This window comes from Centruroides sculpturatus, unplaced genomic scaffold (assembly GCF_000671375.1).
Source record: "Centruroides sculpturatus isolate CEXI.00-Female unplaced genomic scaffold, Cexi_2.0 scaffold89, whole genome shotgun sequence".
Lineage (NCBI taxonomy): Eukaryota > Metazoa > Arthropoda > Arachnida > Scorpiones > Buthidae > Centruroides > Centruroides sculpturatus.
This window is the reverse complement of record NW_019384460.1, coordinates 694,307-756,889: the sequence shown is the minus strand read 5'-3', so window position 1 is coordinate 756,889 and position 62,583 is coordinate 694,307. Positions and strand designations below refer to the sequence as shown.

The 62,583-nt window shown below is 32.9% G+C and overlaps 7 protein-coding genes, 1 long non-coding RNA gene and 1 pseudogene across 12 annotated transcripts; 3 read left to right on the top strand and 6 right to left on the bottom strand.

The window, feature by feature from the left end:
• Positions 1–2,161: 2,161 nt before the first annotated feature.
• Positions 2,162–3,911, bottom strand: LOC111620833. The gene is made up of 3 exons (XR_002755962.1): positions 3,545–3,911; positions 2,331–2,448; positions 2,162–2,258 (listed from the first exon to the last, which is right to left on the bottom strand). It is a non-coding gene; the product is annotated as an uncharacterized LOC111620833 (long non-coding RNA).
• A 633-nt stretch (positions 3,912–4,544) lies between these two features.
• Positions 4,545–12,021, bottom strand: LOC111620831 (glutathione hydrolase 1 proenzyme-like). 2 transcript variants are annotated; one of them, XM_023362827.1, is made up of 11 exons: positions 11,907–12,021; positions 7,937–8,152; positions 7,748–7,870; positions 7,588–7,685; positions 6,953–7,148; positions 6,157–6,320; positions 5,691–5,983; positions 5,401–5,606; positions 5,078–5,318; positions 4,887–5,000; positions 4,545–4,811 (listed from the first exon to the last, which is right to left on the bottom strand). In XM_023362827.1, the coding sequence occupies exons 1-11, from the start codon at positions 11,921–11,923 to the stop codon at positions 4,662–4,664; spliced, it is 1,818 nt and encodes a 605-aa protein (XP_023218595.1). In that variant the 5' UTR covers positions 11,924–12,021; the 3' UTR covers positions 4,545–4,661. The 2 variants fall into 2 exon arrangements, with proteins under 2 accessions (XP_023218595.1, XP_023218596.1); XM_023362828.1 differs by lacking the exons at positions 6,157–6,320; positions 6,953–7,148.
• Positions 12,022–14,026: 2,005 nt separating this feature from the next.
• On the bottom strand, positions 14,027–20,065 carry LOC111620830 (glutathione hydrolase 1 proenzyme-like). 2 transcript variants are annotated; one of them, XM_023362825.1, is made up of 12 exons: positions 19,935–20,065; positions 17,862–17,902; positions 17,674–17,785; positions 17,474–17,617; positions 17,302–17,399; positions 16,263–16,458; positions 16,011–16,177; positions 15,066–15,355; positions 14,809–14,999; positions 14,511–14,736; positions 14,323–14,436; positions 14,027–14,238 (listed from the first exon to the last, which is right to left on the bottom strand). In XM_023362825.1, the coding sequence occupies exons 1-12, from the start codon at positions 19,949–19,951 to the stop codon at positions 14,089–14,091; spliced, it is 1,746 nt and encodes a 581-aa protein (XP_023218593.1). In that variant the 5' UTR covers positions 19,952–20,065; the 3' UTR covers positions 14,027–14,088. The 2 variants fall into 2 exon arrangements, with proteins under 2 accessions (XP_023218593.1, XP_023218594.1); XM_023362826.1 differs by having other exon boundaries at positions 14,029–14,238; positions 17,474–17,596.
• A 693-nt stretch (positions 20,066–20,758) lies between these two features.
• On the top strand, positions 20,759–29,998 carry LOC111620801 (the record flags this gene model as incomplete). The annotated part of the gene is made up of 16 exons (XM_023362796.1): positions 20,759–20,829; positions 21,245–21,511; positions 22,787–22,920; positions 23,037–23,249; positions 26,146–26,300; positions 26,370–26,634; positions 26,713–26,980; positions 27,156–27,366; positions 27,435–27,594; positions 27,722–27,772; positions 27,891–28,019; positions 28,082–28,119; positions 28,204–28,302; positions 28,820–28,871; positions 28,939–29,402; positions 29,810–29,998. Coding segments are annotated over exons 1-16 (2,730 nt in total), but the record flags the coding sequence as incomplete, so codon positions are not given.
• Positions 29,999–35,716: 5,718 nt separating this feature from the next.
• LOC111620800 lies at positions 35,717–37,323 on the bottom strand. The gene is made up of 2 exons (XM_023362794.1): positions 37,187–37,323; positions 35,717–37,089 (listed from the first exon to the last, which is right to left on the bottom strand). Exon 2 carries the CDS (start codon positions 37,027–37,029, stop codon positions 36,013–36,015), a length of 1,017 nt encoding a protein of 338 aa, XP_023218562.1. The 5' UTR covers positions 37,030–37,089; positions 37,187–37,323; the 3' UTR covers positions 35,717–36,012.
• A 3,146-nt stretch (positions 37,324–40,469) lies between these two features.
• Positions 40,470–41,670, top strand: LOC111620799. Its single transcript, XM_023362793.1, has 5 exons — positions 40,470–40,581; positions 40,785–40,908; positions 41,151–41,315; positions 41,389–41,452; positions 41,537–41,670. The coding sequence occupies exons 2-4, from the start codon at positions 40,798–40,800 to the stop codon at positions 41,449–41,451; spliced, it is 339 nt and encodes a 112-aa protein (XP_023218561.1). The 5' UTR covers positions 40,470–40,581; positions 40,785–40,797; the 3' UTR covers position 41,452; positions 41,537–41,670.
• Positions 41,671–45,475: 3,805 nt separating this feature from the next.
• Positions 45,476–46,366, bottom strand: LOC111620812. Its single transcript, XM_023362806.1, has one exon. The coding sequence runs from the start codon at positions 46,364–46,366 to the stop codon at positions 45,476–45,478; it is 891 nt and encodes a 296-aa protein (XP_023218574.1).
• A 2,206-nt stretch (positions 46,367–48,572) lies between these two features.
• Positions 48,573–54,927, top strand: LOC111620797 (choline O-acetyltransferase-like). 3 transcript variants are annotated; one of them, XM_023362792.1, is made up of 15 exons: positions 48,573–48,705; positions 48,817–49,005; positions 49,068–49,183; positions 49,298–49,306; positions 49,408–49,573; positions 51,482–51,659; positions 51,731–51,924; positions 52,376–52,476; positions 52,543–52,667; positions 53,817–53,939; positions 54,021–54,159; positions 54,229–54,287; positions 54,368–54,505; positions 54,577–54,794; positions 54,866–54,927. In XM_023362792.1, exons 1-9 carry the CDS (start codon positions 48,685–48,687, stop codon positions 52,553–52,555), a joined length of 987 nt encoding a protein of 328 aa, XP_023218560.1. In that variant the 5' UTR covers positions 48,573–48,684; the 3' UTR covers positions 52,556–52,667; positions 53,817–53,939; positions 54,021–54,159; positions 54,229–54,287; positions 54,368–54,505; positions 54,577–54,794; positions 54,866–54,927. The 3 variants fall into 3 exon arrangements, with proteins under 3 accessions (XP_023218560.1, XP_023218558.1, XP_023218559.1); XM_023362790.1 differs by having other exon boundaries at positions 49,253–49,306; XM_023362791.1 differs by lacking the exon at positions 53,817–53,939 and having other exon boundaries at positions 49,253–49,306; positions 53,984–54,159.
• A 1,127-nt stretch (positions 54,928–56,054) lies between these two features.
• Positions 56,055–59,525, bottom strand: LOC111620811 (annotated as a pseudogene).
• Between the last annotated feature and the right edge of the window lie 3,058 nt (positions 59,526–62,583).

Genomic DNA, 62,583 nt, shown 5'->3' with positions numbered 1-62,583 from the left:
TATTCTCTTTACATGTGCAGCCACTCTGGCCATTCTCAGATATTAAAAAGATATCTTCCTCCTCTCGTTACAACACTCTGTTGGACGTCTATCCATTGAAATTTATTCGGACAATGAATTTCTTCCGTGCCACCAGCAGGGAATTACTAGGTTTAGGGCAATTTCTTTCTGGTCCCACAGTTGTCTGTTTTTCTGCTCTCCATAGCATATATTGGGTCTTTATCGTTGAAAGGAAACCTTTGTGAAGAGAACGGTAAGACAGAATGTTAGGGACAGTAAAGTGATGCCCCTACAAGATCCTCGAGAAAAAATTACTGAACGCAGAAACAGGTGACTACTTTTCTCACCAGATTGGAAGCTGCCATTAACAGCAGTTCTCTAGAGCAGTGGCAAGCAAACTATTTTCATTTTCGAACCCCCTTTTGTGTAAAATTTTGTCGCGACCTTTGGATAGACAGTAGACGTTTATTGTGCTGTGACTATACTATTGCACTGCGAGCTAAATATATGTGTCAACGTGTTTCTGTTGCTGCAACGTTATCAGTATCACTATGTCTGTTTATTTTTATAAATAATATAATTTCATTTCACTATTTTACTGGTATCTGATACTTGTTGAAGAAAAGCCTTATTTTTTTTATTGTTAAATAAATTTCATTAAATTTGGCGACCCCGAAAATTTTTCTCGCGACCAACCGTTTGTGTATCACTGCACTAGAGTATGGTATCCATTAGTGACGAAGTGAATAAAACTACTAAACACTAGTCATGGGTTCGCGCCTTGTCAACGGGCTGGTTACGTGGAGTGTTCGGGGTTATATTCACGTTTGTAACACCTAAATATGTCCAGTTTCCTGTAGACAGTTCTCCCGGGAGCATCCTTCCTCGGCAGTATCGAGTCGCCATAAACAAATAAACCAAACCAATCCCTACCTTAGCACCAGTGAAAATGAAGTATTGACACTAGGCTACTTCCTGCTGGGAAAGCGGTTTACCTATTTTCAGAAATGTGACAACTGTCTATCAACTTCCTAGACCTCGTGAAGTCTTGTAGACACCAGCAGATCATGGGAGAATTCTGGAGATGGCAGAAAGAATACTTGACATACAGAAATTCCATCAAGTTCGCCATGTAAAAGAGAGCTGATCCCGGAACGTTACAACCTCATCCGTACTTGCCTTTTAAATCTAGATGTATGTTCTTCTGTATAGTCTCGATCATGCAGCAAAATGACGACAAACTCACGACATTTTGCTGCAAGCTACACGCTACATGCAAGAACTAAAATCTAGCTTAAGATTGCCCAAGCAAAAGATCATCATCCACTTCTGTTCAGTTAATCTTTCCTCTGAAGGCGAAAGGCGAAAGACCAAAGGATGAGAAGAATGCATCATTTGTTGGCAATTAGGCATGTGCAGGCCAACTGTCAACATTGTAAAGAAAAGAAATATTGAGCGGGAAAATAAAAAGTAAGAGTCATCCGTGCTATTGTCTTGCACAAAATTGTATGTCTATCTGGAGATAAGTGAAGATACTGGTAATGTATACGGTCAACATAAACATGGTTGGCAGCCAATGGCGAGAATCCCAATGCGCATCAAATAAGTAGATTGAGTCGTTATCAAAAGAAATCATTGCAGTACTTATCGGTAACAGGATACTGCTAGGCCACACATCACTGAACAGGTTCTTCACCATCATTTTAGCAAACATGTGATTTTTAATGGAAAAACTCAAGGGATGTGCCGAAGTAGTGTGAAACTTTGAATAACATGTTAGAAAAATTTTTAATAATAGCACTTATTGAAATAGAGAAAGCATGCTTATATGTCCATTGTGTCACAGGATATGAGGCTATACGGAACAGATCTATGTGGAGTGAATTTGGTGTTGGTTTTAATAATGATATATAAAATACGGAGTGATTCATCCCTGTGATAAATCCAGATTTTCCATTTTATAAGATGAGGAAATCTGAAATTAAAGTGTATAAGCAACTGTTCAGAACTAGTATATTTAATGCTGAAAATTGATCTAGAAGTTTTAAAATGGTTTCTTTCCAAGCTATAAAGTAAGGTTATCGATTACCATAACGTTTTAAATAGAGTTTCTTTCAATACTTACCTTTGTGTAAGAATCACCACCTAATCCCACACACTGACTACTCAACTCCCATACATATCAAGGTAGCAATGGCCGTTTCTATAGAACTTCCTTTCTTCATCAGTATGATATGATAATCATATGATAATAATTTCTGTAATAATTTCGAAATAATTGTTTCAAAGTAATTATTATTTTTGAAACGTTCTTCACGAAATGCACTTACTTTCCAATTTGAGTACACAGTTCAGGATCTGTACTAATGGCTGCATATTCATAGATACATAGTTTACAGGAGGAGTTTATGTACAGCTTCTCTGCATAGAAATCGGGGTCGACATGTGCTAAGAGATAACACGATCGATTAATTTTATGAAAGAAAACCTTTGAAACAGGCGTAGACCGTAAACTGCACACGTGCCGAGCTGTGATTGGCTCGTGTATTTGAGGATTTCTACAACGCGAAATTCTTATAAAGCGGAACGTATATACCAAATGGAGGGTCGACTGTATTTTGAATGTTTAAATTATGTAAAAACAATTAAAATTGGCAATTTCAGGAATATAAACTAACATAAAATATATAAGGTACATTCGCCAAATAAAGCCCATCTTTCTTTCATCCTACATCAACGGAAGAGGGCGATTCCGCCATGTTCGATACAATTGAAGTGTAGACATAGTAAGAACAACAGGTTCAAATTAACTATTTCAAGGTAATTTGGTAAATGTTCTTCATGTTTTGGTAACTTGAGGTACATGAACGTGTTATATTTCATAATAAACTAAATGACGAGTAGAATAAGATATAGTTACTGATATTTTCCAGTTAATGTGCATTTATTTATCTGTTAGTAAAACACTGATAGAAAGCGTGGCTCCGAATAAGGCGCTTCACTGATGAACCAAACATCGATATAGATTCTTTTGTATCTTTGTTTTAAATATACAGGTATACACAAATGAAAAAAAAAAAAAACAATGCATACTTGGACCTCGTTTATTAATAAGAATTACTTCATAATAGCATTTCTTTAGAGATATCCCTGTGTTTTACAGAGGGTTCGTTCTAAACAGGTTCCATGTATTCACACAATATAATGCTATATATATGCATTCAAAAATTCTTATATTGTATTTTTTAACAACGAAAAGAACACGAGAGGAAAGAAATTTCCTCCTCCTTCCTCTATTGTTAGTTTAATAGTTTTAATGTAGACAGTGTGTGCATAACGTATTCTTAACTAGCTTATGTACAGTACTTGGCGTTGCCCGGGTTTATAGGTGATAAATTTATATTTAGTTTTTTAAGGGTTACTCGGATAACTACCTTATAATCATCAATAAGCGTTCTTTCCAAAGGAGTTATGAACATTTGTATCAGCCGATTTTATTAGTATATAAATATTTGCAATTCAATCATAATGTTAGACCTTGTACCTGAAATGTGTCCTACAGAGTTGATCAGCCTCAATTTGTTCATTACCTACAAGTAAATCTGCAAAAATTTTGCACTCTCATTTGGCAATGGAAGAATTGATTCAGCTTTGTGATAAATTTCGTCTTGTACATTGAATGTGGGCTTGAATCCTGTCACCTCAATCGACGTGCAAAGGATGTCACCTGGAAACTTGAGTTTATATCTTGTAAATGTTTTTCAAGAAAGCTTGGTGTCTGAACTGTTCCAGACAGTAAGCAGATAAGGTACCAGAAAGTTGTATTAAAGAGTAAGTTTAACTTTTTCTTTACAACTAAATCTATACACATCTGTTAATCAACAAACCAGCAATACAACAATCTATTACCGTTGTTGGTAATAGATTGTTGTATTGCTGGTTCAACAATCATTTTTGCCAACAGATAGCGTTACAGATAAAGACAGCAAGTTGGATGCTGAGCCTGTACACCGGTAGTACCCCAATATTTTGGGTAATATATAGTTTAGTGTCGACTCTACTCGTACAAACTTTGACCCAGATGGGTTCAAGAATAAAAATTTGTATAAAGGTCAAACCAACAAGAATTCATTTATGTGTAACGTTAATATGGGAGTTTTTCGGGTTTCTTCAACTACGTAACGTTTAAATAGGATCTGTTTTTCTCATAAAAGACCACCCAGGAGGCATCATGGGCATGTTTTTCGGGAAGAGATTTACTGGTATGAAGATATTATATGTTTCCAGTGTTAGTGAAGTACGTTTCGAATTAACTATTGATTTCTATTTACATGTCTATTCTCTAAAATTTATCATGAAACATTTTCTTATTCGATCGACTGGATAACTTTTGTTTTGGAAACAAATAGTTTAAATTATCGAACAAAACATTCTTCTGTAAATATTTTCTGTATTAGTGCATATTAAAAATGAGAAAAATCGAGCAAATCAATATAAAATAATTGTTTATATTAATAATACATGTTATTTGATAAAATTTAAAAAGTATTTAGGATTAAATTTTAATAAATTTTCAGTAATAAAATCGCTTAAATATAAAAGTTGCTCAATTAAAACGAAATAAACCGTTTTCAATAAATTTTTATCAATATATACGTCTTTCAGAAGCCATCACTTTTTCCGTTTTGTCTAAAATCGGCGTTAGAATGCCACATTCCACTTTTGCTTCGATGAATTGCCATTATAACTGACATAATATCTTCTTTCTCTTTGGTTTTTTGTCCCATTTCTTCCAATTTTCTTAAAATAGCCTATAGGATACATTAAGTAATACATTGTAGAAGAATACAATGAAAATATACAACTAGGGACACTCGACAACTTACTTCGGGGAAATTATTTTCGTACGAAATATAATCAGGGAACAACTGATGATGAACTCGAGGCATATCGATTGCTTCTTTGACATTCTTATTCAACCAAAGCAATTGCATTGTTACCTAAAATCGAAATGAGCGATATATTACATTTTTCTGTACAATAGCTTTATTTGACAGATAATTCAATTTCTACTCACTAATGCTATACCAGTATTGATTCGAGGTCCACCACCTCCTCCAATGACTAACCACACCTTTCGTTTGTCATCTAGGATGATAGTTGGACTCATATAGGACATCGGCTTTTTACCTGGCATAATTTGATTCCTCTTATTGGGCGAAAATACGAAAGAGTCACTGACACTCGGTGAAGAAAATGCATCCATATGATTGTTCAACACGATACCAGTTGAAGGAGATACACGCTTACAACCAAAACTAAACATAAAATCGATTATTATTCAGTAAGATAAAAGATATTCTTTATGAAAAATACCTTAAACTTAAATTGCATACTCACTAATGATTAATGCTACTGGTTACCGAAACAGCATCCCCGTTTGGTGCTACAACTGACACGTGCCCAGCTGCAACATCCACATTTACCGAGCCGTAGTTACTCTCAGAGTTGCCACCGTAGTAGTTTGTATCTTGCATTGCTCTGTCATCTTGAATTTTTGCTCTAATTGTTTCTGCGAATTTCTTATCCAGTAACATCGTTTCAGTCTAGATAATGTTAGAAGAAAGAAAATTTTCGTAATTATTAACTCTTATATTAGTACATGATTATCAGTTTTGGCAGTTACGCACCTCTGACGTTTGGTATTCTACGTCCTTGTCACCTAGGTTTTTTCCGTAGCTGTATGTAAATTTAAATGTTTCTATCAACCTATGTAAGGTTAAAGTAACTCCGTCTAAAGTATTCCAGTTGGTGTAACTGTTCAAATCGAACCCATCTAACACGTTTAACATAAAGGACAACAAGGATCCACTTCCAGGTACTGCAACACTGTACACCGTAAAATTATTCTTTAATGTAATCTTCGTCGGGTTTTTCCAAAAGGCTCGATAATTTACTAAATCTTCTTCTGTAATAATCCCTCCTTTAAGTTGGAATAGATAATTTTAATTGATTTTAGTATTGTAATCGTAAATTGTAGATTCTATTAAAGCTTATTATATTCTTGGTCAACATAAAGTGTTAGAAAACGAGATGTTAGTGAATTAATACTACTTAAAGTATAATAAATATAACTTAATATCTATTTAATTTTACCAAAATTTTGAATATCCGTAACAAAATTCTCTCTAGTTTCTCCTTCATTGTATAATTCTGCAGCTCCATAAAGTGCTATCTTTTCTAATGTTCTAGCCAAATCTAATCTGGTCATAATTTCTCCTTCTTTGAATATATCTCCGGTATCATTATTTATGAAAATTCTACGATAAAATTAATATATTTGTTATACTGATTTGGAATTTTATGTTCGTGTTGTGATTAATTATAACACCTGAACGTGCTGCAGAATAAATTGTAGAAATTAAAACAATTTCTAATTCAAAGCATTGAACCAATCGTTGACAGTTTTTAGTTGCAAGTTAACTTTTGGAGTAGCAATGTACAGTACTCAGGTACTCGTTCTAATACGATGTATTTTTCCGGAACAATGGCGTCAGTATCTTCTTCTTTATCTTCGCCTTTTCCCATGTTTATATCGGGTTGGCATTTCCTTCTCTAATACGTTTTTTCCATTTCTTCCTATCAAGGGCTTCTTTTCACTTAAGTCCCCTTTGGTTCAAGTTTTCTTCCGTATAAAATCTCGTATAAAATCGCGATTTACCAACAAATATTAGTTACTAAAAGTATTCTGGAACCATGGTTCCGAAATAAATACGTCATATTTTAGAACCGAGTCCTAATTACTGTATGTTTCCATTCTAATCGAACCCTTTTCGGAAACTGCCAACGACTGGATCAACGCTCTGAATTATAAGTTGCTTCAGTTTTTCTGAAATCTATTCCGCATAAAGCTACTCGTTAGCCATATCCAATATCAAAGTTCACTACGCACTTCATACTTTCTTCTTGAAATATTATATCACGATTTAATTTTAGAGCTTTAGCCATGTGTTTGCTAACAGGAAAACCTTCTGTACATAAACGAATCGATGGTTGGAATAAATCTTTCCAACGTATGTACTTATCGGAGTAGAAATATGCCCGTTCATAACCGTCCAATTCTCCTGGAACTGCGATTGCAAGTCCTCCTACAACACAAATATAGTATATTGTATTTATCTATTTTGAAAAATGTGTAAAAGGAATGCAGAGAAAGTGGCAGAACAATAATCAATAAGACATTAAAAATACCCAAACCATAGCGCACTTTGTGTGGAGCTATACATGCAGATGAATTGCAATTTCGCCACATGTTTTTGTTTATTATAAACCATAGATTAGGTGCAGCGGTCTCCACATAAAGCAGAAGAATCCCATAAACACATTTCCTCATGAAATCTACTAAGAATTTCATAAATTCTAGCGAATCTACCCTTTTAGTAACCCAAGGAAGTTTAAAGTTTCCGATTTGGGATCCCTCGAGCTATAAGCCCAGAAAACAATTTAATTGAAATGCGTTTTATGGAATATTTTATTTAAATGTTATACGAAAAATGGAATGGCATTATTTTATTTTATTCTACATACCAATCTGAGCGTCTGTTGAGTTATTTATAAACATAAATTTCGTAGCTTGTTTAGGAGCTGTTTCTCTGGCATCTAGTACTGTTACAACCTTTTTTTTACTGCAATTAAAGTATTGCTATCGATTATCAAAACACTAATTATAATTCCCCTGTATACTCACCTATTATAAACAGTCATAAAGAATCCACCGCCTAATCCCATACTGTGACTATTGACAACTCCCATACATACCAAGGTAGCAATGGCCGTTTCTATAGCAGTTCCATTCTTCATCAGTATATCTCTGAAAAAATTAATTTTGAAATTGAAAAAATAATATTAACTGTATAACAAACGTTTTTCTACTTACTTTCCTATTTGTGTGCATAGTCCCGTGTCTGTACTAATGGCTGCGTGTTCGTAAATGCCTAATTCAGAAGGGGAATTTAAGTAGAGCTTCTGTGAATATGCTTTAAAATTATCATTTATTAAGAAGTAACACGCAATGGGCATCATTACAGAAAAAAAGCCGAATCCAATAATACCCAAGTAAAGATATCTTTTTCCATTATTTGAAAAGGCTCTTCTGAAAATATAAAATTATCTTTGAATTAAAGTTACGGTATCAGAAATTTTGGACGTTATCGGAGTACCCGGTGAAATGATCTACTAGAGCACATAGATCTATTTTGTCATTGTTCATTGAATTTTTCATAGTACGCATAGATGATATTAGATTATTACAATGAAATTGTTGAAGAAGATACATAATTTATTTATTAAAACAATTAATATTGGCAATTTGAGAAGCAAAAAGAAACAAAATTTACACTAGTTTATGCACACACTGTCCACAATCATACTAACTCATAAACTAACAATGTAATAGGAAAGAATTTTTTTTTTTGTATTATTTTTGTAGTTGAAAAATAAGTAATAATGTTTACAAACACCTAGAACCTGTCTAAAGCGACGTCCACAATACGGAAAGTTATGTAAACGAAAAGGTATTTTCTGCGAACCGCTATTATGAGCTGGTGTCATGCGTTAAAATGACAAGGCGAACAGTTTGAAAAGTGTGAGCTTGGACTCTTTAATATACAACGTTTTGTAGTTTAGTAATATATTAAATATTTCATTCATCTGAAGATAAACATTGACAAAAATGGCGTAAAAGTACATCTGTTTTAAATGCCACTAGGGCTTTTTGTATGGAACCGAGTGTGCCGATTATCACTGGAATCACAGTTACCAAGGGGCCATCCATAAATTACGTAAGGGCGATTTCGGCCATTCTAGACCCCCACCCACCCCTGTGTAAGAAAAAGTAATATTTTCTTTTATCCCCCTCTCCTTCCTATCTTACGTAATATTTTGGCATGATTTTATAGAAAGATTTTAAATTAACCAAAAAAATTTTTTTAATGAAACCCTAAACACCTTAAGTCTTAAATATATAATTATTAACTAGTTAATTAATATGTACTAATATTTATAAAAGACTTTATGTGAACACATTTTAAAATATAAAAATTTAATGAATTCGAATGAACAATTTATTTTAAGAACTTTATTTTTTAATTATTAACAATATTATTATTATTATCATCATTAATCAACGTCATTATAATTATTTTTATATTAATTTTAATGTTCGCAAAAGACGCAAAAAACTTTGTCAGATCAACTAGCTTGAGCATGTGTAAACAGAAACATCATACAAGATAAAACAAGAGAGAATAGAAAAAAACTATATTTTATTGCCATATTGATTACATCTTGGCTAAGGCCAAGAAAATAAAGTACATGCTGCTAAAATGTGTTAGGTGCACTTGGGGACTAAATAATAAAGCTTATAAAACTCCATATAATGGGGCAATACAACCAATGCTATTTTACGCGGTCTCTGGCTCTGGTAATGTAACTAATAAAAGTTCAGTAGCAAGTAAATTACTCTCTCTTCAAAGCCAGTTTGACACCAGAATTTCAAAGTGCGGCAGAACAGTTTTTACTAATGATATCCTTCCTTTGCCACTATGTATCATAGAAAAGGTTCTAAATTACTACATCAGAACTACAAACGTCAAGGTTCAACAACGATCTCTACTCCTATCTACGGCTGTTCATACGCTACCACATTGCAATTACCCTACTATCTCTGATCATCATCCTGTGAACAAGGTTATTTGGTGTCATCTGCTTCCTCCATGGATAATCACGCAGACATTAATATCTTCACAGATGGGTCCAAAAGTTCACTTCTTTTCGGCTCAATTATCTGTATCTTCATCCAAACTGACATATTTTGCCAAAAATATGTTAGAAGGTACAGATACCTCCAACATACCTCCATCTATTAAGCTGAAGAAGATGCCGACTACCAAGCTGTTCAGTGGGCCACTTCACTACCAAACGAAACTCTGTCTATCAACATTTACAGTGATTCTCAGTCTGTCCTAAAAGCTCTATTAAATCCCAATTGCAATAGCAATAAAATCGCATATATCCAGCACCATATTAAAAACCATGTAAATAAGATAACTTCTATATTTGTTCCTGGCCATACTGGCATACTAGGAAATGAAAAAGATGACTTTGAGGATAAGTCAGCTGCAAAGGACACTGATTTGAACTACATTCGCATCCCTCTCTCACGTAGCAGCCTTAAAAATTATATTCGTAACAACATTATGCAAAAGTGGAACCAGTAAAAGTAGTTAAGCAGTAAAACTCGTAGAATAACAAGACTTTATTTTCCTAGTGTTGAATGCAGGTTCTCATCACCACTTAGAGATTTAACATTTGCTACTGCTCAACTACTTACGGAGCATGGTAATTTTAGAAGCTACCAAGCGATGTATAACCGAGCAGAAACTGCTCCTTGCTTTTGTGTACAGAAAACCTAGACACCGTCGACCACGTGATCTATCATTGTCCAATTTACGATCAACATACACTTATTCTGAGATTAGAAATTTTTGCGCTTGGTTTCGGGTGGCCACGTCCACTCGATAAGCTTGTTCAGAAACCACTATTTCATGCTTTTTACAATTATGTTAAAAAATATGGAAGAAAAGACTATTTATAATTTCTGGTTTTACATTTTAGTTTTCACTGAAAGCCGAATACTAATTTTATGTTTACTTTGTATCATGCATTTTGGTTTATGTATTCTTAGTGTTATACAACCCAAAGGAGTGGTGCACTTATTCTAATAAAAAACAAGAGAGAGAAACCACAACACGACCTTTATCCCATGACAGAAAATGTGTAGAGCATAAATCTGCTAATGTTATTACTCTATCACGTCACACGAGACAACCAGCGTTCTTAATAGAAACCGCCAAATTGAAGCCAAATTCAAAACGCCACCACTCAACGAGATCAAAAAATAAAAACAAGAATATTACATAAGACGAGATCTATTACCCCCCCACCCCTGAGTAAGAAATAGTAAGAAATCCTTGACCCCACCCACCCCAAAACACCTTACGTAATTTATGAACGGCCCCCAATTTGTGCAGTCACTACACTTCGATTTTCAGGTCTTCGTATTTGACGATTTTCTCGTATACTTTATCGTCTACTTGCTGTCATCAGGAATTACGATATCGATGTGCCGCATCTTTCTCAATGACGGTTAGATCTGGTGTGTTACGCGGCAAACCTTTGTGTTCGAATGACCCACAGTATTTTGACTCCTCGCTGTCTATGAGTTTTTCGGATTTACGATCTCATCAGTTTACACATAAAGAAAATGATAGTTCTTGCAGAGAGCTTCTGATCGCCTGTTCTTGAGCGTCTAAGATCAGTCATGCTGTCTCCTACAAATTTTGTCAACCGTAACCATGTTTCTTTTATCCACTGTCCTCGATTTTTCCCCAAAATTTGGCCACGCATCACCTTGCCAGTTTCCGGCCCAAGTTTATCATATTGTTCAGGAATTAATGCTTTGTTTGCTGCATTTCCAGCAGTTTCTGGTTCTTCATTTCGATCTGCGCTAGTTCTTAGCTTCCTTCTACTAAAACAATGTTTTTCTTTATTCATTTACGAGAGATCTGCTTCTAGAAGTTTACATTTTATGTGACGTATTTTCAAAAATTAAATGAATTTGATACTTTAATAATGATTAACATAATTAATAAATAACAAATAATATTTAACACTTAATTCTATTGATATTTCAAGAAAAATTGCCACAACTTATCTAATGTTTCCAACAAATTTATGACTTTAGTTAATATTAAATTAATAAAAAGTAAGTACATAAATCACTATAATAATATATGAATCTTCTACTGCGTTAATTACGAATTAGAATTTTTATTTTGACTACTCACAGAAACGAAGTATCCATCACAAATCTTGAGTCGAACTCGAATATTGAAAAGAAAGAAAAAAATTACGCAATTCAAATTAAAAGAAGAATTCGTTGAAATTCTTTCTATTCTCGAGACATTCGAATTTTATGAGATGAAAAACAAACATAATACGTAGTTGATATGCTAATAGCAACGAGCAATTATTTATTGTGGCATGGTGACTGCCTGGTTGCAAGTTTTAACCATATCTTCAATGTACAGTAGAGCGTCGTTTATCCGAATCAATTGGGGACTGGGGTTGTTCGGATAACTTATTTTTCGGATAATCGATTATGTACGAAAAACTATATTAACCTATCCCATGTTGAAATTTTTCTCCGTTGCGTGTCGCTTCGCCTTGAATTTCGTCGATGTTAAGCTACACAGTCCTCAGAATAACACCACACAAAAATGCCAGTGCTGCCAGCTAAAACACACACACCAACAAAAAAAATTTCGGAGTAGCCCAAGATATAGCCAAAAATTGCAGCGCCACAGCACTAGCGAAATTTAAATTTGCCGACTGGAATGCTTTCGGTTAACCGATGTTTCGGATAACCGGCTTTCGGATAAACGACGCTCTACTGTAATTTAAAATGTCCGCTCTCCGCCTCAAATTAGTAGTGGCTTGCCCCTGTACATCATACTTTTCCCTTTTTAATTATGGAGTTAAATATACTACTATAAATCTCGTATTTAATGTTCTTAAACCATGCACCAGGAATGGTGTCGTAGTTTGGAATATGATTTCCTTTCCAATTGATTCCCTTTTAAATTTGTCATAGTATATTAGAATTGAATTATTACTTTGAAAAGAATATATTGCTCAATCAAATAATTAGTGAATATCTGCGCGGAGTCTGTTGTAACTGACAAAAAAATGGTTGAGTCCACACAACAAATGAAGTATATATAAAGTAAGAATGTAAAGACTCGCATTATAGCATTAATCCACTTACATATAGCTATCAGCAACTAAAAACAGTATGCAAAATATAAATTTAAGGATTTTAATTTAATTTTCTTCATGTTATTGTTAATTGTCTACTTGGACTTTACTTATTAATAGGACTTTATACTGGTGTTTAAAGATTGGCACAGCAATGAGTTAGTTCAGGAAAGAACAAAATTTCTTTATTATATCACCTTTAGTAATAATTTCTGCTAATAATTAATAAGTAATAATTGTAACAGAAATTATTACTACAGGTGATATAATAAAGAAATTTTGTTCTTTCCTGAACTAACTCATTACTGTGCCAATCTTTAAACACCAGTATAAAGTCCTATTAATAAGTAAAGTCCAAGTAGACAATTAACAATAACATTAGAATTTAAGGACAGTAAGGCTTTTACAATTAATTTTCTTTATGTTTTGAAGTTTGTGAAAACTAAGTTATCGCTATTTCGCTTGTGTCTAATTAAAACAGTTGTAATCAAGATGAAAAATAGGCTACGTCCTTTAGACTCAAGCAACCAAATAATACACCAACGACAAAATCCATTTTAAATGAAATAGAAGACATCATTGATTTGCTTCTTTAACTATTCCCTTTTAGAAGCATCCACATTTCAAATTTTGAACTCTAAGCGTTATATTAGAAAAACAAATCAAGTATGGCGGCAGCTTCTTGAGTACATCGTTCTACTTAATCCTTGTTAATTATTTCGATTCAGTGAAATTCGATAATACGCTTCTTGTCTAATCTTGATATATACTTGCGAGTGCTTTGTTTGCCTCTTTATTCCTAGACTTATTACAGTAATTTTCTAAAGCTGATCTTGTGTCTTCTAAAACACAATTAGATTCATTTACGTCTCATGAAAGAGTCAAAACAAATCATTTTAAGTTAATTTTTATCCTTAAGGATCATAAACAGGCGGTCTGTGTCTATCATTGTATAATGCGTATCATCTAATTGAATTTCACAAAGTACAAATGTAAAAATTGTGAAAAAATTATTTCTGTGAATGTATATAAATAAAATAGAATCGGAAATTGCCCAAAATCAATTTGTTAACGATCCATTCTCAATTTGAATAACGTGAATCGAATAATATAAAATAATTTTTATTGAAAATCCTATTACAAGATTTTCATAACTAACTTATTTTTTGCATAATTTTCTCATTGAGAATAAATTACATTTTATAAATACATTTAAAACCCGTCAGTTTTGCCATTTTTTCTGTAATCGGCATTAGCGTAAAGTTTTCCATTTTTATGTCGATGGATAGCCATAATGATTGATAATGTGTGATATCTTTCATTGGCTTTATGGCCTAACATTTTCAATCTTTTCAGGATAGCCTAAAACGTGTAAACGGAATTTATTTACAGTGAGTAAAGATTAATATATATATAAATATAATCTAAAATTTCGAACTGGCTTACTTTAGGAAATCTACTTTCGTAACAAATACTATCAGGGAATAACTGATGATGAATTTTAGGCATATCGATGGCTTCTTTGACATTCTTCTGTAGCCAGAGCAACTGCATCGTTACCTGAAAGAAAAATAAAAAGTTCTATACTTCTTGTTATAAAAATACTAGCAACATTGATTGATTATTGTGCCTACTAAAGCTATTCCGGTAATGATAAGAGATCCGCCATTTCCTCCTATAACTAACCACACTTCTCCTTTATCATCTAAAATAATTGTTGGACTCATAGAAGACATTGGTCTTCTCCCTGGTTTAATTCGATTCCTCTCGTTTATTTCGTACGAACGTGAATAAGAAAAGTCATACATCTGATTGTTCAGTAAAATGCCAGTAGAAGGGGATACGCGTTTGCAGCCCAAACTGTAGGAAGCATAATTGTTTACCGATATACTTGAAAATAAATTTTAAGATATAATAGAAAATGAAACTCACTATAAATTAACAGTACTAGTTACAGATACGGCATCTCCGTTCGGCGCTATGACCGAAAGATGTGCCGTTCCTCCATCTTCGCTCTTACGAAATCTGAGTCCATAGTATTCAGGATTATGACTAATTTTATTATTTTTGATTCTTGCTCTTGTTTCATCAGCGAAACCTTTACTCAATAACTTTTGTACTGTCTGAAAGTTTAAAAATTTATATTAGATATTAGTGTATACGATATAAAACTCTTATATCAATAATACCTGCAACACTGAAGGATCCTCACTGTCCTCAAGATTCATTTTTTGTGCGTAAGCATATTTAAAGATTTCTGTCACGCGATGGAATGTTAAAGAAATATCGTCTAACGTTCTCCAGTTGGAATCGCTATTTAAATTAAAACCGTCTAGGACATTAAGTATATATGATAGTACACTTCCACTTCCCGGCGGTGGTACACTATATACTGTGTAATTGTTTCTTAATGTAGTTCTTGTAGGCTCTCTCCACACTGTAGAATAGTTCTGTAAATCTTCTTCTGTAATAATTCCTCCTTAAATTATGAATTGATATTAAGCGTTTTTAATATATTACACAAAATATAAAAGATACCAAGAATGCATAAGATGATAGTAATAACATCACTCAGCTAAATTACATTAAGACCAGAGTTGTTATACTATATATTAATTAGGAACTTAATTGTATAATGTTTTAACTGTAAATTAGAGAATCAAAGAAAAAGCAAGTTTATGTTTTTACTTGGGTAGAACATTAAATAAGAGTATAAACGAATGAAAAATCATTTCCGGTTGATAGTAGTATATTTAACTCCATAATTACAATATCGTTTTAGTATAAAGTTAGAAGATAAATTTGACTAATGACCGTGGAAAAATCATGATTCGTTTACATTGATGATCATCAGATACACAATATATAAACTACAGCTAACATAACTTAATAACAGTGATTATAAACATCTTATAATATCAGTATATGCCTTAAATACAATATACTGATGACATTAAAATATTTCTAACCCAATTTGTGTGCAATGCTGTTATTTTGAAGTTTTACTTTTAAGAGGGATTAATGTCAAATTAAAAAAAAAAACAATATTTTACTTGTTATATTCTCAAAAATCTTTTTCATTCGAGAGCAATACTTTTTCTTTGATACTCAACGTAAAGGTTTTTATAGTTTACCGAAAGTTCTGATATCTTCCACAAATCTTTTACGCATATTTCCCTCTCCGTACAAAGCGCCTGCTCCTCTTTTCGATACCTCTTCTAACGTAATAGCTAAATCCAGTCTAGTCATTATCTCACCTTCTCTATAAATATCGCCAGTTCGTCTATTCACGAAAACATCTCTAACAAAAGAAAGAACTAATCAAAGTTTTATTTATTTAATATTTTATATTTATTATTTAGAATAAATATCAAAGTTTATCTTACCTTAAGCATTGCTCCTTCAGTATGATATCTCGATTTAATCTTAAAGCCATTGCCATATGTGGCGTCACAGGAAATCCTTTTCTGCATAGTTCGATAGATGGAAGGAACAGATTTCTCCACGAAAAACTTTTGCAGTATTCATTGTAAGCAATTTGATATCCTAATAATTCTCCTGGTATAGCAACTGCTAAGCCACCTGACAAATGAAAATAAAGCTTAGAACGCTATTTTAATTATAAATGGCTACATTTGTTATAATTGTGTTCAGTCACAGATGTTAAGAATGACACCCGTGTATTTTAAAGTGTAGGATACTTATAAATAAAATTGTTATAAGTTCATTTCCAAATTTTACAAAGTAATAGTATTCATCAAATATTTACACGCAATATATACAGATTACCTCGTATATTCTGCAAGGATAAATGAATTTAAAAAATAAAATAGATATGAAAACAGTCGTTCCTAAGTGTCGCAGTCACTAAAAATTAATTTCCGTTTTTTATAATAGATAATTCAAAATAATAATATATATCTGCACTTGAAATTTAATACAAGAATTAATAGTATGCAAACATACTACACTATTGATTAAAATAGCTAATTGATTTATATTTAATTAAATTATTTAAGAAACTTTGCCTAAATAAATAAATGAGCTGTTGCCATCTTGTATAAATAATATTGCGACATCAGCTATTCATTAAATAATTCTATAAAAAGTAGCAAATTTATAGCCAAAAATTTTGATTGAGTTTAATATAATTATTATATTTGCATATGTATAATTACATTCGTTAATATAAATCAGGTTTTGGTTTGTATGACATTATCAAAAGAAAGTAAAATTATCTCGGCGGCATCATCTTTAGTTTGTTTTCTATTAAATAAAAGTTGATAATTTGGAATTTAACCAATAAAATGAAAATATTAAATTATACCATACAGTTAAATGTGTGTAAATTACTTTTATTAAATACTGTTACTATCTTGTTTTATTTGCGCTAACCTTTATAAGTTACACATGACGTTCACTTACCTACTTTTGCATTTTTTGAATTATTTTTAAACATGTCTTCTTTAGCACCTGCAGGAGCTGTTTCTCTAGCATCTAATATTCTTACCTTTTTATTTTTCCTATAATTATTATTAGCATTTTTCAGAAAAAAACATTTACATTACAAAGAATGAACCCTTCACCAATTACTTACTTATCGTAAATAGTCATGAAAAATCCTCCTCCTAATCCCATACTATGACAATTTACAACACCCATACATATTAAAGTTGCAATAGCTGCTTCTACGGCGCTTCCATTTCTCATCAATATATCTCTAATTTTCATGAATATATAACTACAATGAAATTATGTTTGAAGTTTTGTAAAATTGTCATCAATAGTATTACTTACTTTCCTACTTGAGCGCATGGTGCTGCATCTGTACTAACAGCTGCGTAGTTGTAAATACCTAATTCGGATTCGGAAGGACTGTATAATTGGTACATGATGGAAAAATCCTCATCTAAAGTAGTATGGAGAAACAAATTAAAGTACAAGCATAAATTTTATACATAGAAATATGATAAATATAAACATACCTAAATGATAATCTGCTCTTTCACGTTTAGGTGTATTTGATCTGAAATTAGAAAGTATTCATATATTTTAATTTGAAGTAGTAAACAAAATAACCAGTATAGAAATGAATATAAAATGTCAAAGGAAAACAAAGCTTTATGCAACGTATAAACTTGCAATAGCTTTCGAGCAATATAGAGAGAAATACATAATTATAAGTAATAAATTGTCAATCTTAACATGTGTTAATCAATTAATCTGTAATTCTGAAATATATGACAAATACCTATTTTCGATGAATCCAAACTAAATAAATGTAAATAAATTTAGCCTATGACGACTGCGTTAAAGAAATAACAATATAAAAAATATATTATACGGATATTAATCATTACAATCTCTATGGTATTATCATTATTCTCAGGGAATTGTGGTAGAGTACTTTATCAATAAATTTAAAAGAACGTAATATATTACAGTTCGTGTCATGAATCTTTACCAGGCGAAAGGAGTTGAGGAAGTTTTAAAAAAAATTTTGCTTCCCACGTCTATACGAATTTACAAAACATGCTTTATTTCTAAAGTTTTAATTGCAATAGTATTGATATATGTAATTTTATCTGATAGAATGTGTCGGTTTACAACTGAAAATAAAACACATTGTTTAAATATACGAAATCAAATAAACTAACTATAACTAATGGACAAGCAAACAGAGTAAATAAAATAGGCTTATCAATATTTACGAATAAAATAACAGTTTTAATTTACATTGCTTACTTTACACCCATGTTTTATTCTTTAACATTTACTCAAAATAGCCATTTATATCTTGTTATTTGTTCGGCGAAATCTTAAATATTTTATATTTACCTTCTTTATAGATAATAATATTTGTTGTATCCTTATTTCACTGACCCATTCGAAATAAATTCTATTTTTAAAAATAAAAACAATTTTTTCTTGTATATACCAATGTGTTTATGGTATACACCAGATTAGAATGATAAATTTATAAAATGAAATATTAGACATAATAATAGATGTGGAGTATAAATCATCGTATATAAAAATCTGGATTCTCTCAAGAAACTATATTAACTTATTTCCATATATGCAAGGAATAAAAAGCCAGTTTCCTTAAAAATATATTTAAATTTTATTTATTGTGAGACTTAAACGATGAAACTATTCAAGAAGTTTTAATGTGGACTTATTGCTTTAGCAGCAATCAAATATTTACATAGATAAACTTCATATATAACTAAGTGAAGTAAAGCGAAGTGTTATCTATTTTTAATTATGTTAATTATTTCCGTATACACTGGAAATTTTAAAATAATTTAATAGCGCATAATTATGAATTCGCATATACCATAAAACATTACATTTTTAATGAAAATAACCACTAATTATTACAAAGGAGCAATATAATACGAAAAGCTTCACCACATTGGTGTAGCCATTTTAAAGAAAGATTAGCTAGCATGTTCTACACAAATACGTGTGTAAATTTAAAATAAATTGAAAGAAAAAAGTGTGTTATTTAACACAGTTCTCTCTCGTCTTAAAGTAATTTTTTGATATCCGTTAAATTATCGATCCAGCAAATAAATCCTCTCTGGCATCTGCATTAAAGTTATCATCTTTCCAACACTCAACACAGTTTTATGATACAATAAAGCAGCTTTATGTTAAAGTTAAGTAGCAATGTAGCATGAAAGATGATACAAGTGAATAATAGAAGAGGGGATTATATTTTTAGTGTTTTTGTCTGTGTGTTTTAAAATAGAATAATACCTTTATACAGGTATAAAGTATAGAAATATTTACATAATGTATTGAATATTGTGATAATTATACACAATATTCAATACATTAAATATTTATTAAAAATGAAGTAAATTATCAATTTTTAAGCTAATTTACTTCATTTTTATTTTAATTTTGTTAATATTATGCATTTGATTTGTAATTTAAGCTTTAAACATTTATATGATGTCTAAGCCTTAATGCTTGACAGGTATATTCGATTATACGACATTTCCTTGCAATATTTAAATGAATTTTGTTTAAAAACAACGTCTACTTACTTCCTGGAAGCAGCCATTAAAGGTTAATTCGAATTTCGAAACACAATAAATGAATAATTACAACTTTATTTAGTCGAATGACGCATTTAGTTCGAATGAGCAGACGAATATAACTGCTCCGTTCCATGTCGCCCTCTGGAGGTGACGGAAAATAAGAAAATTTCTTTTTATTTTTAAATATTTATTTTAATACCACTATTTAAAAAATTATAACTTTAAATATTATGTTTAATTTGTTTATAATAAAATGAGTAATAAAATATTTTAATTTGTACTTTTTTATCTTTTTATTATCTTTATGTAATATTTGAAATTAAGCTGGCAACATTGAATATTTATGTTTTAATACAAAAAAACATAATTATTACAGGCGTCGCCATGGATCGAGTTCAAAATCCAAGATGGCCGTTAAATGAGGTCACTGATCGAAAGCAATTTATTAAATAATTTATTAATTTCTGAAGGTAAAGTTGTTTTTTTTTTCAGCGGGAGTCTTCATTACGAGTCTGATAACATAATGAGTACAAGTGTATTTCGCATATTCGATAAATGCTCATTTAGTAAACATACGTGTAAATTTTTTCCGTGTTTTTTTAAATATCATTTTACAGAGGTCTGGACAGAAAAGTGACGTTATTTATGCCAAATATCTCAAAAAAACATTGCTATAATATGAATAATATGGTAATATGATTATAATATCTTCTCAAAAGCGTAAATAATAATACAGTACATTGAAAATAAAATTGAAATTAGTGAGAAATTAAGCAGCAAACAACGATTCAGATGCGAAATAAGTAACGTAGAGTGTATTCATAGTAGGCATAGGCTATTGGTATATTTATGCTATACACGGAATCATGAGAAACTTCAATGCAAATCATATAACTGGCAGGTGATAGAAAAACAAAAAAAATTTGTGATAATTTTCTTAATTATGGCTATTGTTCTCTCATTTAATTTTATTACGTTTTAACTGTAATCATTAAATAAATAAGGTTGTATTGCTGGCTACAGTTATGCCTATTACAGGCAATCCTAGGGGGATTTGGATCAATTTAGAGGATCCCATTTAGGCAGTATCCTGATCTAAATCCCCATAATTTATCACGGCAGAGGTACATTTACTCCGTATTTACACGGACATCTGGATTGTACTATTTTAACAATAACAGAGAATATATTTTACAGCAAACAATTAGACAGTTTATTGTTTACAGTATATTATTGTCAAATATTTTGATACAGGAAGAATACTACAAAGAATATCCAATGTTTACTTTATTTATTTTGATTTCTTTATATTATAGCGAACTTCCACTCACACCAGGAGAGAACTTTAATAAAACTTCATTTAATACCAGAAATTTATGTACTGAATATCGACATTATTTGAAATGCGAAAAACTAATATTAGAAAAAATAAAACTTCATAATAATGAAAACCAAACGTATTATGTGCGGATATTAAATTGTAGCAGATTGAATTTGGAAGATAAACATTTAATTGCTGAAGTATTTGATACTACAATAACATGGCTTCAATTTGTTCAGCTTTATGGAAGAGCCAATGAAAGGTAAATTTACTAAAAGAATTCTTCATTTCGATCGATATCAAACTAAATAATTGTGGCAGGATGAGTAGAGTTACATTAAGTATAGGTGTAGTGTCTAATTTATACTGGACTCTTACGCAAACGATCTACAGACGAGTTGGTATTCGACTACCCTGCATTGAACGTGGAAGATGGGTAGAGCCAAATGCTAAAAACTATAAATTTCCAAAAAAGTAATTTATATCAATGAGAAATATACAGTTCACTTTCCCAGCCGATTATAGTCGTAAAATCATGGGCCATATTAATTTTGAATCTTATTTCAATTTCATTAATTAATTTCATACAAAATGAATTTCACTAAAATCAATCTGAGAACCTGTAGTATTAGTAAATACATACGTACAAGAAATACTTCGGCCGTACACGAGGTGTTTAGCCGGCAGAAAAGATAGTAAGGAAAGGGGAAGGGAAGAAGGAGGGAGAAGAGATAGACAATAGAGAAAGGTAGGATCCCTCTGAACGGGATACGTATAGGTTTGATGTTGGAGTTCAGTTTTTAGGCTGCAAGGCCGTAGTCCCCGAAGTCTGTAAAAGAAAACCTGAGTGTAGCGAACACCAATAATTGAGTGCCGCCACGAATAGCTAAGTGTTAAAGTTAGTGTCAAGTGACTGTTAGTAGGACGACTTATATCTATTTAATACAATACTAATAAAACTGAACGTAAGCGCGGATCTTAATACTAAAAGACAAATAAGCCTGAAACTTTGAAGTAAACGTCAGGGTCAAGCTGGTGGGAGGGGTGGTAATCGTAAGTCGAGAGGGTATTTTTGTCGATGCTGAATTTTTTGATATCATCGATCAAGGTTAGACTGGGGGAAATCTTACCTACTCTAATCATTTTGTCGACATCCGAGTCGCTATTATCTCGCCAGGGTAAAGTGAAGAGATTTTCCTGCCAAATAATGTGTTTAATTTTTAAGTCGATAGGGGTCAACCCCAATATTATTTGTTATGTTTTATTTCTTTGTAGCGACTGGCTACGGCATTTATTACCATCGGGTTTATATACTTTCGGTAATCCGCACCTCTTCTAAGCTGGTACTCTTATGTACTGTACATGAAATGGCCGGATTAACGAGAGTATACTATACTTCTTATCTTTCTTTAGATGATTTTCTTATATTATCGCGTATTTTATGAATGATTATAACTGATAACAAATGCATTTAATTTTTTACTGATGTATTATTATTTGAAATCGATACGAATCCTTTTAAATTCTTTATTTGCAGTACAAATTTTGAAAATAATGAAGAAGTAATTAACACTTTCATAAATTCTCCTTTGAATGTTTCTTTAAGTCAAGATCTTAAGGATGTTTTCGTCAGTGAAGTAAACGTGACTGGAAGTAGAATTTCACGTTTAGGTATGCTAATTATAAAATAATTATTTGAAGTTTATAAAACTTTTAAAAATAGACAATTTGAAATGATAAGGGGTAATATACGATCATATTTCATATACTCAATTTGATTTTCTTAGGTAATAAGAATATCAAAATTTTAATTTTGTGTTTGAATAATGAAACATACAATGAAAAATTTTCGAGGACAAAATTATTGATTAAATCTGAAAAAAGCTTCATGATTGATTTTGAACGTAATCAGAAAAATCAAAAAGAATTCGAGAATAATGGATCAACTTATAACATTCCTTCTGTAATGTTCCGGAAAGAAATAGATTCTTGTTCAACAGGTATGTAATTTCTTTGTTATTCTATAATAAAAAAAAATAAACCATTTCTGCTCAGAAACTTTTATAGCAGGATAACACTCTTCGGTGACATTTCTGTTTTCTTTTCCTGAAAAGCATAAAAATGGTGTCCAGTAACCGAGTGGATTGGACACCACTCGGCTATTGGACACTACTGAACACTTTGTTAACCGCAAGTTCTCGTCTCAACAGCGTTTCCATGTTATTTTAACCTAAATAGGGCCAGTTTCCTATAGAATGTCCTTCTGGGAAAAACTTTTCTTCGTCAGATCACCCTTGTGTCCATTAATTAATCTTATAATCCTAGGTGGGTCTCAAATATCTTGCTACATGTAGGCCTATTTCTATTGTTTTTAGTAAGGAGTGTCAAATATGATTGCCGTAGTTTGAGCACCACTGCGTTAAACGAGCGAATAAAATATACTATTAATCAATCTTTATTAGATATACTGTACATGCCTTGTACCACTAGGCACAACTAGGTGTTAGTGTTCTCAATACAGTTTATATTACAAACGACAGGTATACGTTTGTCAAAGTATGTTATAAAATGTTAGTACGAAACGTACTATAATAAGATACAGTGCTGTAGAAATATCAGGAGTTACGGCGGTGCCTTTTTTACTTGGTGGTCCCCGCCAAGTAAAAAAGTCGCTGACTGATTAACAAGGTTTTGAAACAGCTTATAGATGTTCTTGTCATTTATCAAAGTACTGCAGTTCCAGGTGTCATGTTGGTTACTCTCTGCAATGTGGTCTGTAAGTGAAACCTTTGCACCATTAACATTGGGTAGTCAAATAAGTAATGTAGGCTGTCTTTGACTCTGAATTGAATGCATAGGCTTCTATTACCCCCTCTTGTAAATCTGTGTAAATAACTGTGAAAGCGTCTATGATTGGTAATAAATTATGAAGTGTAGTGGTTTGGAAGAAACTACTTATTACTAATCCTCTCCTTGTTCCTAGAGAAGAACTTGTAAGCGTTGCAATCCCTGTGAGTCTTCCAGTTACTTTGCCAGGTGTTCAACTGTTCAACCAATACGAGTGTCTTCGGGGCAGTGGCACTTATTTTCTTATAGGAGATAGGCGGAACCAAGTTATTTGCAACAGCCTTCGTCAATTCATCAGCACGCTCATGGGTCAATTGTGTCTTCGTGCGACCGTGTCTACGTGATGTAACGGTTGTTGAAATTCAAAATGATACTATTTATATTAGCAGCAATTGGGTACAGGTTGTTCCTCTTAATAAGCTTGATGGTCGAAGCATAGTCAATATTGATATTGATGTCGTGGCACCACTGAGCAACCATCATAATGGCAATTAGCTCGGCCTGGAAGATAGCGGTGTGGGGAACTATGCGGATTTGCTGGTGATGGTCTTTGATATTATTAACAAAAATCATAAAGATACAACCTATTTTATGTTCAGCTTCAGTAAGCAATAATAAGGTTGCGGTTGAGAGAACTTATTAGAGGCTGTTTTCAAGAGTGAGGAGAGTGTTGGAAAGGGTTGGCCTTTCAAAATCAATGACATTTTCTCGACTCAGAGTTGATTCGGATGTCTGTGCTTCATTTGATGTACCACATTTTCCTATACATATCGATGGGAAGTTTGTCATTAATCATCTGCAGACTTACATTGAACTGTACTTCTTCTGGTCTGTACTCCTTAGTGATTAGGATAAGTGATTTTTGCTGACCAAAAATAAACTACATAAAAAGGTTACGATAACAGCGTTTAAGTTTCTTATTTGTTACTACTGTACTACGGTTCTTGTTGAATGAATGAAAAACACAGGAAAAGTTTATGGTTTCCTGGTACCGCAAGCTTAAATCTAACAATAAGTTAGAAATTTAATAACATTAATATGTATTATGATAAGTGATGATTGACAACTTAGCCAGATTAGTCTTCTCTAACAGATAAAAAGTATTGTTCAGACTTTAACAAGCTACGTTCTTCCCCCATTCATATTTTAAGCGTTTTTATTCGACGTTTACGGTCCTCTGAAAAAGTATTTGAACCGATTCTTTCAGTTTTAAGTTTTGCACACCAGTCTATAAATCTTACATGAATTTTTAAGCAATGTGATAGAGTTCTAATACAAAAGAAAAACTCATATTTACTTCCTTCCATTTTGTATTATTTTACTCGAACAGTATATTGATTGTAATTATAAAAAATGGTCTTTCTGCCGAAGCATTACGCAGTGGAATAGATAAGAAAAAAGAGTATGATTTGGAATTGAATATATTTTATGATCATATTTTGTATATTTTATATTCTGTAGAAATATTATGTATTAGAAAAAGGAGGAAAAACTTAGTAAAAAATATAGTCGACCCCCTATAACACTGTTGATAATTCCGTTTTATATGAATTCCATGTTGTACGTGTCACTTAGATTTTACTAATACGTGTGCCGGGCTGTGAACGGCTCACGTATTTGTAAAATCTAAGTGACTCATACAACACGAAATTCATATAAAACGGAATTATCAACAGTGTTATAGAGGGGGTCGACTGTACAAATTACATTATAAAATTCCACTAAAACTACGTAAAATTTTACATTAATTGAAGGATTTTTATGCATGTAACATGAGTACCACCAGTACCAAGTGGACAAAACCATTAAAAACTCTTAGTTGAAGGGTTCGCGCTTCGCCAACGGTAGAGTTTTCCGGGTTTTTTTCACGTTAATAATTTAGTAACACCTAAATTTGGACCAGTTTCCCCTAGAAAGTGCTCCCTACAGGCATATCGTCAGGATCTCCCATAGGTAGTGCTGACGTAAACAAATAAAACAAACCAGCAAGCAAAATTGAAGTTTTATTATAATATATAATTATTGCAATAATCTTTTACTCTTCTAAAGTTCCATGCTTGAACGAAGGTATATGTAAAAGATATGGAACAAAATTTCATTGCGAATGCAAAGATGGATTTGTTGGAAAATATTGCGAAACAAATATTGACGATTGTGCATGGAATTCTTGTCAAAATAATGCCACGTGTATCGATGGAGTGCAAGTATGCCAATCTTATAATTTACCGTATATTAAAATTTATTACTATAATAATATCATTACTTTATTATAGAGCTATAAATGTTGTTGTTCGCGAAATTATACAGGAAGATTCTGTACAATTCCAGAACATTGTGGGAATAAATCATGCAAAAATGGCGGAACCTGTATGCAAAACAAATGCCTATGCTCTATTGGATTTACAGGAGAATCATGCGAAATAAATATAAATGATTGCATAAATAATGATTGCATAAATGGTGGAATTTGCATTGATGGAATTGGCAATTATACTTGCCATTGTCCTCCTCAATATATAGGAAAATTTTGTGAGAAAGGTTTGAAATTTGATATTTTTATAATAAGAATCGTGTTTAATAATTTAAGAATTTACATTGTAATAAATATTTTTCCAGAATTTCGCGAAGGAATCACAATGAAATTTGACAATATGAGAGAATGTGTACCAATTGATCACAATGAAACATTGGATGAAATTACATTTTCAATTTGGATAAAAGTTAAAACTACGAATTCTGTAATGGATATTTTATCGTTTAGTCATACGGAACCATCTTCAAACGAAAATAAAAAAGGAATAAATGTCATTAATATTCATTTAAGTACAGAACCGAGTATATATTTTAGAATGTTTAATCGCTATTTCAAACTAACGGATAATAAGTAAGTTATACTGCTAAAATAATAAGATATTTTAATATTAATTGATTTTTGGCCACCCTTACCATTCACAGGTCTTCAATAGGAAATGTTATAAATCTTACACTTTAATTTAAAAATAAAAAAAAACACGAAAAATGTATTAAATTCAAATAATATAACACTATTTTCATTTCAGTACTATTAAAAAAGAGAAATGGTATTACTTTGCATTTACTTGGGATAGTGAATCTGGAGAGTTAGTCACAAAATGGAACACGGACATTACTAAAATAAAGAAATTTGCTCAATATAAAAAATTATGGCCCGGACAATTTCTTATCGGATGTGGCCTTACGTTACAGTATAAAATGGACACCAACTCTGTATTTAAAGGAGAAATTTATCAAGTAGTGTATACTAAAGGCTATTGTCATTAACGTCATACTTTCACTAAACACATTAAAATTTCTTCTAGTTTAATATATGGAACCATATCATCGATATTTTTGCTACTGAACACATACAACATGACTGCGGTTTACTCGGAAATGTTGTCGGTTGGAATAAAGTAATTGATATATTTCAAACAATGTCTGAAAATTACACTTTGCCAATGGGTACCAAGAATTGCACGAGTAAAATAAATTATTATTTTTTACCATAAAATTACAAAGAATGTTTGGTTTATTGTAAATCTAAATCTAAATAAACATAATGTTTGGTTTATTTTAAATAATAATAAATTAATTACTATTTTTTCAGATTCTTGCAATGAAGATGACTGTTACTGTTACCGAGCACCGAAGGATTATTGTAAGTGTGAATTAAATAATATCATATATTAATTTTTACTGATACTGATATTTATACTATCTTTGTCTATAAAATTCAAGTTTAATGCTATATTAACTGCTTTATCTATTATATTTAGATGAAAACTGTTGGAGAAATGTAAAAACTTGTAATCCTAATCCTTGCAAAAATTTTCAAAAGTGTGTACAAAAATCAAAATACGCATTTTGTCAATGTTCAGAAGAATATAAAGGAATTTATTGCGAAAGTATTAATTTTGTTAAGATAATTTAATTTGATTGAAAACATATAACATATTTTTATTTTTAGAAAAGTCTGGTTGCGTGGTAAACGGAGTTACTATTCCTGTAAGTATAAATACCCGCATATATTGAAAACTTTAGCTAAATCTTGAAATAATAATAACAATATTACATTAATAAAAATGCTAGGATGGTTACGTACTTTCGAAGCAATGCGAGAATTGTACATGCAGTGAAAGAAAATTGAATTGCGTGAAGTTCCATTGCAAAGAGTTAAATTGCTTACCGGTAATTCACGTTTAAAAATATTAAAATTGTAAATTAAATTAACTTTTCTATATTGAAAAAATGTAAAATTTATTTTTAAATAGAAGCTTTATTATTATCATATAGAAATTTTGTAAAACTTAGGCACAGTTTTGCAAATATTAAGAGAAATAGATGTTAGTTTGCCCCTTATGGGGACATGTTTGCCTATTAAGGGATAAAACTTTCATAAAGAAATAAAAGTTTAACCCCGCGTGGAATTTAACGTAAGGACGGAGGATGTTACACATTAATATTTTGTTTCCCCATAAAGAACTTTAACTTATGAGCTTATGTAACGTTTACAAACAGCCTAAATGGTACTTCTTTACTAAAAAAGCATGAACAAACGGACGTGCAAGATAAAGTCTATAATACTAATTTTATTTTATTTAACTTGTTCTCTGAATTTAAAAAGTTTACGCTATTTGTAGATAATTCGTATTTATTTTCCTCAATCCTTCGCTTAAATATAATGTAAATATTATTTATTTTTTAGAACGAGATAGAAATTATGACTAATGATATTTGTTGTCCCAAATGTTCTTCAGGTAATTTTAAAGATAAAGATCAAGGTTTTTAGATATTTCTTCATAATACTTTTCTGTATTTTTATAGAATATTCTTTCTGTACGTTAAAAAATAACACAGTGAACACATTTGATAATTTCGTATATAAGTATTATGGTGTTTGTCGATATTCTCTTCTTAACGATTGCATGGATGGACAATTTAGCATTTGGTACGAAGACGCTTACGAAAATAGCAGCGAAAAGATTTTTTTTGTGAAAATAAACTGTATTGAAGCCGCGATAATTCCAGAAGGAAAGATTAAGATCAACAACCAAAGTGTAGAACTTCCGTATCAAGAGGAAAACATAATCAGTATCGAGAAAGTCTCGGACTCCATAATAATATCTTACAGATATAACATAAAAATAACATGGAAATCTTCCACAGATCTTATTATTACATTATCTAATAATTATGAAACTAAAATTTGTGGTTTTTGTGGGAATTTCAATGGAATAAAACAGGACGATGCCGTTGATATGAATAACATACCACACCGGTTAATAAGAGTGAGTCTTAAAATTTTATGATAATTTAATGATGTAATTTCTTATAACACATTGCTTTAAGGTTAAAGCTAAAGATTTTATAAGATTAGTTTAAAAAACAAGCATTTACAATGGTGTACAGTAGACCCCCCCTATAACACCGTTGATAATTCCGTGTTATATGAATTCCATGTTGTACGAGTCACTTAGATGTTACAAATACGTGAGCCGTTCACAGCCCAGCACACGTATTTGTAAAATCTAAGTAACTCGTACAACATAGAATTCATATAACACGGAATTATCAACAATGTTATAGGGGGGGTCTACTGTATTTTCCTGTCATTTGTGTCTTTCTTAAAATATTCAATTTTTATATTGGCCTACTACATCTTAAGAAATGAAAATTTTTATTATTTTTTCGGTAGAGTTCGAGTAATGCTGAAGATTGCCAGGGAAATCGCATTGTTAAAAACTTAACTACTGAAGCTAGCTTAACTACTATGTTAACAATGACCAAAGATTACGAGAAAGAAAAAGATGAAAAACTAAATTCATATTCATGGCATTATATCAAAATCGCATTTTCCATTATTATTTTATTAATTTTAATTACAATAATTTTATCTAAATTTTCATGTTTTTGGTTTCGTTGCTTCTGTGAAGAATAAAGAACTCAATAAAGTATAAAAATTTTAAAAATTTAAGTCTCAAAATTAAGAATTATTTAGTGGAAAAGTGAATTGAGTTAGATCGATGGAATAAGGCAATACAACACATGGGCGATCTTCAAATAGGGGTGCTTCCCGGAAGCTTGGCCTTATTTAATTACACAGATTATACAGTACTGTGTAATATCTGTCACGGATTACACAGTACTGTATTATACAAACATCGCTAAACCCGATATATAAAATAAAGCTACACACCAACTGAATGCCGAAAATCTATCGGGCTAGTATAAGGCTAATTATTAAATGAATTACATAACCAATTTGGCTTTAGAGGTAAGCGTTAGGCGCCATCTCTTATTAACATTAATAATTATAAACTAATTAATTTAATTAAAAAATGGGTTCGAGTCCCGCTCCGGGTCGATTTTTTTCTCCCAGCAGTTCTAAATTATTTAAATTAATTAATTTAGTTTATAATTATTAATGTTAATAAGAGATGGCGCCTAACGCTTACCTCTAAAGCCAAATTGGTTATGTAATTCATTTAATAATTAGCCTTATACTAGCCCGATAGATTTTCGGCATTCGGTTGGTGTGTAGTTAATTGCTTTGTACAATACTCAGGCTGAGAAATTAAGCATGTTCATTTTTTCATATCAATGAATATGGAAGAATACGGAATAGTCGTTACTTCTTTTACTTTCCCTGCTCTGTTATATAGCAGAGGGAAAGTATGGATATTAGTGGGCACGATTTCGTTTATCGTCTTTGAAGCTTAATTCCTATGCTTTTTGCCGAAAATTTCTAAAAATTTGCAGGGAGGTTTGTGTATTAGGGGGATTGGTGCTGTTAAATTTAGATTGTTAATGGTCGGGATGGTGGGGAGATAAAGGGGGATCGTGTGTCACGTCTCCAGTTGGGTTAGATTTAATAACGATTTTACTTGTTATTAGAGTTTACAATATTTTTATAAAAGTCATTCCTGTAAGGTAGCCGACCCGGTGGAGATAGGGGACTTGAAACCCACTCCACGGCACCCGTGTAAGGTTGCCGTCTCCTAGATGGGATCTATTAATCCCGCGTCAGGATGAACCTAAGGGAAGGTTGTATGTGGGCCGTGACGGAGGAGGCAAATGATGACAAGTGTTTTACACAAGAAAGTCGTTTATTTGTTAACATTTATGCTTACATCGACAATCGACAGTCCTTCACTAGGTTCTTCTCGTCGAAGATGCGGAGAGGCAAGAACTTCGGCGTCTGTCTGGCCCCGGGGAGGACGAGATGAGGTCGCTAAGCAAGGCGGACGATCGGAAGGAGGAAGCGGCGGAGTCCAAAGTTCTTGGCGACGACACACTACAATATAAGTCACGACCTTTCGTGGAATACGGAGGAAAGCTTCTCTCCGACCTTGAATTTCGGATTTTTATAGTTTTTTCTCCTACTATTCGGACTTCTGATTGGCCTCTCGTCCCCTTCCTCTCTTCCCGATTGGTCTCTCTTTTGTTTTGGGATAAACTGAGACCGCCTCAGGTCACGAGAAAGGTCCGATTCCAGGTGTCTGCTCGACGCCTTTCTGTTGATTGTTCTTGGGGATTGTTGAAGAAATTGCAAGACTCGCGCTCATAATTTAGCTCCGTTACTCGCGATTTCTCTCATCTGGGCACTCGAACGATCATATGCAATGATTTATCTCTCTTAAATCTTTCCCTCTTTTCCGAAATTGTTTCCCTAGATTGATTGTTTATGAGCGCTAGGGCCAAAGTTCTACCTGTTTATGATCACTTGTGTCTGACTTATAACTTTTCATTTTGACATTGACAGTTCGTTTAACACGTGTTGGAGTAATCCGGAACTCGTTGTTTACATTTTGTGCTCCGTTGTTTAAATTATGGGATTTTCCTCTCCCTTTCATATTTAATCTATCGTTATTATTTAATCGTAAGAATACCGTGATTTACATGATTTCGGACCTCGGTTGGGTCCTCACATTCCTACTTTCAAAATTAATCTTTTCGCCATTATGTTGCAGAAAGTTTAGTAACTCATTAATGGATTTTTTTGGATATAAACTGGCATAAATATAAAAAAATTGAATTGACGGAAATAAAGCAATGCAACATGAGTAATCTGCCAAAGAGCAGATCTGCCTTCTGTGAAGACATGGGAAATTTGGTTTGTAAGTCTATGGGTTTATTTGGAGTTTATTTTACCCAAAAAATAGGTTTATTTCACCTATCTAACACTTATATAGGTGAAATAAACCCAGAAAACTCTACGTGGCCAGTCCGTTATGCGCGAATCAGGATGGATATTAAAATATTGATTAACTACGAGAAAATTACAAGAATCCAACAATCTTCCTCATCGATATTATCTGCTTTGGTATTTTATTCATGTCTACAAAATCTTTATATCGAATGCCATGAAAATTACCACAGAAATCACATATCACCTTTTTATACACGTTAGGTAGACGAATTTCAACATCCGTTGCCGATATCTACGTATCGTTTATAATTATATCAATAGATATCAATAAAGAACCATTTAATGTCTTTTGCAACGTGATGGAATCCATTGAAAATGGACTACTGACGTTTCTTTCATCGATGGTATTTCCATTAATTTCTATTTCTAAGCAATGTATTCTCATAAAAATAACTTTTTTTGTATTTTTACTTTCGATGAATTCGTGTTCATAGAAATGCTGAAGTCACCATTTATTGCTATGCAATTATTTACAAGATCACATAGACAGCTTCCTGAATACTCGTACTTGAATTGATCAAAAGTTGTAATTTCATTCTAACTAAATATGCTTGAAAATGTATAGACATATTTGATATTTTCGTAAATTGATGTTGCTTTGGCATTTATCGTAGGAAAAACTATCAGTAGCCCGTTTTAAATGGATTTCTCACATTGCAAAATACATTAAATGATATCTCTATTGATATATACAGCTTTAATTTATTTTGTAAAAATAAAAAATATAAATAAACTATTTCATCGACAAAAGTTAATGGCATAGAAGACAGCAACCCACGTTCAATACAATACATGTACTGTACAGTACAAATACAATACACGTACTGTACTTGATGGAATAAGCCAAACTAAAACTTGGAAGATTCCAAGGGATCCTCCTACAAAAACTTTCCTCTGTATAAGTGTTAACCCCTCTTCAGTTCTATAAAATTTGTACATATTTATAAAGAAACAACCATAAGAGGCGATTCAATTTCAAGTACAAGTCCATACTTTATGATTTTATTCATTTTTAAATCTCATTAGGATTGTTGGACATTACATCTTATAAAATTTAATATTTTTTTCCTATATAATCTTGGTTTATTTAACATTAAATCAGCTGGCCATTTATATACATTTAAAAACTTTAAAATTTTCGATGTCAGTCATACTCTAGTCTGCCAATTTTGGGCCAATTATAGACCCCATCGATATACCGGTTTATTGAGTCTTCCATTTTTTAAATAACTGGTTAGATTATCACAAAAATTTAATATAAATAAAGGCAAAAGGCAATACTTATATATATAATGTAGCATATATATACCTTAGAAGTGTCATATAGGCTATATTAATAACAATCCTTTCTAATACAAATTTAAAGGATTGTCGTTCTCGTATATGCCACTTCTAAGGAAGCAATGCAACATTTGGGCTGTTTGCCATGGTCTTTCAGATTTTCTAGCTTGTATTTAAGTGAAGAAAGTTCGAAAAATTCCGCATGGCCAGGCCGTTTGAACAGGAGTGAACCCGCGACCAACTATTATTATTCAGTAGTTTTATTCACTTGATCATTAATGGGCTATAACTTTTATAGGGAAATACTACTTCTATTCCCAAAATTTAAAGACAAACGTAAAATTTAAATATAATTTAGTGCCTTTTATAGTGCTTTTCTATAGTTAAGTGGTTTATAAGGACACTATATTGTATGAAACATAGCTACTTAGTAAGAACAATCCAGTACAATGTTTTCTTTATTTTAATAACTAAATATGTAGATTGTTGAAAAATATCAATTGTAACTAATTTATTCATATTTATATTTTTTGAAGGATCAGATTAAAAAGCTAATATTGTCTTTCTAAGCGATTCTCCAAAATGGAACTGAATCCACATAGATAAAGAAATTTGAAAAAATAGTTCAGAATGTGGTATTTTGACATAATTATTCCAAGTGTTTTCTTCAAACTTTAATACAAACCACATTAATGATTCTAAATAAAGAATTAAATTGGAATTAAACGTTTATAAAACGGTTTAATCTGAAGAAAAGAAATGCAGGTTCCATTCTTGCATCTTTGGTCGATACATTTTCCATGGTTTTCGCATAAATTATTAAACCAATTATCAAGGTTTGTTTCGCATAATCTTCCTATGAATCCCACTTGGCATTCACATATCGAACTACTTTTATATTCTTTGCATATTCCATGATTTAAACAAGAATCTGCCATGAAAATAATTTGAGTAGAGGTATAAATAAAGGAAAAATGTTATTATTAAATCAAATTTCTTTAATATATAAATATAAAAATAGTCGTGGTTATAGACTGTGGAGGTGCTTAGAGGCAAGCATGGTGGATAGCAAGCATTGAATCAAGCGACTTGTTGACTCCAAGTAATATCAAACAGTTTTGCAATATGTTCTTGGTTTCTACTTCTTTAACTCCTTTGCAAGTTATGAGGACTTCAAATTATTGATAAAAAATCCATAAATTTCTAACTATTTTGGTATTGCAAAAGCATAAACTCTTCAAAATCTTCACCATCATCTACATTATTTGTAATTTCTACTGAATATATGTAATAATTTTCATCTTTGTGTATGACAATTCATCTTCAACGAGGAGTATTGTGTAGACAATTTATCGTCAACACGTCATAATATTTTTTCTCTGTAAAATGAATTATTATGACCATAACACAAAAACTTTCCATTAAATATAAACGTTATTATGAAATTCATTTTGTAATTTTGAAAATTAAATAATTTAATACAATATTTAAACAATGCAATTATTATCATTACTATTATTGTTTATAAACAATAATAAATGTACATTATAGTAGTAAAAAGTATAGGAATTTTTTCGTTTATAGTTATAATACAGTAGAAGTTTGGCATCTATGTGAGCCGTGCTGAATTATCTGAAAATCTGTAATTTATCCACATTCGATAAGTTATATGCGATTTGAAGGTTGCAGGCATTGCTGTATAGTATATTTTGTATCAGTGTGCGCTGCAGTATTCTTTCTATTATTTTATGCACCTCTTTAATCAGCCTGAAAATGATACAGTGTATAATTAAATGTTATAAGTTTCATTGAAGAAGTTGCAGAAAAGCTAATAAATATCTGCAGAAAAGTTGCAGTTTACAATAAATGATTTATGGGCAGATAATATTTATTTTCCATACATATACTGTATTTTTGCTGTGGTCTTAAGTGACCTCTAGAATTCTAGCATTAAATACATTATTTTGTGCCAGATTATCGGTTATTTTTCAGAGAATGCCGGATTAATAAACGTCTATTGTATATTGTTTGAAAACAGAAAAATAATGAGAATCATTATAAAATTGTTAAAACATAATATTTGAAATAATTTATTATATTTTTAAACCCTTAATATACATTATAAATGCTTTAGTATAGCAGACAATATTGTAAATATTTTATATTGCTCTGCAATTATTATGACTTTCCATCTAAAAGAATGTTTCTTAATTGTTAAACAGCAATATTTTTATTGTTTTCTTCAATGTCTATGAATTATTTCTTACATTAAATCATTTAGATCGCAATTATGATTGAACTTATAAAGAATTGTTATCCATGCGAATCTCTTAAATAACTTCTTCAGTAGAATCATTAGCAAAATCCCCTCCTGATGAAGAATTCTCAGAATAATTACATGATTTTTTTTACATTATGTCTATTGAAGAAGAAGAACATTTTATTGGATAATGTTCTATCATTGAATGTTGATGGACTGTAATTGTAGGGAATATTTCTGAAGAAACCTGAAGTAAATCTTCTTCCAATTTTGTAGTTAAATGTTGCATAATATTTTCATCTAGAATTTTAGACGAACTTCCATAAATATCATTTTTATTAAATATTGATGAAAAATGAGTACTGTCATTGATGTCAGTGGAAGAATTATGTTCTATCAATGCATTAATCCATTCGTTTGAGCTAAATCGAACATTAGCTACATTAATTTGATCTGTTAAGCAGAATGCTGAAGATCCCTTATAATCTCTTCTGGAAATTAATGATGAAGACATTCTTCCATTTATTGTTGTAGCCTCATCAAAATTAACTATAACATCTAAAATTTTTCTTAAAATTTCATGAAATGTGATATCTCTTCTTAAATTAACACTTTCATTTCTATACGTGTGTGAGGAATCATCGAGTTTACGCAATTCTTTTACACCATGGCTTTTCCTTCCCAATAAATTCTTTAATAAAGTACTAATCACTGATTGACATTTTTTCCAAAGTTCAGATGATATACGATCATCCCTTTTATCTTTCGATAAAGTATAGTTTATGGTATGTTTATTATTAAGGTCATCATCATGGTCATTATCATTGCCAGGAGATCTCATAGGATTTTTTTCACAAGATGATTTACGATTAGCATTGTATCTAAATATATTCAAATCTTTTTGCAAAGGATCATTAATTATAAGATTTCTGATGACATATTTTAAATCTTTTTGTAATTTTTCAGACATTCTGATTTTCTGAATATTCCTAATGAATTTCTCGAGAATGGAAGAGGTGTAAGATTTAATGAATTTCTCCAAAATTTCCTGTTCTTTCTGAGATAATTTCATATGTTTACTACATAAATTAATGCCATTTATGTTTTTCTGCTCTAATTTAATATTACTTTGCGTAGATTCATTCAATATAATTAATTTATCCATGTTAGATTTAATTTTATGATTTTTCTAACGTGTCTGTATTGTTATTAATACTGGAATTTCCTAAATTTATTCAAGAAAAATTTAAATTTTGAAAATATAGAAAACATTTTAAGTGCATTAAGATTAGTTTTATTCGTTAATAAAACTTATTACTTACGAAATGAGCTTCGTTCAGTGGATTGGGCTTTGCTAAGATTTCTACCAATTGCAGGTTTTATGCAAAAGATAATACCTGTTTTTATTGTAAGAATAATAGTAAATTTTAACAATAATAAATCATTGTTTAATTATAATTGTTTAATCATACAGGTAAAAAGAAATGTATAAAGAACATAAAATGATCCAAGATTTGATTTTAAATGATCTTGAATATTTCAATCCCTTTTGCATTGTTCAGAAAACTAAATAAATTATCTAATTTTGCTGAATTACTTTTATTAAAAGAAAAAATAGAAAAATTTCTTCAACTAAATAACATTAAATTTAATACTCGTTCAGCATGTATTGTGTGTCGCTTCTGTTAGTGTTTGTATTATCTTCGTTACATTTAACACCGTACACAGTACAGTAGACCCCCATAACACTGTTGATTATTCCGTTTTATATAAATTTTATGTTGTACGAGTCACTTAGATTTTACAAATACGTGAGCCGTTTACTGCCCGGCACACGTATTTGTAAAATCTAAGTAACTCGCACAACATGGAATTCATATAAAACGGAATAATCAATAGTGTTATAGGGGGTCGACTGTATTTCCATTCACAAACAATGAAAGAATACACGTACAGTATTATAAATCATTATTATCCTTCTAATTTTTTATAATTTCTTTCCTATTAGCATACACCCATCTACAACCTCTCTCTTCACACCTTATCACTTTCATGTTAACATGGTTTCATGGTAAGAAAATCCTTTACCACACCATAATAAATTACAATTTACACTATTATAAGTATGGAAAAATATGTTCAAAATAAATACTTAATGCATCAAGAAAAAATTCCATTAGAAATATTTTCTACATTTCACAAATTTCATGACCAGTAACTCATTTTTTCGCTCCTAACAATGAATCAAATTTATGATGAAAATATTTATTTAACTGAATAAAACACAATTCTTCTATATAAGTAAATGATAACAATGATTCTTTGGGGGACCTTCAAATCTAGTTGAGGAAAGTGGAGTGAATGCTTGCAGAGATACACCAACAAAGATTATTTTTATTTATGTGCAAGGCAGATGAAGAACGGTGTAGAAAATTGACACCATCTCGATGAAGACATCGAAATATCTAAGAGGATTTAACGTAGACGACCACACAGTAATTTATAAATCGTCGTCCATAGATCATCATTAGGATGAAGGCTAACGTCTATATGAATCTCCAAAAATGGTCATAAATACACGTTTCGAGAAATTCACAGCAATCCCAGAAAAATGGAGAAAATTCCCTTATTCTTTATTGTTAATGTTATTTATTGTTGGTTATAATAGCATAACAATAGTTACATGTAAAAATTGAAATTTGTCAAATTTTGAATTTATAAGGCAGACAATTAAATAAGCATGCCAAGTGATTAGCTTGAAATACAGTTACGTGGATTGTTTGCTATCATTTTGCAATAAGAAAAGATTCAAAATGGAAAAGTCGTTTTCGCAAATAAAAGTGTTTAAGACACTAACTAGATACAACCCGATACTACATAATATTATTTTATTCCTATTAAGATTGTTGTTATTGTAAAAGTTTGATAATCCGGCACATACCATAATACAGAATAATGTATTATCGAAATTTTCAGTATTTTTGCAAAATTGCTAAGTCATATGCAGTCTGACATCGTAGATTTTGTATCAGTACATGCCGCTTTATTTTATTTAAATTTTCAAAAATCATTACGTTGAAAGTCTGATAAAGTTATTTAAACCACAAATTATTCTTTTAGAAATAAAAGAAAATGAATTCCAGGAAAGCATTTTCAAATAAAGCTACACGAGTGAGCTATGTATTAAAGAAACAGCAGCAGTAGTAGTGTATATTCGATTCTTTGCAATGCCCCGATATTCATAACCACAAAAGGAAAATCTGAAGTTAGGTTGGAAACATATCGAATTTGCAATATAATAGAATTAAGATGTTCTTTTACGGAATTGTATATTGCATGATTGTAATATATATTAGAAAAGTATATTGGGCTATGTTATTGATTAGCTTATCCAGTTGTATTAAACAAGAGAGGAAACATACAACTGGATAAGCTAATCAATAACATAGCCCATTTTAATTGAAATGGGTTTACCTTAACTAGGTGTTTAAAAATCGCTCTACCAGGCAATGCACCCACTGACATACTAAAATATTGTTTCTTTGGATCAGATAATGTTCATTTTCACGTTAATTTGACGTTATTTTATAAATTTGTTCATTGAAAAACTAAAGAAATTACGTCAAATTTACGGTTTCTGAAAGGGTGGGAGAATTCATTCCAATTGTGACAAAGAAGATGAAAGACCAATAACTGATTTACTAAATGGAGCATGCCAAAGAAAGAAATTATTCGGCAAGATTCAAACTCTGAATATCTTCTGCCGAAATGATCGAGCTTACTTTCCAGGAAATGACAAAAACTCTACAGTATCATTTGACACTGTAAAATTTTGTCAAAGAGGGATATAATTCCTGTCTTAGACCTTTTACATAAAGCAAATACATACTCATAAAACAAATATATAATATACTTTTCAATGCAAAGAACATTGGTTCGAATTCCACTCGATATCTAATACAGTTTCGTGCCTTACTTTTTCTTTTTGGGTATGAAATTTAATGATTTATGTCCAACCAAACAAGAATAATCTAATGTATTCTAAAAATGTACAAAAATGCAAAAAAACTTGGGGAGAATTTCTGTATCTACGGATGTTAGTGTGCTTTTGTGAGAAGGGTACGATTGTGTTCGCCCCACTTTAAAGCTTAATAACTCCTGTGATTTTCGTCGAAAATTTATGAAATTTTGCAAGGAGTTTTACGTATTAGGGCCATTGATGCTGTTAAATTTTGAAGGTTGAAGGTCAACGGGGTGGGGAGAGAGAAGGGTTCGCGTGTCGTGTTTTAAGTGTGGTAGGACTAAATAACGCTTTTACTCGTTATTAGCATTTACATTATTTTTTTTTAAAAAAAGTAAAACTCGTCTCTACCCTGAAAATTAAGCTCTTTGGCCATTTTTTTAATAACTAATAAAATCTGATAACAGATGGCGCCACACGCAATTTTAGCTTTTTTTGCGGGGAAAGTTACGCGACTCGTTGCTAAGTTTTTATAATCGAAATTATTTTTATTTTTTTCGCATTTTAATTTCGATTTATAACAATTGTGTTTTATCGATAAAATTGAAACATTTTTAGAAATTATCTAAAAAAANGGAAGAAGGTAAGCAATGATATATTTGCATCATTTTAAATATACAGCTATAATCATTGTTTTTTGGTTTGTAATAAAGGTTTCGTCGTTTCTGATGGTGACTATCCTTCATATGCCGAGGAGTAAGTACCTTTTTATCATTAAAATATGTCGTAAATAAATTTATATATAGGAGCCTTGGTTTATATTAAGACCGGTTAAAAAAGCAGATGTGAAATAGCTTAACACAGTCATAAACTAGATCTCGGGTTAACAGACTTTGTAGCACCTTTGTGTATTAAATATTAAATATATAATTAATATATTCAATATTATTACAAACTAGAATTCACGAAGATATGAAAACTGAACTTGGAAATAAAATAAAGGATGCATTGAATCACGTTTTGCAAGACATTAAGGATGCTTTGCAACGTGGAAAAAACGTCAGCCAAGACTTAATCGATGAGGTATATAAACTAATATATTTTTTTTCTTAATAAAAATTCAAATTTTACTTAAAAAATACTCCGTTTTTCCTTATCTTCACTGCCATTGGTTGAACAGTATGATTGTCTTTACGGTGATTGGTTGCGTGCATTAATTTAAATTTTTAAACCATTTTTTAACTTCTTTTTCTGGTTTTTTTAAATAAAAGTATTTTAAAATTTTATGTTTAGTATATTAAATAAGTTTCAAATATATTAATTAGGTTAAGAAAAACTTAGATAAATTGAAAAAACTCGGAGTAGAACTCGAAGATAAAACTAAGAATCTTTTAGAAGACGTGAGAGACCGTGTTAAATCTTGGTGGAAGGATGTTTTAGATAAATTAACGGTTCACAACCAAACCCATTACGCCAGAAATTTTGATGTGGTAAGTAATTGCAAACACTTACATTAATTAATCATTTAAGATATGATGTTGAATATTTAAATTCGTATTTTAGTACGATGATGATGATGATTCTGTATCATTCGAGGATTTTATCAGGAGATTTCAGCTTCCTTAAGGTACAATTTTTAATTTATAATTTTAATTTTTAAAAGTTTTTCAAACTAATTTATGTATTTAAATGTGTACATATATATTTTTAGATAACCTTTGTACTCCTTAATATATGAAGAAGTAAAGCAGTTTATTATTTTCAAGCTTCTGTTCTTAAAAGGCTGATTTGTAATTGGATACATATTTATTTTCTTACAATAAAAATTGCAATAAATACAATTTAGAATACAATTTATATATTTTCATTTTCAATTGAGGAATTTCACTTCGTTCAGAAAAAACAATGACTTTAAATAGTGACCGAACAGATAACACTACTAAACGTTAGTCGTGGGTTCGTGCCTGACCGACCGGCTACTCGCGAATAGTTTTTATGGTCTTCCTTACGTTTATAACATCTAAATAAGGCACAATTTCCTATAGAGAAGTCCTCTCGGAAAGCATCCTTCGTTGGCACATTACTCGTGTGTTGCATTGCCTTATTCCATCAATTCAATCTACAGTACCAAATTTATCAAGAGGGATATGAATTCGGTTGTTCTCTTTCTTCCCATAATGGCTTAAATCCATTGTGAGAATTTTCAGACACTGTTTTTTATGCACAGTGAGAATCAAAACGTAGTTCAACCATCGCAACGTGTAGGCCTGATAGTAATTGAGTACCGTAACATGGCTTATAATATATACTCAATAACTATAAGAGAAAGACAAGTAATAAAGAAATAAAGAGTGTCTCGAAGAATTGCTTGTTAACAAAACTACATAAAATCTTTATTTAATTAGATACTTACAATGAAATCTTAATGTTTTAAGGTATAATAATGTTATGTTTTTTGAACAATACGATATTAATACTATAAATAATTTAGAATTAAATAAAGCACAAGAAAATAATTTTCTTAATAGTATTGTATACACTATTCCCAAATTATTTTCTCAATAAAAATAGAACATCGTAGTGTGCTGTATTTGTTCTCAAATTATTCTTAATAAAGCAAAAAATTGTAATCTGGAGAAGAAATGGTATTTTTCATTTGTAAGCAGAAGAGATGCTGTAACTTAATTGACTAATTTTACATAATAAATTCAAACCTTATCAACGCCAAAATATGAACTATTGGAAGTTTTTCTGTGTGTATGAATGTTAGTGCGTGTATGTGTGGAGCACGATTTCGTTCATCCACTTTGAAAATGAATAACTCCTGTGCTTTTGTCGAACATTTCTGAAAGTTTGTAGGTAGGCTTGTGTATTAGAGGAATTGATGTTATTAAATTTTGGTGGTTAAAGATAGTGGGGTTGAGAGATTGTGGAGTCGTGTGTCATATCTCAAGTACGGTAGGACTTAATGATCGGAATTTTATTCGTTATTGAGCTGCAATTTGAAACTAAATGCAGAAATTACAGTTCATGACACACCTGAATGTTGTCTGTCTGTTTTTCCTTAATATCAAGAAAGGAGTTACATACATGAAAGCTGAGACCAGAAGATATGGAAAGGTTAGCTGCAGGAGGCCCAGATTAATTAACATATAAGAACTTCCGATAAAAACTAGCAGTCACATTATTTCAATTCAAAAATTTTCCCTCGAGAGGAGTAAGATAAATTAGTGGTGCACATACTATTTTTATTTCCGACTACCCACCCATTTTGTGTAAAATTTTGTCCCTGAACAGATACTAGACGTTTTTTTAATCGTCAACGTAAAGTAAATTTTTTTCTGGGATTTGCGCTTATGTTTCTGCCTTATTAGTGGTCTGAGTAAAACATAATTTTACGAAACAATGGTTTTATTTATTCATATGGGTATAAATATTTATTTAATGAGAAATACTTTTAAAAAAACTTTACATCATGTGAAGTAATCTCTTGCAAAGAAGCTCACGATCGCTTCTATGTTCGGATCTATATTGTAATTTACAAGCTGTACAAGTGCGACTATGCACATGCGAGCGAGTGAATTTTCCGAGCGAGCGAGGATATGTGGCGAAAAGAGGCGAGACGCGATAAATATCAAACCCGGTCAGATATGCGCGAGAACCAGATTTTCGCTCTCGCTTCTCGCTTGTGCATTGTTCTCCTTTGGTACAACTATATCGCTCGCCACTAAATTTGCTTCTGCGTAGTCTCACCCTGTTATCCTCTGTCTGTATTAGGTACTAATACATCCTTTGTCTGTACATTTACCATATTTTTATAAATACAGTAATATAATTTCATTTCACTATTTTACTGATACCTGGTACTTGTTGAAGAAAAGCCTTATATTTTTTATTGTTAAATAAATTGAATTTTTCAGGTTTGTGCACCAATGAGATAAATTTCCAGCACGATTCTATTGTTAAAGGAAAAGTATGATATACAGGGGCAAAACACCATTAAAATAATTGAGAACATTGTGACGAAAACTTGTAGCCCGGCATTGTGGCCGTGTCGCAATAAATAATCGCTGGTTAAAATTAGTTTGGTTTATTTGGCTATGGCAACACGAAACGTGAGCGATCTGCAAGGGGAATGCATCCCTGAAAAGCTTTTATGGGAAGCTGGACCCTATTTAGGTGTTACTAACGTGAAGAAAACACGGTAAACTCCACGTGGCCAGCCCGAACCCACGACTAACTACCAGAGTTTGGTGATTTTATGCACTCGGCTACAGTACGGCAATTATTAGAATTTTAATAAAGTACCAAGCACAAACCGCTACGAGACACTTGCAGTCTAGTGTTTACGAATGTTTGACCCTGAAAACAGTTTTAGGTCGACTTTCGCAGGAAGTTGACGTGAACGCCTCAGGAAAAGTCTGGTTTCTAGAAGACTAGCTAATGCAAATATTCAAACATGTCACGAAAATTTTGGTCATATGCATTTTTTATATAGGAGGGAACCAGAAAAATGGCCCAAAACAAACATTTCTCTACAGTATAGAATTACGAAATTTTCTGAGGTTAAAGACAACGTTAAATAGAAGATAAATAAATTTTAACCGATTCAAATCCATGCATAAAAAGTTAATTAATGTATAAGTTAATTAGTTAGTTTTGATATTCATGATATAATGGTACCTTGCTTAACGAGCACCTCGCATACCAAGTAATTGGAATGTCGAGCATGAGCATGATTCCAATGACGTTCCGAACGCCATTGTCAAGTTTCTAGGCTTACAAGATGGCGCCGCTCAACGTTCGACGTTCGTGTATTAAAGATGAAAACTTCGGTTGCAACCTCTAATATTTAATTATAGCCTTTACATAGTCCAAGAATTTGTCATATCTTTTGACTGTTTATCAGACATATTATCTCTCTGTAAAAGTTAAGAAGGCCGTACCAGAGGCTTAGCCTTAGAAGAGAAGTGAGAAGAGGATAAGGGAGGGGGGAAGGGGAAGATGGGGCAAGTTTGATAGGAAAATGTGAAGAAGAGATTTGTGAGCATCCAGCACCTTGCTTTGTTTATTGGAACCTAAATAAATGTAATACAAAATGTAGGTACATGCCTGAAGAAAAACAATGAAACTGCTCCAATTTGTAGAGTATAACAGACCGCGGATAAAACAAAGACCATAGTAGACAACTCGCGACTTAGTGAATACAAATGTACATGGCAGTTTAGAACGAATAAAACATAACATAACATGAACCCCAGCTTGGGGGGGACCCTGAAGACCTAGTATTAGTTATACTGGTCCAGGGGAACAAAAGAAGGACAAGTGGCCCGAACCACTAGGCTTGCGCGAATAAAAGAAAGAAAGTTAACCGAACAACCGAACTTAGTGAATACAAATGTACATGACAATTTAGAACAAACAAAACACAATATAACATAACATGAACCCCAGCTTGGGGGACCCTGAAGACCTAGTATTAGTTATACTGGTCCAGGGGAACAAAAGAGGGACAAGTGGCCTGAACCACTAGGCTAGCGCGTATAAAAGAAAGAAAGTTAACCGTACAACCTTGCCAGGCTATCCAGGCTGGTTGCATTGCTGAGGCAGGTTGCGATGAGCACAAACACAAAGGTAAAATATTTGCCGGCTAGTCTATTGTCACTGGAGAACGGAGACCATCTTGGCTTGCGATGGTCCCTGAGGTAAAGTTGGGAAAAGTGTTCCCTGTTTTGAGAATGAATGTCTTGAAGACAGTTGTTGTAATGTTGTTAGTAAGGAAGTCCTGACTTCGACAGGGCCAGTGGAACCCCTGAGAATACATTACATGCTTGAGCTGCTTGCGATGAGTGACGTGTTTAACACAGGTAAACAAAATGTGTTCTGGAGTTTCATCTTCTTCCTGGCATTCACAAATACTGGTCCCTTTGTTTAAGAACCTGTTGAGATATTGTTTGAAGCCACCATGACCAGTAATGTACTGGGTAATATGAAAATCAGGATTGAAGTGGCTCAATTTATCCCTCCCTTTGACGTCCGGGAAAAAGTTGAAGGTCACTCTGCCTGTCGTCTCCGTGGCCCACCTCTCTTGCCACCTGTTGATTGTGAATTCTTTGAGCTGGTTCTTTACCCAGTTATAGGGAACAAGCGAGAAGGTTGGACCATTTAAATGACTTATAGCTTTCTTTGCCAGAAAGTCTGCTTTGTCGTTACCTATTTCTCCAGAATGCCCTTTTGTCCAATGAAAGTGTACTTTGATGTGATTACTTTTCAGATTAGACACCATGTGGATGATATCTTTTATTAGCTTGAATTTAGTGTTCATTGCTTTTATTTGGTGAAGAGCCACCCTGCTATCGCTAATAATTGTTATTTCTTCTTTGGTCCTGTTATTGATTGTCCTCTGAATATGCTCCAGGGATTTGAGGATGGCCAGACTCTCTGCCTGATTTATCGTACAGAAGGGTCCTAGTTTGTAATAGGCTTGATGAACCACCCTATTGTTACAATCTATTTCTACAAAAGCTGCACCCACCCCCATTAGGCCTTTTGACCCATCTGTGTAAAACTTTGTAGCTATGTTTTTGTTTTCATCTGTGCAAAGTACCACATCTGGGGGATCAGTGGCCGGGTGCAATAGGTAGTAGTCGCTGAATCTATCAGATCCATGGTTGTGGATTTTGACTGCAATGTCTTTCACTTGAGTAGGGGTGGTCTCAGATATGGCCAGCTGATCAGAGAAATGCCTAAGTTGGAAGTCCCAATACCCTTTCGAGGCTTTAAGGTCGAGGGGGACAGAATTTGCAATCACCTGCAGCCCGCTAGTCGGGGCCGTGCGATAGGCCCTGCACACTGTGATGAGATAGCTTCGTTAAATGGCGAGTAATTTCCTTCTAATTTGTTGTTTTCTTGTTGCATACCCCCAAATCTCAGCCCCATACAGGACTGCTGGTTCTATTGCACAGTGGTAAATGAGTGAAGAGCTTTGGTAACTCAGACCCCAAAGGTTTCTGCTAATGGATCTCAGTGCATGAGCCATAATGATGGCTTTTTGTTTTATGTATTCTATGTGCAATGTCCAATTCATTAGACAATCTACTTGAAGCCCTAAGTAACTTATTTTATCGGTGCACTTAATCTTTTCATCCTGTATTGTAATCCTCGGCTTATTGTAGAGTGGGTTCACTCTCGGGAACACTGCACATTGGCATTTTTTAGTATTGATGATAAGTTTATTGTCAATAGTCCAGTCTTGTATCATCTGGAGAAACTGGTTCATCTCTCTTTGAAGAACTTCCTGGTTCCTATGGGACAATAGTACGAGGGTATCATCGGCAAACCCTATTATCTTAGCTCTCAAATTTTCATGTGTCTTGTCTTGTATGCATAATAAGCTGTTGTACAGTATTAACCAAAGAAGGGGGCCAGAACTCGACCCTTGGGGGCAAACTCTTGTGATTTATTTAGTGGTCATGTGGCCTGGTAAGCCCAGCCTAGCTTGCCGATTGGATAGAAGCCCTAGAATGTTGGAAGAGCATTTAATGTACTTTAAGGCAAAAACGTAGTGTTATAGCAGGCTACCAGGCATGATCAAAAGCTCTTTTTATATCTATGGATACTGCTAGGGTGTGTTGATCCTTTGTCTTAGACTCCATTATGGTATTTACTAGTTCCTGGAGGGCCAAGGTAGTGCTTTTCAATTTTCTGAATCCGTATTGTTGAGGGTGAATGATCTTATTAGTTTCAGTATGATGCTGAAGACGCCTGGCCAAGAGGAATCAGACATAAATTGCTGAAAACAAAAAAAATCACAGATAATATTATCTGTGATTTTTTTTGTTTTCAGCAAATCCGATTCGCATTCTAGTTTGCTTTATTCCGTGCTAGAAGAAAAGATGATGATGATTCAAGCTCCTTAACAATATATATTGTATTATTGTCATTGCATAAACGTTATACATTAAATATTTGAGTATTTTCTTCGGCATGGAACGTATTATCGTATTTTACATTAATTTATATGGGAAGATTTTGGAACAAATTACACTCGTTAAGCGAGGTTTCACTATATTTGAGTAACCTAAGAATTACATCTCTTGTACATTAATGATAAATTACTCTTTACCCGGAATTAGTAGTGTCTTGCACCTGTACTGTACGTCAGTTTTTACTGTTAGCAATAGAGTGCCAGTCCTCTATCTAAACCCTTTCGGGGAAAATTTTCAATTGATTTAACATAACTTCCGGTTAGGTTCGAAGGTTCGTATATACGGACTTCCAGTCACTAATCTCTCTACGTCTGGTTTCGTATTTCATCTATCGAACTCTGTTCTCGAGATTAAGGAAGGGCAGACAGCCAACGAAATAGACCGACAACAGTGCTACTTTACAGGTCTACAATTTTTTCAAATTGAGGCCCATTTATAACACTACAAAGGAAATGACAAATTTTAAGCCAACAAGTGACAGAGTGAATAAAACTAACGAACAGTGGTAATTGGTCGCAGATTCGCACTTGGACAACGGGCTGTCCATGTGAAGTTTTTGGCTTTTCTTGACGTTTATAACACCTAAATTGAGTCCAATTTCTCATAAAAAGTCCTCACGGGAAGCATTACCTCTTCAGATCACACACGTGTCATATACAAACAAAAAATTTTTTAAAGTAATTTTATTGACGTCAATTACAACAGTTGAATGTACAAAATAGATCTTGAAAGTTATAAATTTATTTTTTCAATTTTGTATTAATATCATCAACGATTATTGTGCAACGAAATATTTTCATTGTTTCAACTTTAACAAAAGTGTTCGGCAAATTGTTGCAATTCGAGCTCCTTGTACAAAAACGAAGAAAAAATGTCTGCAATGAAAGAAAGTGTGAGTCTAAATCATCAATTATGATAAACGATTTTATATTCTGTAAAGTAATTGACGATGCATTCGAGAACCATGGTGCATTTACATTTGACAAATCATTTTCCCTTGTAGGAATTGCCGAAGCCGTCGGTTCCCGAGCTCTCCGTCATTCTAAACAGATTCTTGGAAGGAATCAAAGCATTTGTCCCGGGTGACAAATACGAGGAAGCTCGAAGATTAATCGAAGATTATAAAACGTCGGAAGAAATGCAAAAGCTGCAAGGGTTCTTGAAGGAATATGCAGAAAGCCATGAAAATTACGTGAGTTTTTCTTCTTTTTCGACATGCCCTTTCACTAGAAATAATAATAAACGCCTTTGCAGGTGACCGAATTCTGGCTGAAAGAAACTTTGAAAAATCCTTTGCCTCTCCCCATCAACTCCAGTCCCTTCTTACTGCTGCCGAAACAAGAATTCAATATGGATGACGAAAGATTTCGGTAATGGTTTCTCGTAAAATAATCATTTTTAACTAATTGTCTTATCGATGGCTGTGGATTATTTCTCAGCTTCATAGCGACATTTATCATATTTTCGCTTATGTTCAAGGAAAGAGTTGACAGGTAAACAGAATTTAATAGCAAGAAAACAATTACTGTATTTACACGAAAGTTTCTGTACTGTAAATAAACTGTGACTAAAATGTTTCATTGAATTATTCTAGAGGTGAGTTAAAAGAAGAATTTGCTGTAAGTCAAGAAAAAGAGAATGCACTTTCCATGGCCACGTATCGTCACTTCTTCACGGCTTACAGGATACCAGGCGCTATTAAAGACGAGCACATTTTTAGTGAAGGCGGCCGATATTTCATTGTGGCGTGTAACAATCAGGTAATGAGGAAGAAGAAAACGCCATTTATCGTCTTTATAAGTTTCCGATTTTTAAGTTGCCTTTTTATGATGAAACATATTACGTTGAATTTTTCCCTATAGGCTTATTAGAAACATTTCTACGTGTACTGCTACACTATTACAGGGGTTCACAGTCGTTTTCTTGCATTGGCCCATATAAAAAATATGCATTTCAGTCGATTCTTTTAAAATTATTATGTTATTTTTCATGATTTTTCGAATTACACTGAATAAGTTATTTAATCAGTTAATTACATGAATTCTCCACGTGATATTTATTATTCTTACTTGAAATTCGCGATAAAATACAATAAGTATCTGATGTTTTCCTTCGTCCATATCCACCCAATTGGGAATCTTTACTCTATTACATTTATTATTTTTATACACAAATTGACGATTTTAATTAGCAGGAAAAAAGTGGTAATATGGAACCAAGGTTTGTTCTTGATCGTTTAATTGTGAACCACAGGATTAGTTTTTAAATTTCTGGTGGATTTAGCTTCCTTATTCTATTGGACACTCATCACTGCTTCGAATTCCCAATTCTCTACTTACGAGAAATCTTATATAAAAATAATAGAATGAAGTACGATTGATTGATGAGTCAATGGTGGTGGGAACACACCAACCACTGCCGTAAATTATTCTCTATCCCCAACTGCATGTTTTCATATGGTACTTTGTACACACCTGCCATTTTTTCTTTTTCCAATCTAATTTTATCGTTTCTTAGAATTTGAAACACAGTTGGGACTCTTTTTACAACCATACTGAATGAACGTTCTACGAATACTTTCATGATTTTTTATGTCTCTATTAAAGTAAATAACAGAATTAGCCTATATTTGTGAAATATTAGAAATTAAAACAGTCTCACAAAATGGTAAACAAGTATTCTACATATATATCAGAAGAAAAACAATTTCGCTGAAGTTGTTGCGACATCAAAATAGGCAATTTTCTTTTTAAGTCGTTAGAGGAATGTCTTGATATTTTTTTATCTTCCAGTCGTAGATGTATTTTCACCTATATTTTCAGAATGTACATTGTTTAGTAGAACCTCTCGTTTCTCAAAGACTTCCATTTAATGCTTTCAGTCAATTATTTAGGTACAGTAAACTTACTTCTCTTTCAATGATCACTTAGGAGTATTATAAACATTGCCTATCTATTTCAACGCACTTTTCTGGACATTTATTGTAAACTACCTGACTTTCTTGCCTATAATGTTTTGTTCATATCGACAGAAACAAAGCCATAATATTTTAACGTCGACCTCCGTCAGATGCCAGGTATATACAGATTGATTCGAAAATTTCAGACAGTTTAAAAATAAATCAAGAATACAAATAAAGAACAATTTCTACCTGGAAACATGTAGCTTCAAACACCACCCGAGTGATGTAATAAAATAATGTATACCTTATGTGTATTCCTTTCTGCGTCGTTTTTCTATACTTTCGAGCAACTCCGACTTGCGATTACGGCTTGGTAAAGATTGTCTGTTTATACCTGACTTACTTTTAAAGTTTGTCTAAGACTTTTCAATGAGGTTACATATATATCGATTTTAATAAAATACATCGAGTAGTGTATAAATATATATAGGGTCTATATATATATATATATAGATAGATAGATAGATATATTGTAGTAAATACGTGTCGTATTAAGCTTATTTGAAATAATTAGTAAATGTATATTCTCGAAGATGCTGTGATTTTCATTATTTATATTACCACAGAACCATTCCAGTGTTAAGAAAATACTTTCTTTATTTGATCTACATTTCGTACTTAATTAATTCTAATTTAAATGCGTTTATTAAATATTAAATTGATACACGCTGATGTTTTCACAATTGTATTTTAAAATATTTAAAAGTTATTTCAAGTGGAGGCGACTTCTTTTATAGACAGTTATACAAGTGAAAGCGCTCTCATAAAAGAGCTCAAGAAAATAGAAGCGTTAAGTAAGAAGAAGCCACACTACCCGCCAGTGGGAATTCTCACGGCTCTCAATCGAAAAGAATGGGCGAGTATAAGAGAACAAATGATCAAAAGTGAGATCAAAGCTAAAGTTTCTTAGATATTAAAACTCTTCGATCTTTAACTGAAATTTACGATTACGCAGACGAAAATAATAAAGAGTCCGTTCGGATTATTGAAAATTGTCTGTTTGTGGTGTGCATGGACGAATCGATCGAAGATCTGAGGAAAGACACAAAATCGAAAAGCTATTACTTCGAAGATATGGCTCACCACATCCTTCATGGCAATAAAAGCAGACATTCCACGGGTAAAAGATGGTTCGATAAATTTATTCAGGTAAAATTTATTCAATGCAAACAAGTAACAGAAAAAGTCGATAATTTTCAATCGTACTCTTTCATTTTAAAATCTCTGGAGGGACTCTTCATGTGGAATAGAATTTGATCTAAATAAATATATCTACCAGAGAATTAATCCAAACATAAATTGTAATATGTAAAAAACACAGAAATAATCTCACAATGCGATTTATATTTTGAATGTTTTCTGTTTCGTAAAGTTGAGTTTCTTTATATTCTAATCGAAGTGTGTCCAGCAGTTTGTATATTGGCATAAAAGAAAAAATAATTTCTATATTGATTTTAGCCACATTATCATTTTACTTCTGCCTAAAACTGAATTTAAACATAATTAAATTGAAAGTTCTAAATAAAATATATTCATCTAATTTGCATATTAAAGTTATAGATAAATCGATGCCCGATTGTTTACTCTTTCCGTTCTGTAGTTTATCGTGACCAAAAATGGTGTAAATGGAATTGTGATCGAACGTTCGGTGTCGGAAGGGATTGAGGTTTTAAGATTCTGTGAAGAATTCCTGGATTTCGTGTAAGATATTTTCGTATCTCGAATTAAATATAAGAAATGGAAGTGAAGTGTTTAATCTACTTGCAGGAAAAAAACTTAAAGAGACTTCCTCTGCGATCAGATGACGAAACGGAGAGAGTTACAAGACTTAAGTGGAATATCAGCGAATCTCTGGCAAAAGAGATCAAAAATGCATCTGCCGTCACAGACGCGTAAGATACTGTAATTTTAACGATCCGCGAATAATAATTTTTATTGACGAGTCAAAAACATCAGTTCACGCTTTGCCTGTCTTTGGTATCGTAACTGCTAACAAGTTATGAGACAAAAATAACTAGAAGTAAAACAACACGTAAAATCACTAATTATGTAGTGTTCATGCTTGAAAAGGCTTTCATTTACAGAAAATTGTCATAATTAGATCTCGATCCACCATTTAGTAGATTCTTTTGATTCTTGCGATCGAAAAATGTTGCGGAAAATATTATTATTTCTCGAGAGAAATTTCATTGTGATCAGAAACAAACGTTGTGACAATCTTGTCTCAATTTTCCTTTCTTTTAAGAAGTCCTTCGACAAATGCCACTTCTAAAAATATTCATTATTTTAATTTATATTATTACTAGCAGGTGGGCCCGGCGTTGCTCGGGCAAAAGTAACGATAACTAAGATAAAAATTATTACGTTACAGTCAACCTTACCCGTTTTCACAGAATGCAAGAATTGGGTCCCCTTTTTTCCAGACTAATTAGAGAATTTTTAGATGGGTCTAAAAATATGTTCGATTTCCCGCAAAAAACGAAAAAAACTGCATCTGCGTCTTGCACATCGCTTTCTCTTAACAATTCCATTGTTACGTAACACTTCCATTGTTGACACTTTCATTGTTACTTAAAACTTTTATTGTTACTTAAAACTTCCATTGTTTCTTAACACTTCCATTGTTGATGGAAGTGTTAAGCCTTAATCCTGTCCCTCTCCCCCGTGGGGAGGAATTTCGAAAAATCCCTTCTTAGTGTGCGTTCTCCTAACGTACCCTAACTGTGTACCAAATTTCAACTTTCAACTCCTAACCGTTTGGGCTCATATCCTGTCCCTCTCCCCCGTGGGGAGGAATTTCGAAAAATCCCTTCTTAGTGTGCGTTCTCCTAACGTACCCTAACTGTGTACCAAATTTCAATTTTCAACTCCTAACCGTTTGGGCTCTGCGCTTATTATTATTATTTTTATTATTATCAACCCATCTCGATTATATAATAGATTTTATAATTTATTTTTCACTCGAACACAGTTTCATCTGATCTTTAAAATAATTTTGGTTTAAGGCACGAACAAATATTCATTATAGACGTTATTTTCAGAATGATCGACACGTTAGAACTTAATGAATTTAGTTTTATCGATTACGGCAAAGAATTTTCGGAGAAACACGAAATCAATCCGGATGTGTTCCTTCTGTTGTGTTTGCAGTTGACATACTTCAGGTTTGTTTAAACGACGATTCTCTTTCTTTTAATGCCTATTTCAGGGTAATCAAAACAACGATAGTGTTATTTTCTCGTCAGAACGCATGGCAAAGTGACGGCCACTTACGAAAGTGGAGCTTTGAGGAAATTCAGATTCGGTCGCGTCGACAACATCCGCGCTTCCAGCCAAGAGGCTTTGGATTTCTCAAAGTCCATGTTAGATCCTTCCCTGAGTCAGGTTAGTTGAATGCAAATTTCTCGATTGTCATATAAACCTTATTCAAATTGTCTCGTTCGATATCTATAGACTGAAAAATGGGAGAAATTCCAAAAAGCCGTGAAAAACAAACCGAAATCCTTCTTTATGTAAGTAGTAAAAAGTCGTAAATGAATCAACAGAATTACTTAACAATTTAATAATTGTGATAATATGTGTTATTGCTCAGACAATCAACGGAGAAGGACCAGATAACCATCTACTATGCTTAAAGTAAATGGCTGCTCTGCACGGCTTACAAGAACCGGCACTTTATGAAACAGATTATTACAAAGAGTTTTTGAATTTCCGCTTAGCGACCAGTCAGGTCAGGCATCTTTTTTGGGCATTGATTAAGTATTAACGAGTAGAAGGGTATTAAATGATTGGCATTTGTAGTTTCCCACGACCTACTACATCTTAGTTGGATACGGTCCTGTGATGCCCGATGGATACGGATGTTCGTACAATCCACAGGAGGGTCATGTCGACTTTTTCATTTCTTCGTTCATAAACGACTCCTCGACGGACTCGGAGAGATTTGCACGGAATTTGCACATGAGCTTGATGGATTTGAAGGAGTTTTGTGAGAGTGGGAAGACTGCAGTTTCCATCAGGTTTTTTTTTTGTTGTTTAGCGATTCTTTCGTGTTTTACACAATTGAATTACTCACGTAATGTTCTTTTAGCTCACCGACAAAGACTGCAGTTAAAACCGAAGCAAAGTAATTGAATGAAGAAATTTTAAGCTTAAAATTTCTTCATTCAATTACTTATTTCATTCAATTAAATTTCTGCAGTTAAAACCGAAGCAAAGTAATTGAATGAAGAAATTTTAAGCTTAAAATTTCTTCATTCAATTACTTTGCTTCGGTTTTAACTGCAGTCTTTGTCGGTGAGCTAAAAGAACATTACGTGAGTAATTCAATTGTGTAAAACACGAAAGAATCGCTAAACAACAAAAAAAAACCTGCAATTCAATTCTTTCAATTCGAATGTTTTTGGTCTAAACTGAAGAAATTCGGCTTCAAACTTTTAAAACTGAACAATATTGTTTAATAATGATTAAAATTGATTTAATAAATTTCACGATAACTTGCGTTGTGCGTTTTATTCATTTAGTCATAGTGATTCAATATACATATGGAATTTCGACATAAGAAAAAGTAATGTTTATCGTTTACGTTGTGAGAATCCGGACTTCAACACAAACAATTCAACGTCGTAACATCAACTTTTTCACCTGGGAGTATATATTCTTTTAACTTTTGACAGTTTATTAAGACGCTTTTTCGTGTCTTCCTGACCTGCTCTGCCGATTTCGTCGTTTAATATAACAACTAACTACCAACTATCGGCAGCGGCGCCAGTCCCTCTAAGATTAAAGACATCGAAACTTTTCTGTCTGCCAATCGTACTCAATCGGATTTTCACTTTACCCTCAACTGTGCCTAGAAGAACTTTCTCGATTTCGACCTGTCCCGAACGATCCAAATCCCGACAACCAACCTCAAGACCCTAGACCTCCGAGTCCTTACGAAATCCAAATTAAGAAGCATCGTCTTCAATGCAGGTATTTCCTGACTGGCGAACGATTGTAAACTCTCTCTCTCTCTCTCTCTCTCTCTTTCGCGACTGCTAGATAGATAGGCTAAGTCGACATTACCCGATATATATAGTATATTGTATCACGTACTCCCAGAAGTTTTTCCGGGGTGGTTCATTTGGATATGTTGAGCCCGTCCCTAATCACCCAGCCGCCCCATTGTGGGCTTGGTCGAACCCATAATGGACTTGCTATAAGAGGCCCTCTAAGTGTCCACAGGGCGGAAAGAACTGCACATCCATCACAATCGCATCTTTGGTTTTCTCTGACAGTCATTTCTTCTTCACTGGTTGGACTGTTTCTGTAGAAATTTCAGACAAGTTGTTCGGACGAATAAACCACGAATTTATTCTGCAACCTACAGAAGAAATTCGTTACCGAGTTTTAATTACTGTATAAATGAACGAGGACGAGGTGCAATTACTTTGGCTGCAGCCCAATTTCTACCATTTTTAGGATACAACTCATTTTGACCCGCAGAATCAAAAGTCCTAGGCTTGGTACTTCGGTCTCCGCACAACTTATTTTTCTCCCTTTTGGGCCTAAGTTTCGCTGCTGTAGTTTGTAGTATTTTAGGTTTTTGTGAGTTTGCACGGGTTGGCAGAACTCTCGTTGGTATTCCCATCAAACGCTGACACTAGGATCGTATATCACTTCTAGGAGTATTACAATAATTCAACATTTTTTAAAGACCTCCCATCACATTTGAAATTACTAAACGAACTGTTCGAAAGATTTAGAAATGCTCAATTGAAAGCTAAACCTGAAAAATGTGTATTTGCCGCTAATCATATCAAGTTTCTGGAATACATCGTTGAAGATGTAGGTTGTAAAACCGACCCAGAGAAAGTAAAGGCAATTACTGAAATAAAAGTACCTACTACATTGAAAAAACTTCGATCCTTCTTAAGGCGGCTATACACATTAAGTTAATCCTTTGAAACTGCCTGACCTTGAGGAACTTCAGAATTCCCTATCGCCCACAAACGAAGAAGAAAAGCTCTCAACAGAGGTGTAGCTAGAGTGGGGAAGAAGGGCACGTCACCCGGTCGCCACTCGCAGAGGGGTGCCAAATGGTCTCCAAGANAGTTAATCCTTTGAAACTGCCTGACCTTGAGGAACTTCAGAATTCCCTATCGCCCACAAACGAAGAAGAAAAGCTCTCAACAGAGGTGTAGCTAGAGTGGGGAAGAAGGGCACGTCACCCGGTCGCCACTCGCAGAGGGGTGCCAAATGGTCTCCAAGAAAAACAAGTTTTGTTCTGGAGGGGAGAGGCGAGGGAGGGGGTCGCCAATATAGTGTCGTACCTCGGGCACCAGTTATGTTCGCTACGCCATTGTCTCTCAGTCAATCAGTCAGTCAGTCAGTCAGTCAATCGGCCATGGCATCTGATGACAACATACTGGCTCTTCTTGGATATCTATTGGCAACAAATAATTCTATTAAAACTGGCGATAAAATACATATGTGTAGACGTCTATGGTGTAAAGAGTGGCTTAAAAAAAGAGGATCGTATTCCCATGTGAACCTGATCTCAGAATTGAAGTTAGTACCTGAAGATTGGCACAACTATTTAAGAATGGACGAAGAAACGTATTTAAATCTATCATTGGTTACACCAATTATAAAAAAACAAGATACCGTAATGCGAGCAGCAATTTCACCACACGACACCTTAAGATATTTGGCAACTGGCAGAAGTTTTGAAGATCTCAAATTTTCAACATTAATATCACCTCAAGCCCTTGGCTATATCATACCTGAAACATGTGATGCTATTTACAAAGTCCTTCAAAAAAATTATTTAAAGGTAAGAACAAACTTTTCTTTTTAATAGATTTTTATTGTCATAAAATTGTACAAAAATGCCATATTACATATAAACATATACAAATTACAATATCAGAAAGTAGAATGACATAATTAAAATTTAAAACAAATGAAACTATGTCATTTTAACATGGTGATCATTAATTAAGATTATCCTTTCTGATATTGTTCTTGCTCCTGATACTGTTCAACGGAAGTGCTGGAAGAGGGATTAATAATACCGAAACTGGTAGAAATTGGTGGTTGATAGCGAATAAATTGATGTGGCAAGTGTTGCTCTTCATACATCAATTTATGCGATAAAGTTCCCATCTCCGCTTGAAACAAAGTTTCGTTTATTAGCTTTTCGGAAAAAAAATGGAATTTTCTGCATTGCCTCGGAGCAATGGATGGAAAGCATATCAACATTATTCCTGCAAGTGGAAGTTGATCAGAATTTTATAATTACAAAGGAAGACACAGCATGGTTTTACTGGCTATTGTGGATGCGAAATATCAATTCATCATGTGTGATTTTAGTACCAATGGTAGAGTTTCAGACGGAGGTGTTCTAGAAAACACCAAGTTTTTTGAAAAACTTGAAAACAATAAGTTAAACATTCCTATTGAAAGTAAAGTCAGAAACAGTGGTAGAAGTATGCCCTGTGTATTTGTAGTTGACGATGCCTTTTCTTTGAGGGTAGACATGATGAAACCGTTTCGAAAGCTGATTTCATTTCCCAAGATAGGAAAATATATAATTATCGCTTATCACGAACAAGACTCATTGTTGAGAATGCGTTTGGTATTTTGGCATCGAGATTTAGAATATTTCACACGGCAATTAATTTACAACCACATAAAATTTAATCAGTTGTAATGGTTAGGTTAGGTTAGGTTAGGTTAGGTTAAGTTAGGTTAGGTTAGGTTAGGTTAGGTTAGGTTAGGTTAAGTTAGGTTAGGTTAGGTTAGGTTAGGTTAAGTTAGGTTAGGTTAAGTTGGGTTAGGTTAGGTGAGGTGAGGTTGCGTTTTGCACAACTTTTTAATGAAATCAGTGCCAAGTTTTTATTCTTTTTCACAATTTTTCGATCACGAAAATACTGATGGCGGAACTACTATTTCAGGATGTAATACAGAAGACTCAAAAATGATGTGATTGGTTCCAAATAATTTAGGAATCACGAGTTTTTTGCAAAAAAACGAGAGAAGAATCTATAGATTATTTTGTAAATGATGGCCAAATTCCGTGGCAATTGAACTTTATTTAAACATTATCAACGTTGTAATTGAATCAAAAATTGTATTGCTATTAAAATAATAAACATTTTGTTCTTTTAACTTTGCATATATACTTAAATTTACAATTACATATTAATTTATTTAACAATATTTATATATCAATCTTTATTTATGACAGAAAAGACATGAAATAAGTATTATATTAAAAAAAAACAAATTTTACGACACCTCAATGTCAGTATGATAGTCACTATTTATGTTGGAGCATCGAAGCATGATCCAGATATGCTTCGAGGCGTATCTGGATCATCTATAAACCTAATTTAAATTTAAAATACAAAGAACTAAATAAATTGCTTAATTTTTCGTCTTATTTTATTGTTAAAAATTTAAGCATACCTTAATAATTTGAAGTACCACAAGTTAGGTACGTATATCTCATTAGTTCCTGCTCTTGATTTGATTGATGCTTTAATTTTTTTTAATTTCTTTTCTGTATGCGCTTTTGATGTTGTTTATTTTTTTATAGCGTGTTCTTTATTGGCCTTTGGCTTTAGTTCTTTTAGTTTTTCGATTAAACGGAGATAAGCAGCTTCTTTCTTGCTTCTATTGTGGTATTTTTTATTTTTAATGTACCAAAGGCATGGTTCGCTCTTGTAAATTTTTAAAAATTCTTCCAAATTTTTACGTGACATTGTTCTAACTACTCAGTTCTTACAACTGAACGACACGGCGGCGTACACGTTCTCGACTATCGCTACACTATTATTCTGTTTACTTAGAACCAATCAAAAATTCATTTGGAGAGATATCGAACAAGAAAGTTTTGTACGATTAAAGGGAAGTCTATGTAACTCACCAGTTTTAAGTCATTCTGACCCAGAAAGAATGTGTTATATACACACAGATGCATGCGATGTAGGATTAGGAGCTATCTGTTTCAAAAGGATAATGACGGAAGACAGCATCCCGTATGCTACATCAGCCGAAAGCTTAATAAAAGTGAGTGTAATTATCCTACGACACAGAAGGAATGTTTAGCCATTAAATGGGCTATCGAGAAGCTACATCCGTACATCTATGGCAAAAAGTTTATAGTTGTAACTGATCACTACAGTTTGTGTTGGCTAATGCGCTTAAAAGACGCGAATAGTCGTCTGTGTAGATGGTCGTTAAGCCTTCAGTGTTACGACTTTTATGTAATATACAAACAAGGTGCATCTCATAAATGTCCTGATTGTCTCAGCCGAATTCTAAATGAAGATAACATAGACCTGGAAAGCAAAGAGGATGACTTCTCCTTATTCACTACTTCTGTGGAGAACGTTGACATGTTAAAAGTACAAACAGAAGATGCATTTTGCCAGGAAATAAAAAGTATTATCACAGGGAGTAGTAATAGCGCCAACAATTCGAAACGAGTTCACACTACTAAGCGTTACTTCCTTCATGAAGGTATTCTTTATAAACATCTTTATCTTCCAACTGGTATAAAACAAGTGCTGGTTTTACCTAAAAATCTGCAGTTGGAGGTTCTTCAAGCTGCTCACTCTAGCAAATTCGGTGGACATTTTGCCGTTAAGAAAACGTACGAAAAAATACATTCAAGATACGTTTGGCCAAAAATGTTTCGTATGATTCGTGATTACGTAAGAGCATGTCCATCCTGTCAATTAATACTAGGTCCTAATGGTCCTAAAGCAGGTACGCTGATGCCAGTACCAGTCCACGCACCCTTCGAAAGAGTTTCCCTAGATCTAGCTGTCCCATGGCTTAAGGATAAGCTAGGATGTACTCACGCAATAGTTGCAGTGTGTGATTTCAAGGGTTATGTGGAAGTAGGTGCGCTCCGGAGCGAATGCTCCGAGGATGTAATTGACTTCATAGAAAATTTCATCGTTTTATGGCACGGTTGTCCTCGAGAAGTAAGGACTGACCGAGGCTCTCAATTTATCTCCAAAGTAACACAAACTTTTTTGAAAATTAGATGCATTGGCTCGAAGCATACTTCTGCTTATCATCCTCAAGGAAACGGTCTTGCAGAAAGAACAATAAGAACAATTAAACATATTTTAAATCATTTTTACAAAGCAAACCGTAAAAATTGGTCAGAATTGTTAAATTACGCAGCTTTCGCATATAATACCACATATAATGAGCCTAGAGGCTTCACTCCTTTCTATTTCGTATATGGTAGAGACCCTCTATTACCCACTGATCTACATTTAAATAGAATTAATTTTGTAGATAACGACGAATTGGCTGATACAAATATCCCTGTCTGGGTTAGGCCCGCGGAAGCCGCTCGTGAAATTGCGCTAGGTTATACTGCTAATGCAAAAGACCTTTGTATGAACAAATACAATGAACTCCGACAATTTCGTGAATACTTTAAAGGTCACCTAGTATTACTAGCTATTCCCAAACAATTACAGATGGACAAACCCATAAAATATAAAGGTCCCTTTAGAATTGTAAGCAAGCTGAACGATAACAACTATGAAATAGAAGCTATTGATTGTAAACCTCATAGTAGACCTTGGCTTGATGTGGTCCATGTAGAGCGTTTGAAACCGTTCTATAACCGAAGTTCATCATGTAGTCCCTAGATCAAACAGAGGAAAAGGAATCATCGTTGATGCAAGAGAGCAGTGATTCCGACGAAGAGCCAGAACCTGATGACCCGCGAGATGCTGATTACATCACTGAAGATCTCCCATAAACTAAGAAGAAATATTATCTTCGCCCTCGTAAATCGTAACTACCATATCCTTAGAATTGTTACGAGACGAGACGTCCCGTCCTAAAGGAGGGAGTACTGTAACGGACACTTGTAACTGTACATATGCTTGGCCGAGTGGCCAGTGGTGCGAAGCTATTGTTCGTGGGATTATGACTAAACGCCCCTAAGGCAGAAGACCCCTAGCCTCGGCAACGGAAGTCGTTGCGAGAGTAATCCTGCGCGTTACGAGAGGAACCGCGTGGTCAGACACTTTGTGGTTTGGTCACTTGTTGTTAGGACGTCAGCGAGTGCGAGAAGCAAGAAGAACGAACGTATAGCCCAGAATAGATTTGAACCTTGGGGTACGGACTCATCACTTTGAACTTGTACCTGGCTAAGATTGCCGTTAGCCGTAACATATATACTCAATAACTATAAGAGAAAGTCAAGTACAACTTGGATCTAGAAACTGCAGTATTTTTAAATTTCAACAAAAATAGAACATCGTTCTGTGCTGTATTTATATTCTCAAATTATTCTTAATAATGCAAAAATCTGGAGAAAAAATGATATTTTGCATTTGTAAGTTGAAGAGATGCTGTAACTTAATTGACTAATTTTACATATTAAATACAGTAGACCCCCTATAACGACGGTTTATATAATGCGGATTCATATATCGCGGCGAAAAAATTGCGACAGTATTCGTATAAAGACACTAAAAGAAACTCGTAAAATGCGGTAAAACGTCATCGCCGACTCATGTCTCGACAGGATTGGTCGAATCTAGACCAATATTGGACGAGCAGCCGAACTACTTACACGGTAGGGAGAGTTTAGGCGGGTAAGTCGTTTACTATCGTCTGTATAGTATATAAATTAGGTACCGTAAGTCTAATACAGTACTGTAATTTTATACATTTTTTGTGAAAGAAACATTTCTTATTCAACGGCCATAAAAATTATTTATATTAATGATGCCTCCAAAGTTCAACGAATTTTTCGCAGAAAAATAACTTATCAGAAAATAT

Excerpts from the sequence above, each read along its gene's own strand:
- LOC111620797 (XM_023362791.1), top strand. The coding sequence starts at position 48,685 with ATGTCTGCAATGAAAGAAAGT. Across the intron at positions 49,006-49,067 it reads CAGAAAGCCATGAAAATTAC|GTGACCGAATTCTGGCTGAA; the intron begins GTGAGTTTTTCT and ends ACGCCTTTGCAG. Across the intron at positions 51,925-52,375 it reads GGTTCGATAAATTTATTCAG|TTTATCGTGACCAAAAATGG; the intron begins GTAAAATTTATT and ends TCCGTTCTGTAG.
- LOC111620812 (XM_023362806.1), bottom strand. The coding sequence starts at position 46,366 with ATGGGGGTGGGTGCAGCTTTTGTAGAAATAGATTGTAACAATAGGGTG.
- LOC111620800 (XM_023362794.1), bottom strand. The coding sequence starts at position 37,029 with ATGGATAAATTAATTATATTGAATGAATCTACGCAAAGTAATATTAAA.
- LOC111620799 (XM_023362793.1), top strand. The coding sequence starts at position 40,798 with ATGAAAACTGAACTTGGAAATAAAATAAAGGATGCATTGAATCACGTT. Across the intron at positions 40,909-41,150 it reads GCCAAGACTTAATCGATGAG|GTTAAGAAAAACTTAGATAA; the intron begins GTATATAAACTA and ends TATATTAATTAG. Across the intron at positions 41,316-41,388 it reads ACGCCAGAAATTTTGATGTG|TACGATGATGATGATGATTC; the intron begins GTAAGTAATTGC and ends TTCGTATTTTAG.
- LOC111620830 (XM_023362825.1), bottom strand. Across the intron at positions 16,178-16,262 it reads CTGAAGGAGCAATGCTTAAG|AGATGTTTTCGTGAATAGAC; the intron begins GTAAGATAAACT and ends TTCTTTTGTTAG. Across the intron at positions 15,000-15,065 it reads AGGATCCTTCAGTGTTGCAG|ACAGTACAAAAGTTATTGAG; the intron begins GTATTATTGATA and ends TTAAACTTTCAG.
- LOC111620831 (XM_023362827.1), bottom strand. Across the intron at positions 7,686-7,747 it reads TTTATGACTGTTTATAATAG|TAAAAAAAAGGTTGTAACAG; the intron begins GTGAGTATACAG and ends CTTTAATTGCAG. Across the intron at positions 7,149-7,587 it reads CTCAACAGACGCTCAGATTG|GAGGACTTGCAATCGCAGTT; the intron begins GTATGTAGAATA and ends TTTGTGTTGTAG.